This window comes from Ascaphus truei, chromosome 2, assembly GCF_040206685.1.
Source record: "Ascaphus truei isolate aAscTru1 chromosome 2, aAscTru1.hap1, whole genome shotgun sequence".
NCBI lineage: Eukaryota > Metazoa > Chordata > Amphibia > Anura > Ascaphidae > Ascaphus > Ascaphus truei.
Window position 1 is genome coordinate 13,735,561 of NC_134484.1, and position 72,089 is coordinate 13,807,649.

At 46.4% G+C, this 72,089-nt stretch overlaps 1 long non-coding RNA gene across 2 annotated transcripts; it reads right to left on the bottom strand.

The window, feature by feature from the left end:
* Positions 1 to 15,806: 15,806 nt before the first annotated feature.
* Positions 15,807 to 38,830, bottom strand: LOC142488474 (uncharacterized). Of its 2 annotated transcripts, none has more exons than XR_012799422.1 (3): positions 38,707 to 38,830; positions 26,751 to 26,948; positions 15,807 to 15,864 (listed from the first exon to the last, which is right to left on the bottom strand). It is a non-coding gene; the product is annotated as an uncharacterized LOC142488474 (long non-coding RNA). The 2 variants fall into 2 exon arrangements; XR_012799421.1 differs by lacking the exon at positions 15,807 to 15,864 and adding an exon at positions 26,044 to 26,129.
* Between the last annotated feature and the right edge of the window lie 33,259 nt (positions 38,831 to 72,089).

Sequence of the window (72,089 nt, forward strand, 5' to 3'; positions counted from 1 at the left end):
ACCCACAGGACACTCACATTCATGCAGATGGCCGTGCAGGCATTCTTCCCCGTCTACCACGGTCATCGTGAGGGCGACGGCTAACTCAGGGGACCCGTCCGCCCAGCCACCAGTCGCCTTCCAGTCTCTTAATGCACACGGGCACACCGCCATTGACAAGTCTAAATGGGGGGCCCGTACGATTCTATACAGCCAAGGGTGCTTTTCTCGGCATCCCTTGCTTTCCTTAGGGGGAACAGAGTTGGCTGATTTCTGCTCACGACACTCCCTCCCCCTGGTGGACTCTAGAGGAGAAACAGCACAGTCTTTTGGGGAATGTTGCAAACTCTGTTCTGAGTCACTCACAGTGTGGGGGCGGGGCTCTGGCTTTCCCGCCAGTCCTGGGAGAAGGGTTGCAACATTTTCCCGTGCATGCTGGCAGTCAGCCGCACACGTGCCATTTTGATTTGGCGGGAGCCGCCATTTTAGGTGGGGCTCACGGTCAATGTCTATAGGGCTCTCGATGCAGGTAGAAACTGCCAAGTCAGGGTAGATAAAGGGGCACCCATCAGTCGGACCCCCGGGCAAATTTAAGAACTTAGGGCCATCTTCCTCGCTTAGGGTCTGGCCTACATATATCAGGACAGTACTCCATTGCACGGTGTCATCATACCTTCGCCCTCTGACCCACATACCCGACAGTCCAGGGAGCTTCCGAACCTGCGCCTGGACTTCTAACAAGGGCACGCCAGCCGGGACTGCCCCCACGGCAACCACGCGGTTAGGAGTCACGTTCACTTTCAAGGCCCAAGCGTAGACCTCCTGCTTTGAGAGCACCCACATGGTGGAACAAAAATAGGACAATTTAGAACAAAAAACATACAGGGCACCCCAGGTCTGATCTCTCAGCAGCGCCTCCAAATGTAGCCCTTTTTGTGAACCGGCCGACCCACCCAATATCACATTGGCCCCTCGTGGTCTAACCGGTCCCTTTCCCTGCAACACACCTGCTCTAAAGAACTACTGGTACTGCATAACCTGTGTGGCTCCAGGAGATCTGAGCCTCCGCTAGCTGGGAGCCTGGGGAAAACCCTTACCCTTACTTGGTGCAGCGCCTCCACTTACCCAGGATCCCCCGTTAGGAAAGATAGCCCTGAGTAAGAAATACAATGACACTCGTATACGATAAAACAATAACTAACACTTTACTTAACACACACATATAACTCATTACATAACATCACATAACATAACCTGATGCTCTACCCGCATCACCTCAACCCAATGTCTGGTGTTCCCCAACCAAGTGTCCTGTGATCACCCCACACCCAATGTCTCGTAACTCCTACGGAGGTCGTGGGTGACTGCGCAGTCACTATATTAAGCTAGGGCCCAGTTGGTGCACTTTATAATAATGAAGATACCTTCCGAGCACTCCGATGCTCGGGACCGCAACTTTCTTCTCAAAGGGTCAGACGTCCGTCTGATCCTTCCCAGGTACTCTGCCGGTGGACCCCAACGAGGGTCCCACCGCTCAACGGGAACTGCAACCGGACCACGGCAACACCAACCGCGTGGGAACAGCAACCGCCGATATCCCTATCACTAACCACTGCTAGAGCGACAGCAACCCTAACCTAGGGCCTGTCCCTGAAGAACCGCAACCTGGGATGGCTTGAGGGAAACTCCTAGGGCCTGTGGACATAACCTGCCCCCCCCTTCCCCTAGCTACCCAGTCCTAACTGTAACTGCTACTAGCTATTCCCAACTCACCTGCAGCTGACACACTGCACACACTGTCAGCCTGCAGGGATCCACACTTCACACACACTGCACGCACTGTGCCCAGCACATACAGCTACACTACTCACAGGCAGCTGCAATCACACACAGCCCCTGGATCCCGCAGCAAACACACTGCTAGCACGCCGTGCCACTTTGACAGTGCCCACAGCACTCTCCGTTGCGACACTGCCAAACCAGCACCTTCCACACTCAAGGGTCACCTCCCTAGCTAAGGCGTCCCTCTTCAGTTACCCCCTGCCCTTTACCCGGGAATTGGGGCCTGCCTGGGAATCTAGGGAGGACCCTTACCTGATGCAGGAGCCTCGCGCTCCCTGCACCCTTCCTACTCCTTCCTCTGCTCTGCCCTTACTGACTGTTGCAAAGCCCGGGAAATGAATCTCTTTTCCCGGGCTGAGCTTCCTTCAGCCCTATTGGCCACTAGGGAGCACCTGACCTCTGCCTCCCTAAGCCTCCTGGGAATTGTAGTTCCCAGGGGCTGCCTAATGCATTGGGGCCGCGTGCGCGCTTCCCTCGCGCATGCGCAAACCCCTAATGGCCGCCTCAACCTTCCTGTCCTCTTCCCTACTCCCGCGCGATCTCTCCCTAGCCCTGGAGTCCTATCGCGTGCTGGCCGCCTCCTGCGCATGCGCGAACCTACGCGCAATGGCGGCGCACTCTCCTCAAGCCGCCGCGCCGGTGGCAACGCGATCGCGGCCCTAGCGACGGCCCGATCGCGTCCCCGGCAACCGCAGCTCCGATCTGCTCCCTGCTCTGGCCCCCACCCTCGCGAAGTGCCAGCGGGTCCGTCGCAGCCTCCGGCGGCACCCGCTACCTCACGGCACTCTCGGAGAGGGGCCAGGGATTCAAATTTTACCTCGGGGCTACATATATATATATATATAATGTGTGGTGTGTATATATGTATGTGTGGTGTATATATATATATATATATATATATATATATATATATATATATATATATATATAATGTGTGATGTGTGCGTGTGAATATATTTATCAAAGTTGCACAATGTTAATAAATAATTTATTCTCACATGTCTTTTTTTTTTTTCATTTTTAAATATTATATAATGTACACACACACACACACACACACACACACACACACACACACACACACACACACACACACACACACACACACACACACACACACACACACACACACACACACACTGACAGCTACCAAGTGACAAACACACACACACACACACACACTGACAGCTACCAAGTGACAAACACACACAGTGATACCCGCCTACCAAGCGCGCTTGCTGTCTCCTCTGCCAGGCAGCGCTGATTACAGATGCAGGGGCTTTGTGCATCTGTTCAGCCCGGCTCAGCGACGCTGAGAGAGGGAGGCCCGGCGCGCACGCTGGAGGAGCAGCACCGGGAGACTGAGAGAGAGAGTGAGGTCAGAGAGAGAGTGATGTCAGAGAGAGAGAGAGAGTGAGGTCAGAGAGAGAGAGAGTGAGGTCAGAGAGAGAGAGTGAGGTCAGAGAGAGAGAGAGAGAGAGGTCAGAGAGAGAGAGTGAGGTCAGAGAGAGAGAGAGAGTGAGGTCAGAGAGAGAGTGAGGTCAGAGAGAGAGAGAGTGAGGTCAGAGAGAGAGAGAGTGAGGTCAGAGAGAGAGAGAGGGAGGTCAGAGAGAGTGTGAGGTCAGAGAGAGAGAGAGGTCTGAGAGAGAGAGAGTGAGAGAGAGTGAGAGAGAAAGTGAGGTCAGAGAGAGAGAGAGTGAGGTCAGAGAGAGAGTGAGGTCAGAGAGAGTGAGGTCAGAGAGAGAGAGTGAGGTCAGAGAGAGTGAGAGTGTGTGAGGGAGACACCAACTGCGCACTGCAACTGTTAGGTATGTATATACACCTTTGTTTTTACTTTGGGCGCCGCGTAAAAATCCTGATCGCCTTGGGGAGCCTTGAAAAAATTCTGATTGCCTTGGGGAGCCTTGAACCGAAAAAGTTTGGGAACCACTGAGGTACAGAATCTACACACAACGCACAAACACAGCACACACACACATTCACACAACACCAAACACTGCAGACTGCCTCTTCAAACCCCCCCTCCCCTCCACGCCACACATCTCCCTCCCGCAACCGGACCGCGAGGCCGCGGCCTCCACTCACACACCATGGCAACGATGTCCCTCCCCCTATCCCGCTACCTCACACAGTGTAGCTCCCGCGGACCGCACAGCACGCCTCACATCTCCTGCACCTCACACAGCTCCCTACCGCAACCGGACCGCGAAGCCCCCTACCCCGCTACACCATGCCACCAATGTCCCTCCCCCTATCCCACTACCTCACACAGTGTAGCTCCCGCGGACCGCACAGCACGCCTCACATCTCCTGCACCTCACACATCTCCCTCCGCAACCGGACCGCGAGGCCCCCTACCCCGCTACACCATGCCACCAATGGCCCTCCCCCTATCCCGCTACCTCACACAGTGTAGCTCCCGCGAACCGCACAGCACGCCTCACATCTCCTGCACCTCACATATCTCCCTACCGCAACCGGACCGCGAGGCCCCCTACCCCGCTACACCATGCCACCAATGTCCCTCCCCCTATCCCGCTACCTCACACAGTGTAGCTCCCACGGACCGCACAGCACGCCTCACATCTCCTGCACCTCACACATCTCCCTACCGCAACCGGACCGCGAGGCCCCCTACCCCGCTACACCATGCCACCAATGTCCCTCCCCCTTTCCCGCTAGCTCACACAGTGTAGCTCCCGCGAACCGCACAGCACGCCTCACATCTCCTGCACCTCACACATCTCCCTCCGCAACCGGACCGCGAGGCCCCCTACCCCGCTACACCATGCCACCAATGTCCCTCCCCCTATCCCGCTACCTCACACAGTGTAGCTCCCGCGAACCGCACAGCACGCCTCACATCTCCTGCACCTCACACATCTCCCTACCGCAACCGGACCGCGAGGCCCCCTACCCCGCTACACCATGCCACCAATGTCCCTCCCCCTATCCCGCTACCTCACACAGTGTAGCTCCCGCGGACCGCACAGCACGCCTCACATCTCCTGCACCTCACACATCTCCCTCTGCAACCGGACCGCGAGGCCCCCTACCCCGCTACACCATGCCACCAATGTCCCTCCCCCTATCCCGCTACCTCACACAGTGTAGCTCCCGCGAACCGCACAGCACGCCTCATCTCCTGCACCTCACACAGCTCCCTACCGCAACCGGACCGCGAGGCCCCCTACCCCGCTACACCATGCCACCAATGTCCCTCCCCCTATCCCGCTACCTCACACAGTGTAGCTCCCGCGGACCGCACAGCACGCCTCACATCTCCTGCACCTCACACATCTCCCTACCGCAACCGGACCGCGAGGCCGCGGCCTACACTCACACACCATGGCAACGATGTCCCTCCCCCTATCCCGCTACCTCACACAGTGTAGCTCCCGCGAACCGCACAGCACGCCACATCTCCTGCACCTCACACAGCTCCCTACCGCAACCGGACCGCGAGGCCGCGGCCTACACTCACACACCATGGCAACGATGTCCCTCCCCCTATCCCGCTACCTCACACAGTGTAGCTCCCGCGGACCGCACAGCACGCCTCATCTCCTGCACCTCACACAGCTCCCTACCGCAACCGGACCGCGAGGCCGCGGCCTACACTCACACACCATGCCACCAATGTTCCTCCCCCTATCCCGCTACCTCACACAGTGTATGACAACACCTACCACTGGAAATCAGATGTTCGTTGAAATAAAATATGTTTTCCTAACTATTTTACTGTCTGTATAATGTACACAACACTCACCCACACAAAACCCCCTCATACACACACACACACACACGCAAACATCCTGTCATTCTATGCCACACACTACACTCAAAAACATGCCATTTTTAACATGTGTATGACCAACAACACGCACTCACACACGTCACACACACAACATGCCTCATACACACACACACGCCATCACACACCAGCAACACACACACATGCTCTCACACACACCACACACCATGCCACCGATGTCACTCCCGCTATCCCGCTACCTCACACACTCTACCTCCCGCGGAACAACCAGCACGCCTGACATCTCCTGCACCTCACACATCTCCCTCCGCAACCGGACCGCGACGCCGCGGACTACAGTCAAACAGCATGCCACCAATGTCACTCCCGCTACCTCACACACTGTATGACAACACCTACCACTGAAACTCAGCTGTTCCTTACAATAAAATATGTTTTCCTAACAATTTCACTGTCTGTATAATTTATTCTAAAACACTTCTCACACCACCACTCACACACAACACTCACCCACACAAAACCCCCTCATACACACACACACACACACGCAAACATCCTGTCATTCTATGCCACACATAACAACAAATCACACCTCACCTTCACCCTCATAATACACACACTACACTCAAAAACATGCAATTTACAACATGTCTATGACCAACAACACGCACTCACACACGTCACACACACAACATGCGTCATACACACACACATGCCATCACACATGCCACATACACACATGCTCTCACACACACCACACACCATCACACACAACACACACACAAATACACAAACACATGCACACACACACGCACTCAGCAACGCCACACGCCCTCAACCACGCAACACACGTACTCACACACACACACCAACCTCCTCTGCTGATACAACACACAAAACAACACTTCAACATAACCTTAACTACCACACACAACACAACCACCACTAAACAAACACACACACCCAACCCACTGTTCCAATTACCTACCCTTCACCATACACACTACACTGAATACAATGCACATTTACACGTCTCACCACCCACTCCCATTGCACATCAACATCCCACCACACACAAACATTAACAACAACACAACACCTCCGCTACTAACACACCTAGCACAATAAATCACCTCTTCCTTTCAATAACATATTTTACACAAAACATTACTATTTACACATCTGTCTAATTTATTGCACACAAACACTCAACTAACCAACACTGACACACACACTCACACACCACACACTCACTATCACATCACACACTCACTCATCCACACACACACCCCACACAATCAACAATCACACACAATAATTACATACACACACTATTCTGCCACACACACAGCCAACATTAACACAAAACAAAAACACACACAACATTTCAACACCTACACAAACGCACACCAAACACAAATAAATACCCCTCACCTCACACAGTGTAGCTCCCGCGAACCGCACAGCACGCCTCACATCTCCTGCACCTCACACATCTCCCTACCGCAACCGGACCGCGAGGACCCCTACCCCGCTACACCATGCCACCAATGTCCCTCCCCCTATCCCGCTACCTCACATGAGTGAAGATATACTTCACAAAGCACAGAGACACAACCCATCACTCAATGTTACCTTTTCACCTGACATTTTCAACGAGGTACTCATATTGTTAGAAGATACATGTCTCTCTATCATTAACAAAACACTACTTCAATTAGGTCTAGAAGCTCCCCAACGTCATCATCACGATGTACTCAATACAGACCTTATGCGAGAGAAACAATACAATATTTCCATACTACAAGAATATGTTGCCACAAGAAAACCAATGTTAATTCCACAACAACTTAACACCTATGACAACATCATGCAGCACATAAACAACGAACAAGGTGCAATCCTGTTTCTTGATGCTCCAGGTGGAACAGGCAAAACATTTCTCATAAATTTACTCCTTGCAGAAATAAGAATGCACAATCATGTTGCACTTGCACTTGCATCATCTGGCATTGCAGCCACTCTTATGGATGGAGGAAGAACTGTGCACTCAGCTCTTAAATTACCACTAAACATTGCTCATGAAGAAAACCCAACATGTAATATTACCAAGACATCTGGCCAAGCCCGTGTTCTTCAAATTTGCAAACTTATTGTTTGGGATGAGTGTACCATGGCGCATAAAAAAGCACTTCAAGCCCTTAATAGAACCTTGCAAGACTTGCGTAACAATAAACAAATAATGGGTGGTGCTGTCATTCTTTTAGCTGGTGATTTCAGACAAACACTTCCAGTCATACCACGATCCACACCAGCAGACGAACTTCATGCATGCCTTAAATCCTCTATTTTATGGCGACATGTCAAACATTTTCCATTAACAACCAATATGCGAGTCCAACTTCTCGGCCACTCAAATGAACAACTTTTTGCACACACACTTCTTCAAATAGGTGAAGGCACTTTACCTACTGACTTAACATCAGGTGAAATTGCTTTTCCCACACATTTTTGTCACATGATGACATCACTTGAAGATCTCATACATCACGTCTATCCAAATCTCTTACACAATTACACAAACCACCAGTGGCTCTGTGAAAGAGCCATCCTTGCTGCCAAAAATACTTCTGTCAATGACATCAATCATCAAATTCAAGACATTATTCCAAACACAATTACTCAATACAACTCAATCGATACAGTTGTGGATTGCGATGAAGCCGTTAACTATCCACCTGAATTCCTACACTCCCTCGAACCATCAGGGATGCCACCACATCATCTTCGCCTCAAAGTTGGAGCACCCATCATGCTACTTCGCAACCTACACACACCTAACCTTTGTAATGGAACCAGACTGTGCATAAAAACATTGATGCCCAACCTAATTGAAGCTACTATCTTAACTGGCAACGCCAAAGGCCAAGATGTCTTCATCCCCCACATTCCACTCATTCCTACAGACATGCCTTTTACTTTCAAACGGCTACAGTTCCCCATCAAACTAGCTTTTGCTATCACCATTAACAAAGCACAAGGACAATCTATAAAGTGCACTGGTATCAACTTAGAATCACCATGTTTCTCCCACGGCCAGTTATATGTTGCGTGCTCTAGAGTTGGATCCCCCCAACAATTGTACATCTTTGCTCCAACTGGAACTACCAAAAATGTCGTTTACAAACAAGCATTACAATGAACATTGACTTTCCTCAATTTCCATGAACTCTACATATTGCCATAAGAAATTACAAAAAAATGAAAGACACTCAATACACTACTGTCATCTTTTATTACTACATTATTTTACAACACACACTTTAACATTACATCAAATACACTCCTCTCAACAATGAACATTCACATCTTTCAAGAAGCATTTCCAACAATAACATTTTCAAAAATAACTACCGTAACAACTAACATACACTTCAAACATTTGCCCTCATATACATGTGCTTTCTACTACTGTTGATTTACAAACACAATTCTAACTAATATTACATAACATTGGCATCACATTACAACTTTCACATACAACATTTACACATACTTATTCACACTTCACATCCCGGGCAACGCCGGGTTTCTCAGCTAGTATATATATATATATATATATATATATATATATATATATATATATATATGTGTGTGGTGTGTGTGTGTATATATATATATATATATATATATATATATATATATATATATATATATATATATATATGTGTGTGTGTGTGTGGTGTGTGTGTATATATATATATATATATGTGTGATGTGTGTGTGTGTGTGAATATATTTATCAAAGTTGCACAATGTTAATAATTTATTCTCACATGTCTTTTTTTTTTAAATGTTTAAAATATTATATAATATACACACACACACACACACAGCTACCAAGTGACAAACACACACAGTGATACCCGCCTCCCAAGCGCGCTTGCTGTCTCCTCTGCCAGGACAGCAAAAAGCTCCTGGTAGAGCGAGCGGCAGCAAGCAAGAGCGAGCAGCAGCACCTCAGCGCTTACTATGTCCCAGGCCGGAGGAACTATAGCCGCGTTGATTACAGATGCAGGGGCTTTGTGCATCTGTTCAGCCCGGCTCAGCGACGCTGAGCTGCCTACGCTGAGAGAGGGAGGCCCGGCGCTCACGCTGGAGGAGCAGCACCGGGAGACAGATGTCTCCCAGCAGCACTGCAGCGTCACCCCCCCCCTCCCTCCCCGCAGCACACCGGCCCTCCCCCCACGTGGCACAGGCCCCCGCAGCACTGACCTCCCCCGTGCAGGGACCGGGCCGTTCAGCCATACCCTCCCCCCACCCCCCCCGTATCTGTGTGTATTTATTTGTGTGTGTGTGTGTGTATCTGCATCAGTGTGTGTGTATCTGTGGGTATTTATTTGTGTGTGTGTGTGTGTATCTGCATCAGTGTGTGTGTATCTGTGTGTATTTATTTGTGTGTGTGTGAGAATTTATTTGTGTGTGTGTGTATTTGTGTGTGTGTGTGTATTTATGTGTGTATTTATTTGTGTGTGTCTGAGAGAGAGAGTGAGGTCAGAGAGAGAGAGAGAGAGGGAGAGTGAGGTCAGAGAGAGAGAGAGAGTGAGGTCAGAGAGAGAGAGAGTGAGGTCATAGAGAGAGAGAGAGAGAGTGAGGTCATAGAGAGTGAGGTCAGAGAGAGAGAGAGGGGGGTCAGAGAGAGAGTGAGGTCAGAGAGAGAGAGAGAGTGAGGTCAGAGAGAGAGAGAGAGTGAGGTCAGAGAGAGAGAGAGAGTGAGGTCAGAGAGAGAGAGAGAGAGTGAGGTCAGAGAGAGAGAGAGTGAGGTCAGAGAGAGAGAGAGTGAGGTCAGGGAGAGAGTGAGGTCAGAGAGAGAGTGAGGTCAGAGAGAGAGAGAGAGAGAGAGAGTGAGGTCAGAGAGAGAGAGAGAGAGAGAGAGTGAGGTCAGAGAGAGAGAGAGTGAGGTCAGAGAGAGAGAGAGTGAGGTCAGAGAGAGAGAGAGTGAGGTCAGAGAGAGAGAGAGAGAGTGAGGTCAGAGAGAGAGAGTGAAGTCATAGAGAGAGAGAGAGAGAGAGAGAGAGAGAGAGAGTGAGGTCAGAGAGAGAGAGTGAGGTCAGAGAGAGAGTGAGGTCAGAGAGAGAGAGAGTGAGGTCAGAGAGAGAGAGTGTGAGGTCAGAGAGAGAGGGAGGTCAGAGAGAATGTGAGGTCAGAGAGAGTGTGAGGTCAGAGAGAGTGTGAGGTCAGAGAGAGAGAGAGTGTGAGGTCAAAGAGAGTGTGAGGTCAGAGAGAGAGAGAGAGAGGGAGGTCAGAGAGAATGTGAGGTCAGAGGTCAGAGAGAGAGAGAGTGTGAGGTCAGAGAGAGAGAGTGTGAGGTCAGAGAGAGAGAGTGTGAGGTCAGAGAGAGAGAGAGTTCTGAGAGAGAGAGTGAGGAGAGAGAGTGAGGTCAGAGAGAGAGAGTGCGGTCAGAGAGAGGTCAGAGAGAGAGAGAGTGAGGTCAGAGAGAGTTAGAGTGTGTGAGAGAGAGTGAGAGTGTCTGAGAGAGACACCAACTGCGCACTGCAACTGTTAGGTATGTTTGTACACCTATGTATGTATGTACACCTTTGTTTTTACTTTGGGCGCCGCGTAAAAATCCTGATCGCCTTGGGGAGCCTTGAAAAAATTCTGATTGCCTTGGGGAGCCTTGAACCGAAAAAGTTTGGGAACCACTGCCCTAATACTTCCACACTGTCCCACCCCTCACTGAGTTTTGGGAACGCTTTGCTTTTGCAACACCTAATCCTCTAATCCTCAACCTGCTCTGGGGCCACGCTTCACAGCTATCAAAACCTTCACGTCTGCTACCACAGACTGCCGAATCAGGTACAGAATCTACACACAACGCACAAACACAGCACACACACACATTCACACAACACCAAACACTGCAGACTGCCTCTTCAAACCCCCCCTCCCCTCCACGCCACACATCTCCCTCCCGCAACCGGACCGCGAGGCCGCGGCCTCCACTCACACACCATGGCAACGATGTCCCTCCCCCTATCCCGCCACCTCACACAATGTAGCTCCCGCGAACCGCACAGCACGCCTCATCTCCTGCACCTCACACAGCTCCCTACCGCAACCAGACCGCGAGGCCCCCTACCCCGCTACACCATGCCACCAATGTCCCTCCCCCTATCCCGCTACCTCACACAGTGTAGCTCCCGCTACACACCACTCCCTCCCGCTACACACCACTCCCTCCCGCTCCATTCCCTCCCCGGCGGGGGAACAGGCAGGCTGCCACGCGGCGCCTAAGATGGCGGACCCCCTTCCTCCCTCGCGCTCCATTCCCTCCCGCTCCACTCCCTCCCGCTCCACTCACCACTCTCCCGCTCCATTCCCTCGCGCTCCACTCACCACTCCCTCCCGCTACACACCACTCCCTCCCGCTACACTCACCTCCCTCCCCGGCGTGGGAACAGGCTGCCACGTGGCGCGTAAGATGGCGGACCCCCTTCCTCCCAACGGCGCCGAGTGAGAAGATGGCAGCGGCCGGAAGTACAGATAGGTGTCGCGTGTGTGTGTGTGTGTGTGTGTGTGTGTGACACTGCCCCCCCTCCTGTCCACTGCCCCCCCTCCTGTCCACTGCCCCCCCTCCTGTCCACTGCCCCCCCTCCTCCTGTCCACAGCCCCCCCCCTCCTGTCCACTGCCCCCCCTCCTCCTGTCCACTGCCCCCCCTCTCCTGTCCACTGCCCCCCCTCTCCTGTCCACTGCCCCCCTCTCCTGTCCACAGCCCCCCCCCTCCTGTCCACTGCCCCCTCTCCTGTCCACTGCCCCCCCTCTCCTGTCCACTGCCCCCCCTCTCCGGTCCACTGCCCCCCTTCTCCTGTCCACTGCCCCCCCTCTCCTGTCCACTGCCCCCCCTCTCCTGTACACTGCCCCCCCTCTCCTGTCCACTGCCCCCCCCCTCCTGTCCACTGCCCCCCCCTCCTGTCCACTGCCCCCCCCTCCTGTCCACTGTCCACCCTCTCCTGTCCACTGTCCACCCCCTCCTGTCCACTGTCCACTGCCCCCCCTCCTGTCCACTGTCCACCCCCTCCTGTCCACTGTCCACTGCCCCCCCCTCCTGTCCACTGCCCCCCTCCTGTCCACTGCACCCCCTACTGTCCACTGCCCCCCCCTCCTGTCCAATGCCCCCCCCCTCCTGTCCACTGACCCCCCCCTCCTGTCCACTGCCCCCCCCTCCTGTCCACTGCCCCCCCCTCCTGTCCACTGCCCCCCCCTCCTGTCCACTGCCCCCCCCATCCTGTCCACTGCCCCCCCCTCCTGTCCACTGCCCCCCCCTCCTATCCACTGCATCCCCCTCCTGTCCACTGCCCCCCCCCCCTTTCCACTGCCCCCCCCTCCTGTCCACTGCCCCCCCTCCTGTCCACTGCCCCCCCTCCTGTCCACTGCATCCCCCTCCTGTCCACTGCCCCCCCCTCCTGTCCACTGCCCCCCCTTCCTGTCCACTGCCCCCCCTTCCTGTCCACTGCCCCCTCCCCCCTTCCCACCGCCTCCCCTCCCCCTTCCCACCGCCTCCCCTCCCCCCTTCCCACCGCCTCCCCCCCTTCCCACCGCCTCCCCCCCCCTTCCCACCACCTCCCCTCCCCCTTCCCACCGCCTCCCCTCCCCCTTCCCACCGCCTCCCCTCCCCCCTTCCCACCGCCTCCCCCCCCCTTCCCACCGCCTCCCCTCCCCCCTTCCCACCGCCTCCCCCCCTTCCCACCGCCTCCCCCCCCCTTCCCACCGCCTCCCCTCCCCCTTCCCACCGCCTCCCCTCCCCCTTCCCACCGCCTCCCCTCCCCCCTTCCCACCGCCTCCCCCCCCTTCCCACCGCCTCCCCCCCCTTCCCACCGCCTCCCCTCCCCCCTTCCCACCGCCCCCCCCCCTTCCCCCTCCGCTCCCCTTTCCCCCCCTCCGCTCCCCTTTCCCCCCCTCCGCTCCCCTTTCCCCCCCCTCCGCTCCCTTTTCCCCCCCCTCCGCTCCCCTTTCCCCCCCTCCGCTCCCTTTTCCCCCCCCTCCCCTCCCCCTTCCCACCGCCTCCCCTCCCCCTTCCCACCGCCTCCCCACCCCTTCCCACCGCCTCCCCCCCCCCTTCCCACCGCCTCCCCTCCCCTTCCCACCGCCTCCCCTCCCCCTTCCCACCGCCTCCCCTCCCCCCTTCCCACCGCCTCCCCCCCCTTCCCACCGCCTCCCCCCCCCTTCCCACCGCCTCCCCCCCCTTCCCACCGCCTCCCCTCCCCCTTCCCACCACCCCCCCCTTCCCCCTCCGCTCCCCTTTCCTCCCCCTCCGCTCCCCTTTCCCCCCCCTCCGCTCCCTTTTCCCCCCCCCTCCGCTCCCCTTTTCCCCCCCCTCCGCTCCCCTTTCCCCCCCCCTCCGCTCCCCTCCACCCCCCCCTCCGCTCCCCTCCACCCCCCCCTCCGCTCCCCTCCACCCCCCCTCCCCTCCACCCCTGCACCCCCCTCCCCTCCACCCCCCTCCCCTCCCACCCCTTCCCCCCCCTCCTCTAACCCTTCCCCCCCCCTCTCCTCTAACCCTTCCCCCCCCGCTCCTCTAACCCTTCCCCCCCCGCTCCTCTAACCCTTCCCCCCTCCTCTAACCCTTCCCCCCTCCTCTAACCCTTCCCCACTCCTCTAACCCTTCCCCCCTCCTCCACCCCTTGCCCCCCTCCTCCACCCCTTGCCCCCCTCCTCCACCCCTTGCCCCCCTCCACCACCTCCTCCTCCCCTTCCCGCCGCCCTTCGCCTTCCTGCCCGCCTTACCGCCTCCCCACCTCCGCCTCTGCCTTTCACCCTCCCTTACTCCGGCCGCCTCTGCCTTTCACCCACCGCCTCAAAGCCGCTGCACGCACTCAACAGACACCCGCCACACTCGACACATACCTGCCGCCACACACACCTGCTGCCTCCCGCCCCTACGCACCGACATCACTGTCCCACCGCCTCACACCCTAGCAGGACCCCCACGCACAGACAGCACTCACAACCCACGCGCCACCCGCCGCCTCACACCCTAGCAGGACCCCCACTCACAGACAGCACTCACAACCCACGCGCCACCCGCCGCCTCACACCCTAGCAGGACCCCCACTCACAGACAGCACTCACAACCCACGCGCCACCCGCCGCCTCACACCCTAGCAGGACCCACACTCACAGACAGCACTCACAACCCACGCACCACCCGCCGCCTCACACCCTTGCAGGATCCCCACTCGCAGACAGCACTCACAACCCACGCGCCACCCGCCGCCTCACACCCTAGCAGGACACACGCCTCACATTTTTACATCACTTATGGCACCAAAATATACATTGTACTGTGGTGTGGTTACAATAAACCATTTTTATACAACATCGTATTACATTTTCTTCCATCTTTCTTTTCAATATTATTATCCAACCTTTACAACAAATACTCACCTATTGTTCCACAATTTATAAATAATACTACAGTACCTATTACGCATTTACATCCCGGGCAACGCCGGGTCTCTCAGCTAGTATCTATAAATAGCTTAATTATTTGTCAAATAGTCTCAGCCAAATTCATAGCTTGGACTAGAAAAATAAAGGGTTGTATCCTAAACATATATATTATTATATACACAAAACTTTGAGGAGAAAAAATATAAGTCACACAGTGTATATAGATAATGTAATGATTGTGTTGATTAAATTGTAAAAATCTGCAACACGGAGTAACATATTGATCTCATTATAAATCCTTTGCAACATAGTCTGGAGCAAGCCAACATATATCAATCTTTTGCAACATAGTCTGGAGAAAGCCCACATATCAGAGGAAGCAACCCAGATCCCACTCTGAGTTGAGCCCATGAGGTTGGACTGTACCCAGAGTGAAGATCCAAAATGCCTCCCTCTGATATAATATCCTTGCTCTATTGCCACCTCTATCGGAATATGTTCCAACGCTGTACATCTTCAAGAAGCCTCTGGTAAATATGTATCTTTCAATGCTTTTAGCATTTTTCATATAGGTTGAATGTGTTTTGTGTGTGGCACTATTCAATGTGCTTTTTATCTTATTGATATTATACATGTTTATATCTACAAATCTCCATATTACGTGTTTTTTGCACTGGTAGTTTTTCTATAAACAACAGTAGGTACAGTAGATGTTGAAATATGGGTGTGACAGGATGGGTGATATTAAGATACTCACATTCAGTTTTTGAAATGATCTGTAATATGATGCCCTCTTCGATGAGTTCTGAAAGCTCTAAAAGATATGTTAGAGTAGGATCATGTTTATGTTTTGAATATGAGGTTACGTCATTAAGTTGTCTAAGTGCTTCTGTTTTATAGCACTCACTGTCAAGGACTGTGAGACTGCACCCTATTTGTCTGCATTTTTCACTATAATAGAATCATTCTCCGAAAGTAGAAGGATTGCAGCACTTTGTTCAATTGTCAGATTATCTGATCTATTGTAATATCTTGGAATACGGAGACATGAATATCATTAGATAATAGGAAAAGATCCTTTTCTACCAATTGCTGAAACGTGTTGATTGCCTGGCCTCTCATAAAGGTGGAATTAAGTGTGGACCTATTTTTGAGCCCAGAATCCCTTCTTCCCAGAAATGACTCAAAGCTTATATTGTCATCAGCATTTTCATTATAAAGATCAGTGGGATCTTGTAAATTACAATGATCTTTGTAGTTATATCTTGATTGTAAAGATTTATCTAGATCAAAGATCAAAATGGTAGTATTATCAATAGAAGTGGTATTGTCTGGATATTTAGATTTATTGTAAAAAAAAACTTCTTAAGTGTGAGCTTACGTATAAACATACAGGACACCTGCAAGCTCATATTGAACCCCAAAAATAACCAGAACATATATTCAAGCATATAGGTGTCACGATATATATTTAAAACCAGAGACAGAACATGAAACACAGACAGAGCTCAGTGCACATCCAGTGAAACCTATACACGGTACAGTGCCTAAATATATATGTATAGATATCTATTAAATAAAATGGTCTTTTAGTTTAACATTTTGGCCAAAGTGTTGTAAGCCCCTGAGTCACTACGCAGCAGACCACATCTCAAGGGTCCCTAACACTAATATAAATTCTTAATAACCTGTGCATTACCAGGAAGAATGATTTATAATAAATCTGTCAAAATTAGTTGCATAGTTCTAAGTCTGATTGTGACAAATCTAATACAGAGTGCTTTTCCTGGTAATGTACAGGTTAATAAAAGCTTCAATCAGACTTAGAATTATGCAACTAATTTTTACAGATTTATTATAAATAATTCTTCCTGGTAATGCACAGGTTATTAAAAATTTAAATTAGTGTTAGGGACCCTTGAGATGTGGGTCAGTCAGTGTGTGTGTGTGTGGGGGTGCGGGGTGTGGGTGGGTCAGTCAGTGTGTGGGGGTGTGTGGGTGGGTCAGTCAGTGTGTGGGGGTCAGTCAGTGTGTGTGGGGGTGTGGGTGGGTCAGTCAGTGTGTGGGGGTGTGTGGGTGGGTCAGTCAGTGTGTGGCGGTGTGTTGGTGGGTCAGTCAGTGTGTGGGGGTGGTGGGTGGGTCAGTGAGTTTCAGTCAGTGTGTGTGGGGTCAGTCAGTGTGTGTGGGAGGGTGTGGGGGGGTCAGTCAGTGTGTGGGGGGGGGTGTGTGGTTGGCTCAGTCAGTGTGTGTGGGGGGGGTGTGGGTGGGTCAGTCAGTGTGTGGGGGGGTGTGGGTGGGTCAGTCAGTGTGTGGGGGTGTGTGGGTGGGTCAGTCAGTGTGTGGGGGGGTGTGGGTGGGTTAGTCAGTGTGTGGGGTGTGTGGGTAGGTCAGTCAGTGTGTGGGGGGTGTGGGTGGGTCAGTCAGTTTGTGGGGGGTGTGTGGGTTGGTCAGTCAGTGTGTGGAGGGGGTGTGGGTGGGTCAGTCAGTGTGTGGGGGGGTGCGGGTGGGTCAGTCAGTGTGTGCGGGGGTGTGGGTGGGTCAGTCAGTGTGTGGGGGTGTGTGGGTGGGTCAGTCAGTGTGTGTGTGGGGGGGGGGGTGTGGTGGGTCAGTCCGTGTGTGGTGGTGTGTGGGTGGGTCAGTCAGTGTGTGGGGGGGCTGTGAGTGGGTCAGTCAGTGTGTGTGGGGGGGGGTGTGGGTGGGTCAGTCAGTGTGTGGGGGGGGGTGTGGGTCATTCAGTCAGTGTGTGGGGGGGGGGTGTGGGTGGGTCAGTCAGTGTGTGGGGGTGTGTGGGTGGGTCAGTCAGTGTGTGGGGGGTGTGGGTGGGTCAGTGTGTTTGGGGGGGTGTGGGTGGGTCAGTCAGTGTGTTGTCAGTCAGTGTGTGTGGGGGTGTGGGTGGGTGAGTCAGTGTGTGGGGGGGTGTGGGTGGGTCAGTCAGTGTGTGGGGGGTGTGGGTGGGTCAGTAAGTGTGTGGGGGGTGTGGGTGGGTCAGTCAGTGTGTGGGGGGTGTGGGTGGGTGAGTTAGTGTGTGCAGAGGTGTGGGGGGGCGAGTCAGTGTGTGGGGGGTGTGGGTGGGTGAGTCAGTGTGTGGGGGTGTGTGGGTGAGTCAGTGTGTGGGGGGTGTGGGTGGGTCAGTCAGTGTGTGGGGAGGTGTGGGGGGTCAGTCAGTGTGTGGGGGGGTTTGGGTGGTCAGTCATTGTGTGGGTGGGTCAGTCAGTGTGTGGGGGGTTTAGTCAGTGTGTGCGTTGGTCAGTCAGTGTGTGGGTGGGTCAGTCAGTGTGTATGTGTCAAGCTGCAGCCAGGGGCGGGGGTGTAACATTGCGCACCACCTCTCCCCCCCTTACGCAAATTCTGAGCGCGCGCGCGCGCACACTCACAGACACACACACAAACACACACACACAGACACACAGACACACACACACCCCGCACGCAATCTGCGCACACACACCCCGCACGCAATCTGTGCACACACACCCCCCACGGGGTACATGCGCCCGGCATGGGCATGAGTGACCGAGGCTCTGTGCCGCGCCCGGGTTTGCGCCGTGTGCCACCGCTTCCTGCGGGCGCAAGGGGCCCGCGAACGCCCGCGGCAGTGGAAGGCTGAATGGCGCCGTGAGGAGCGTGTGGGTTTGACGCCGCCGCTGCCAGCCGCTTCTGCGCATATGTGGCGTCCGTCAGCGGCGCCATCACAACTGCGCATGCGCGGCATGGCAGCGGTCATGGAACAGTTAGGCCGTTAGGAGCGGCGGCGCGCCGCAAATGTCAGCAGCCAGGTGTGTGGGGGGGTGCGGCGGAGATTAGGAGCGGCACCGGCGGCTGTCGCCGCCGCCCATGTGACAGGGGACAGGGGACGTGTGAGCGGAGCGTCGTCCATTAGGAGCTGTCACTTCCGTTTCACATTTCGCCCCTCATCTATCCAGTTTTGCTCTATCAGGACTAGGTGCCACGATAGAAGTTTCACTTCAAAAAAGATTTGTGTACCTGATCCGGATCTTCATGGCGGATGGCATTGGATGCTGTTGGAGGCCTTCAAGGCTTCCTGTTACCCCGGGAGTCGGAGGGCCACCGCTTCTAATGATAAGTAATATATTGAATGTTTGTAAATGTCTCTTTTTACAAGTGTCTTCATTGGATGTGTTTTTTTATTTTTGGGGGGAGGCACATTGACTGATAATATATTAATCTGTACCACTTTAAAGCTGCAGTTCAGTCAATATCCTGCATGTGTGTTTTTTTTAATAGATCAGTTCTGTAGTAAGAAAAAATACTTTTAGTATTTTCTGTTTTTAAAAAAACAACTTTGAAAGACCAATTTTCTTGTATTCTATTTTAACAGCCATTTGCTAAGGCACTGCCCCTTCATGTCCTGTCACAAGCCCTGGCACACCCCTTTGTCAGTCCAGCCCTCCCTTTAGCACATGTCAGTGCAGGAGTGCTCATGAATATTCATGAGCTTCCACTGACTGACAGAAGCAAATAAAAATATATGCCAGCTCTAATTATGTCACCAAATTTCGCCTATCAATACATGGAGAACTAATTGACTGGCAGCTATACAGTTCTTTAGGTAATTAGAGATTGCACACATGAAACTATTCAAGTAAAAAAAAAAGACTGAACTGCAGCTTTAAGGTACAAATTAATACATTATTATGACAATATTTGGGGGGCATTTGTGGCTTGGTATTGCTGTTGGTGTTTTTTTGTGTCAGTTTTTTATGTGGATGTCATTGTTTGTTTTTTTCAGGCTTAATGTAATAAAATGTTTGCGATTGGTGTTCGCTTGTAGTTAATGTTGTATTATGTTAGCTAATGCGTTTTATGGTTACTTCAGAGATTGTTTGAATTTATTTCTTTGTCTTTTAATGGTTACATTCATTAATGTTGTAGTAATTCATTGGTTTGATTGGTTAGTGTTACTATTCATTTTGAGTTGGTTTAGGAATTAATTGGTTTCATTGGTTAATGGTTTAATTAATTCATTGTTGATGTTGTTATTGCTTGTATTCATTGGATTAGCTGGATACTGTTTTTATTTAGTGAAGTGTGTTTTTTTGGAGTTAGGTTTTATTATTGTGTATCTGGTGCATTAATGTATTGTAATTAGGGTGCCCATGAATGTGCTATAGAGGCTTATCATGCCCATATTATTATTATATGGGTATGATGTACCACTATACTACTCAATGGGTACAGGGTGGGTATAGTCAGTTCATGGTGGGTATAGTCAGTTCAGGGTGGGTGCTTATTGTACTGTATGTGTTAGGGGGTGTATTTAGTTAGAAATAATGTTTATTATTTTTGTAGGCACAACATTGGTACCGCAGGCCCACGGGTACCCCGGGACGGCCGCGGGGTCAGCCGGGGACACCCGCGCGACCCCCGGCCTCCCTCGGGGACCCCCACAGGGTCAGGCGGGGACACCCGTCGGCCTGTTGTATGGGTGTTGCGCATGCAAAAATGTAAAGCAGGAATTCTTTCAAAGTCCAGCTTTTTTTGCGTCTACCTTGAGCTGACGTGTTCTGTTCAACGCAACTTTCGCGTACGCTAAGGTTGCATTGCTTAGAGCATCCCACTTAAGGGCAGAATTTAACGCAAACAGGGTAACGAACAAGCAAAGTTGGACTTAGAAAAATTTCATGAAAAAAGTCAGTTTTAGAGCGCAAAGTGCCTGTTTGCGTTGCTTAGTGCATCGTGTTCAGCGCAACATCACGTTCTAAGAGCACTTTACGCTCTAAAAGTGACTTAACGGAGCTTAGTGCTTGACCTCCTAAGTCTAGTATATTGTTTGGGGAATATGGCTAGTAAGAAATAAAGTTCAAACTTCTTATTCTATTCCCCATAACCATAAGACTTATGAAAGTGTAAAATGTATGTTTTTTTAAACAGTGTGTTTAATGTACATATAAGCTTGTGCGCTGTATAATGAGCTGGGTCTTTCCGGACCGGTGTTCTGGGTAGTCACTGGGCTGCCAGCTTGGTGCCACTGTGTCTACCAGACAGTAATATGAGTTGGGACTTTCAGGTCCAATGTTCTGAGGGACCACCTGACTACAAGCTTGGTGCCAGCGAGTCTCCTAAGACATCGGACATGAAAGCCACAGAGGATGTCAGAGGTGTGACGAGCATTTGGGCAGAAGGTTTAGGTTGAGCACCCACATCCTGGGATGAATGGAAGTCCTCGGAATACCATTTGCCTTAACCAGACTGTCAGGAGCCTAAACCAGTGGATGGCTTCTGCATACCAAGTGGCTGAGATGGCAAGCTTTTGCATGCCATTAGGACTTTGTAATTTAGCTAAGGACTGTGGCTGTTCAGGATCCTGGCTTTGTTCGAAAGCTTCCTGAGACCCCGGGAATCGGAGGGTGAAGACATCTAAAGGTAAGAAAAACCATTGAATATATGTTATTTAAATTTTGCAGATTTTTTCATTGCATTTTTTTTATTTGTATTTTTTTATTGCCCATTGATTGCCTAGGTTTTTATGTATGCCCCTTTAGGGTTATTCACACATACATTGAAAGCAATGCATTTTTTGGGCAAATGCTTGCTTTTATTTCTATTAAATGTATATTGGTTGTTTGATTTTAAATATTGCTGCCATTTATTTTGGTTTTTTTATTTTGAATTATGGAATTTTATGTTGTGTTTTCAATTGTTTATTTTTTTTAATTCTGTTGGTGTTTTCTTTTTAATTGAGGTTAATTTTTGGTCTTTAGCTTTTTAATAATGTTGTTTATTTTGAGTTTTCTTTTATTTATATTTTTTTGGTGTTTTGATTTTTAATTCTGGTGGTTATTTAGTTATTTCTTTATTGATTTCTGTTATATGATTGTGCTTACTTTTGTATTGTTGTTTATTTGGTGATTGTTTTGATTGCATTTGATATTGGTGGTGGTATTTTTTTTTTAGGTTGACCATTGACTGTGATAGTGTTAAACCTGCCCATAAATCATGTCCACATTGGGCATTTAGCACCTTATTGGGCATGGTTATGAGGGGTTAGGGGCCATTAGATTGTATTTTTATTGTATTGTTGATTCCCACAGAGCACAAGGACGATGATGAGGATGAGAACGGCCTTCATCGTGGCTGGGTTAAGTGAAAGTTTTATTTACTTTATGCTGCTGATTTATGTTTTATTTTAAATGGGCAAATATACGATTATCCATATCTGCGGGGACCACCCGAGGACCCCCGGACGCCTGTGGGTCCACCAGACACCCACGGGACCACCTGGAGACCCCCTCTGACCTCAGGATTGATACCAGTGCTGAAAAAAAACATGATTTTATGCATGTGTCATTCTCTTTTGCACCAGCCTTTAGCTGGTGAAAAAGATGGCAAGCTTTTATACTCCGATAAACTTAGCACTGCTTTGTGAATAGCAGTTACTGGCAAAAAACGGTGGGTTTGCCTTTTTTTTGGCCTTTCAGATGACTTTTTTGTCTCTTACTGTTTAGTGGTGATAAAAAGCCATCGAAGCATGATATTGCACTGTTATCACTGCTTTGTGAATAGCAGATCAGGCAGTATCACGCTATAAAGGCAATTATCACCCACTAAACCAATTATCACTGCTTTGTGAATAAGCCCCTAGGTGTCTGGAATCAAATCTAAAATCACTATCTGAAGTGCTGGGAATCCGTCCCAGGAATATCCAGGTAATAACTCTGGAAAATGTGACACTTTGCAGAAAGGGCAGCTCTGCATTCCTCATGAACAAACCCTGCGTCCAGCAGGCTTGTCCAGCTTCTTGGAGCTTCCGGGTCTGGGTGTTGGGTCCCAGCAGGCCCTGCATTCTTGCCTCCTTACCGGCCTGGGGAACCGTTCCAACCAGTGTCCTTGCAGGATGAGGGAAGACTCAGTTCTGACAGCTTGCTGACTGCCTTTAAAACCCTTTGCAGTCTGAATTAACTACTGTGGGTGCAGCTGCAGATTGTCTAGCTAGCGGCATTTAACCTCCCACATGCTGCAACGTCTCTCTAACATACACCGTCTGTGACTGTCATGATATATATATAATGATAAAGCATTGTTATACTCTCTGTGAAAGATCTACCTTACAATATTTATGCACTATGCAGTATATAGCAGACAGGCATTACAAAGAGTTTTTATTTTGTGACTCTCCTTATAAGGCTAAATTCAATTAGGAATTCATTGACATTTCCTCTGGCATGTTAAACATGCAGACATTTGGAGAAAAAAAATCTAATTACTGTATTTAGCATTAATTTATCCGCAGAATTTTTATTTTAGCAACAGCTTTTGTTGTCTTTGTCTGTAGTTGACAAAAACGACTGCCTCTCATCAGGAAGTAATCAGCAGATATGGCCCTATAATTTAATATGAGTCATAAAGTGCACTTTACTATATTTGGTAAACAACAAACAGAGGTCTCCTAAATTAGTCAATGCTACAGTAAAACAAGAAAAATATAATTTCGCATTCCAAAAAATAAAGTAATTTGCATCATCTATGTCGAACGAAAATACAATATTTGTGCAATCTTCCTTGCAAAGCACGAAAGGAGTTTACATGTGTAGCCCTGGCTGGTTTTGGGTTACCAGTCTGCCCTCCTCCTGGCAGTAAGCCCTAGTAGAGCAGGCTTGCCGGGAGTAATCATGGGGTTTCCCCACCTCCTGCAGCTTCAGTGAGTCACAGGGGAGGTAGTGCAAACAGGCCTTGTGTCCAATCAGGGACTAAGGGCTGGTTCGTGTTTTTACTGTACTTAATGAACGGCACTTCTTGATTAAGTTCAGTTGGTCTCTACCTTTGAGAGAGACATGCTCTCACACAGAAGTGCTGATTGGCCGTGCACTTGCTGCCTTTTCCCCTTGGGGAGTTAGGAGTGGGAATATTTCTCTTGCTCTAATAGGGAGTCAGGGAAGAGCAAGGACAGCTGCGGGGGCCCTGTACCTGCAGTGAGTGTCCAGGGAAAAATCCTGAGGGCGAAGGTCCGAATATCTGTCTGTTGCTGTGTATCCTGTGAAGTCTACAGTGTGCAATAAAGTGTTTTAGGGTTTTATCATAACTTCTTGCCTGAGACTGAAATCTATCAGGAAGAAGAGCAAAGAAACTCTCCTGCAGGGATTTCTCCCCTCATCCCAGGGGCCTGCAAGAGATAGAGGCGCTGTCACCGTGAGTATGAATCAGTGTATACCCCAGAAGCAAGTTCTGACTTCATCTACCAACATGCGGGAGACTCAGATCTACTGTGAGCCAGCAGGTATGCACCACCACATTCCATGTAGCAGCAGTGTAATCTCCCAGAGGGGGGGAAATATGGGTTACACATGCATTATCTACAGTTTTAGCAGGCGTTATCCAACCATTTCCCGATTTTTTTTTCAAGATCTCCCCGAGATCATCGCTAGATTTTCCGCAACAGACTAATGGCCTATCGGATTAACACAGCAGGGGTCCCTGCTGTGTTAATCCTACCAGGTTGTACAGTTCCTGTCTGTAAGAGATGTGCAGTAAGATATAGGCTGAATCAGTCACTCTACTTGCGCGCCAGGTGATCACGGGGGTTTAATTTCATTTTAATACTACAGTATTATAGCCATCTTCTTTGTAGCATCGATATCTCTCTGTATTCTTAGGGCCCCATCTCAGGTTACCCTTACGCTCAAGAAATGAGGAATCATCTTCTCAGTGTAATGTTGTAAGGATCCGTCATTCGCGCCCTTGTGTCACTCATCTAAACTTTCTGGACATCCAGGTACTAGAAAGACTGTGGATCTCGTGGAACAGACCTTTTGGTGGCCCGGTATGCAAAAGGACATCAAGGAGTTTGTTGCTGCGTGCCCAAAATGTGCTCGGAATGACTCCCAGGAATAAACCACCAAGACTCCTTCGACCCCTTCCCATCCCGGACCGTCCATGAACACACGTGTCCATGGACTTCATAGTCGAACTGCCAGCATCTAAAGGGATGAACACCATCTTAGTTTTGGTAGATCGCTTTTCTAAGCAGTCTCATTTTATTCCATTAAAAGGCCTTTCCAACGCTCCCAAATTGGCAGACATTTTTATCAAAGAATTCTTTCGCCTCCACAATGTACCATTGGTTGTAGTCTCCGATAGATGGTCACAGTTCATTTTAAGTTCTTGTGCTCCTTCTCATTTCTTCAGGGTATCATCCCCAAACCAACGACCAGACTGAGTGAACCAACCAGTCCCTGGTGCAATATATCCGGCATTTTGTTTCTGATAATCAGGACGACTGGTCTGAGCTCCTTCCCTAGGCCGAGTTTGCGCATAACAATTTGCGCAATGAATCCACCACAGAGTCGCCCTTCTACATTAATTATGGATTTCACCCATTACTTCTATCCATCTCTACTTCCACTTCCGGGGTACCATCAGCAGATTACAGAATCAATAGTCTTCAAAAACTGTGGAGAAGGATCCAAGAGAATCTCAAGACGGCAACTACCAGACAAAAGGCGCAGGCGGATCGTCACTGAAGAAAGATCCAAGAGTTTAAACCAGGAGACTAGGTGTGGTTGTCATCTAAAAACATCAAACTCAAGGTTCCTATGCTGAAACTGGCACCTAGATTCATAGGACCATTTGAGATAACTGAGAAGGTCAACCCACTCACTTACCGGCTATGTCTCCCACCATCCACGAGGATACCCTCTGCCTTTCACGTCTCCCTCCTGTAGCCTATTATCCTGAATCCCCAATCTTCTGACTCGTCATCACCTCCTCCTCTCCTCGTACAAGGCCAACAGGAGTAAGAGGTACAGTACAGGCTATCCTGGATTCCAGGTCCTCCAGAGGATCAACCCAGTACCTGGTGCACTGGAAGGGATTCGGACCCGAAGAAAGGTCTTGGATTCCCCAACACCACCTTCATGCTTCCAGACTCCTATGACTCTTCCACCAGAGATATCCTCACAAAGCTTCCTGGAATCACCCAGAGGTTGCTCCTTGTCAGGATCGCGCCATCGTCGTCTGTGCTCCCCCACTTACCGGCAGCTACTGACCTCCAGGGGGGCCCGCGCGGCCGCATCCTCCATTCCTCTCCTGGTTCCTGTCCTCACGGCACGCCGCCCCCACCTCCTGGAGACACACGGCGGGTCCCATTAGCGCGCACATCTCAGCGCGTCGCTCCCCCCGGAACGCATGCGCATGTCTTAAAGAGACAAACGCTTACAATAATGCCTGGATTGAGCTCAGGTGGGCTACACCTGTGCTAAACCCTGCCTCAGCCTATCACCGGTCTACCTACCTAAGTAAATATAGATATAAGATAAAGTATCTGTTGTCTAAAATTAGCATAGGTTGAACTTGATGGATGTATTTCATTTTTCAACCTCATCTACTATGTAACTATGTAACTATGTAACTATCCAATCCTGATATTTTGAATGTGCTCTAGAATTCTAATTGTTAGTGGTCTTATTGTGCAGCCTAGATACTGTAGACCGCACAGACATTCCAAAAGGTTCTAGATACGTACTCTAGTGTACCAATTCCAATTCCAGTTCAAATTGATATCCATGTTGCTACAAGATATTAGAAAAAATTAAAAATTAAAATTTAATCTAAGATTTATGATAAATCCAGTAAATTCACCGTTTAAATCCATAAAATTAGTCTGGTTGGTGGAAACAAAGGGCAACCCTCTATGGAGAATCTCTACCTGTGTGGGAGTTAGAATTTTACTGGAGATATATTTACCAGCAAGTTTGTTGGGACCGGGTCTGCATTCTCCTTGAGGTCCTGTAATGCTTCTTCCCTGCTCTCATGGTGAGCCTGCGCCGTCTCCACGAGGACGCTGGTCCAGAAATGTAGCAACGCCCTGAGAAGAGTCGCTGCCTGATGACTCTTGGTCTTTGAATGTTCTGCGAGGGTCTCCTCTTCCGTGGCTCGGCTTCCCTGCCAAATTCAGAGAGTTTTATTTATCCAGTGAACTATTAACAGTTTCTTCTTGCAATCTGCAGCTGGAAATCCAGCTCTCCTCCCCTGTCTTTGCAATCCCTGCCTTACTGTCTGCTATTCTCTGTGCAGACTACATTCACTCCCTCCTCTCGTAATCATCTCATCTGTCTCTTCCTCTCTTTGCTGTCACCACTGCCATTAAAATCCCCCCAGTGTTTCATCGGGTGAGTTAGGGGCCCCTCAAACAATCGCTGAGGGGGAGGTATGTATATCTTTATTTCTATAGCGCTGACAGTGTACTCCGCACTTTACAAAGACAACCAAAGGGACCCCTAAATCCGTAAATATACATACAGTATAGAATAAAAGTAGGAATCCCGCGCTCATAAAAGATTTTTTATGCTTTATCCAAATTACTTATCTTATCAACTGTTACTCAAGAGCCCACAACTGGGATCTCTTTTTCTTGTTGAGTGTATCACATAGATTTAATTTAGTGAGATAATCAAAGTTTATGATCGATAATTAACAGTCTGCTTACTCTCAAAACTAATCTGAGGACATCTTCATTATGCCAAGGTATAGACCTTTGACACTCAGCTACACAGGTAAGTGTATCGAATGCATTTTGATTGATTAACCTAGAATCCTTAGACATGCAGCATTGTATTTGTACTCGGTAAGGTGAGACCTCTCCAAATTCAGGATTTTTGAAAATAAACTATTTTCCCATGCACACAGATTATTTCGAGACACCCATGGAATCCTGCATTAACTATGGTCATGCTCAGTTATTCTGCATGAACGGAAAACTAAATGAGAGGAATATCTTTAGTATACTGAAACCGAGAAATAAAATGCTTTCAGAGTGTAGTTATGGTGCTGAACAATTCCAACCCCATTATAGACTCGGAATAAGAATATATTTAACCTCTACGATCTTCCTATAATTTCCACAGTATGTATCGAGGCACAGCAAACTATTATCCCCCTTTCACTGGCTCTTCCTATTCTAGGTGGATATTCTATATATGTATTTGTAGGGTAACAAGAGGGGGAATATATTTGACACTGATCCTTTGGTATTATGTCAGCCCCATATTTATGCGTGATATGGCGTGATCACATAAGGCGTGATCACATACTGTAGCATCTCCCTACATACTGCACTAGTGTGAAGTATCTACCCTATCACCTTCTTGAAAGAGCATAAAGGTAGAATTAGTAAGGCAACCCCCAATATAATAAATACTGTATGTGTTACTAGTTTGGATTTTGAGTACTGTCACAATTAAAGAAGGGCCTCAGGTTTTTACGTATTATGTAATTACAAATAACCTCGTTTGATATAGAAAAAAAAGAAAATGTGTCTTAACATTTTACAAATAAGCAGTGTAATGATAGTGTGAGGGATGAATCATTTGTGGGGGTATTTTCTTGTTTTGTTGCTTCAAGTACAGAAGTTTGGTTACTAATTGACTGTTATTTTGTGTGGAGTATAGAGATGTGCGAGTTAGCCAAAATTTGAGCTGTTACTTCTCTGCGGATTTTTTTTAACCAAATTTTCGATTTGGTGCGGGGAAGTCCAAGGGCAGACTTGGCCCAAACAAATTCAGGCAAATGCTCCTGGAACCACCATCTCTTCTCATCCACCATGATTTTGTAAAATCCGCAATAGGATTTTATATTACATTTGTTTGCGTGTTTTACAAAATTCTAACCTGCGTGCGCATGAACTAAGCCTCTCTTACTTCCGGTGGTTGGTCACATTGGGATTGTGACAGAGGAAAGGGAGCACAGTGTGGGACTAAACTTGTGGCTAGGTTAGTGAGTGTGTAGGACACTATTGACCTTTTAGCGAAAGAGTAGGGACTCTAGAGACAGGCAGACACAGGAGTTGACAGCCTAGCACCTGTCCCGGAACCTGCAGCCACCCCTATTTAAGACCTCTGTTTCCTGTGACTTTTAATTGAGGTTTTCCACAGTACTCAAGCTCATTACCACTTTGCTGTTGCTATTCTATGGCTGCTGTTACCAGACCCTTTTTGGACCTCTCCACACTTGCTTCTCTCGAACCCGCACCTCTGCCTGATACTGACTGTCATTATCTTCCTGTTGCTAGACCTGACCTGACCTGTTTACGGACCATTTCTAACTGCCTGCTAGCCTGTCCCAGTCACTGGACTCCAGTCCCAATGTCGCTCCCCATGCCAGTAAACACAGGCCCTTTATGGATCCCACTTGAACATGATCTGCTCTGGCTCAGCAAGTGACAACCATGGCACATGTTATTACAGGCCTACAGGACCAAATGGGGCATGTACTTGCTTGACTTGGAAATGCAGAAACTGCTTGCCAACAATGCTACTACTTCGATTCGGCAAGAGCAAGTTGTACGTATATATATATTTGTACGTATACTGTATATATATTAGGTTTGCTGGCGCAGAAACTCAGCTGCAGGACCTATGTGCTTCCCAGCCAGTCTCACCCGCTCAGTCAGCATGCCGTCTGCCTCTCCCAGAGAAATTCGGTTGTGATGGGCACAGTTCAGAGGATTCCTAAACCAGTAGAGACTCCAGTTCCAGATGCAACCCGCTGTCTATACTACCAATGCTACTAAAATAGGACATGATATTCATGCTAGTCAGGGGCTTTCACAAAAAGTATCCCACAAAGCCTAGAGGGGGATCATCCAGAGGATTTTCTTTGAGAGGGTAGCGTAATGTCTGGTGTGTTCCTGATGGGTCTTGAACTCTGGTCTCCTTCCCTCCATGCTAATTGTTCTTCTGATCTGCCACCAGGACTGCTGTTGCCTGCTGCTTGTTTCCTGCAAAGAGAGTTCTCTGAATGTTGCTGGTGATCTAATATCCAACAGCTGTCCCTATGTAAGACCACTGCTTCCTTGAGGTTTTCCCCAGTACTTGTTTTTGCTATTCTGCTGTTACCAGACCTCTCCATGCTTGCCTGTCTCCAGCCCAGACCTCTGGCTGGTTACTTACCATTGTTACCCAACTGCCACCAGTCCTTACCTCTGGCAGTTTACTGACCATTTCTACCCGCGTGCTAGGCTGTCCCAGTCACTGGACTCCCGCAGTTGTTCACTGTGACAGTTATGTAGAGTGGTGGCCGGGGCAGGAGGGATTTATACAGCCAAACCTACTCAGGAATTAGGATGCTTAAAAATACGAATTCGTTTGTGAATTTCCAGCAATAGGAAAAAAAAGCAAATGTGCCTTTCTTTGTACTGATCCGTGAAAATCTGTTTGAAAGGAACTCGCCAATTCGTGGTGAATCTTAATTAAAAATTAGCCTCTCTCTAGTAGTGTGTAACTTTTTAGTTACATTATTTATTTGCTGATAATAGAGGAAACGATTGAAGGTAAATAGAGTGAGATGATCATTTATAATACTAAATGTATGTTATTTGTATTGTATTGTATGTCTTTATTTATATAGCGCCATTAATGTACATAGCGCTTCACAGCAGTAATACATGTGGTAATCCACTAAATAACAGATAATATAAATAACAGATCATGGGAATAAGTGCTTTAGACATTAAGGAAGAGGAGTCCCTGCTCCGAGGAGCTTACAGTCTAATTGGTAGGTAGGGAGAACGTACAGAGACAGTAGGAGGGAGTTCTGGTAAGTGCATCTGCAGGGGGCCAAGCTTTATGTGCCATGTGTTCAGAATAGCCACAGTCCTATTCATATGCTTCTTTAAGCAAGTGTGTCTTAAGGTGGGTCTTAAAGGTGGATAGAGAGGGTGCTAGTCGGGTACTGAGGGGAAGGGCATTCCAGAGGTGAGGGGCAGTCAATGAAAAAGGTTTAAGGCGGGAGAGGGCTTTAGATACAAAGGGGGTAGAAAGAAGACATCCTTGAGAAGAACGCAAGAGTCTGGATGGTGCATAACGAGAAATTAGGGCTGAGATGTAAGGAGGGGCAGAAGAGTGTAAAGCTTTAAAAGTGAGGAGAAGAATGGAGTGTGAGATGCGGGATTTGATCGGAAGCCAGGAGAGGGATTTCATGAGGGGAGATGCTGAGACAGATCTAGGAAAGAGTAGAGTGATTCTGGCAGCAGCGTTTAGGATAGATTGTAGGGGAGACAGGTGAGAGGCAGGAAGGCCGGACAGCAGGAGGTTACAGTAATCAAGACGGGAGAGAATGAGGGCCTGAGTCAGAGTTTTAGCAGTCGAGCAACAGAGGAAAGGGCGTATCTTTGTTATATTGCGGAGGAAAAAGCAACAGGTTTTAGAAATGTTTTGAATGTGAGGGGCAAATGTGAGAGAGGAGTCGAGTGTGACCCCAAGGCAGCGTGCTTGGGCTACTGGGTGAATGATCGTAGTTCCAACAGTAATGTGGAAGGAGGTAGTAGGGCCAGGTTTGGGAGGAAGTATGAGGAGCTCTGTTTTAGCCATGTTGAGTTTAAGGCGGCGGAGGGCCATCCAGGATGATATAGCAGAGAGACATTCAGAAACTTTGGTTTGTACAGTAGGTGTAAGGTCGGGTGTTGAGAAATATATTTGTGTGTCGTCAGCATAGAGGTGATAATTAAACCCAAAAGATGTTATTAGGTCACCTAGAGAGAGTGTATACAGAGAAAAGAGAAGAGGTCCCAGGACAGAGCCCTGGGGTACCCCCACAGAGAGATCAATAGAGGAGGAGGAGGTATTAGCAGAAGAGACACTGAAAGTACGATGGGAGAGGTAGGATGAGATCCAGGATAGAGCTTTGTTCCGAATGCCAAGAGTATGGAGAATGTGAAGGAGAAGAGGGTGGTCCACGGTGTCAAATGCTGCAGAGAGGTCGAGTAATATGAGCAGAGTGTAATGACCTCTGTCTTTGGCAGCATGGAGGTCGTCAGTTATTTTAGTGAGGGCTGTTTCCGTGGAGTGAGCAGTACGGAAGCCAGATTGTAGAGGGTCAAGGAGAGAATAGGTGTTGAGAAAATGGAGCAAGCGAGCGAATACAAGACGTTCAAGGAGTTTAGAGGCAAAAGGCAGGAGGGAGACAGGCCGATAGTTAGAAAGACAGGTAGGGTCAAGCTTGCTGTTTTTGAGTAATGGTATGACTGTTGCATGTTTGAAGGAGGATGGAAAGGTTCCAGAGCAGAGGGAGGAGTTAAAAATGTGCGTGAGCGTAGGGACTATAGTAGGAGCAAGAGGTTTTAGGAGATGGGAGGGAATGGGGTCAAGAGGGCAAGTGGTAGAGGGAGAAGAGGCGATCAACAGCGACACATCCTCCTCTGAGACAGTGGAAAAAGAGTCAAGGAAGGCAGGAGGAGAGTTAGGAAGAGGTGTAGGATGGGAGGAAGAAACAGAGGGGATGTTCTGACGTATGGATTCCACCTTTTCCTTAAAATAGTCAGCAAAGTCCTGAGCGGAGATGGAGGAAGGAGAGGCAGCGGAGGGTGGTTTGAGTAGAGTATCAAAGACAGAGAACAGTCGGCGTGGGTTAGACTTGTGCATGTTGATTAGTGAAGAAAAGTAGGCTTGTTTAGCTTGCGAGAGGGCAGAGTTGAAACAGGATAGCATAAATTTGTAGTGAAGGAAGTCTGCGAGAGTATGAGATTTCCTCCAGAGGCGTTCAGAGGAACGAGTGGAGGAACGCAGCATGCGCGTGTGGGAATTTAGCCAGGGTCTAGGGTTAAAAGGGCGAGTGCGGCAGAGAGAAAGCGGGGCATGTAGATCGAGAGAGGAGGACAAGGCAGAGTTGTAGTTCCTGACCAGTTTGTCAGGGTCTGTAGCAGATCTGAGAGAGGAGAGGGAGGAGTGTAACGTGGACTCAAAGTCAGGTAAGTGAATAGAGCGCAGGTTTCTGCAGAACCGGGGTGTAGATGGAGGTGGAGAAGGGGAGAAGCGAGATAGAGAGAATGAGATGAGGTGATGGTCAGAGAGAGGAAAAGGGGAAATGGAGAAATCAGAGAGAGAGAAATTTTTAGTGAAAACCAGGTCTAAGTAGTGGCCATCCTTGTGGGTGCTGGCTGCAGTCCACTGTTGAAGGCCAAAAGAAGAGGTTAGAGAAAGAAAGCGGGAAGCCCAAGGGAGAGAGGGGTCATCAATGTGGCAATTGAAGTCCCCAAGGAGAAGAACAGGGGAGTCTGAAGAGAGGAAGAAAGAGAGCCAGGATTCAAAGTGAGAGAGAAAGGCAGAAGGGGGATGAGTAGAGGTAGGTGGGCGATAGATGACCGCCACATGAACAGGGAGAGGAGAGAAGATCTGGACAGTGTGAACCTCAAAGGAGGGAAAGGCAAGAGAGGGGGGAATAGGAATAGTTCGGTAACGGCAGAGAGATGAGAGCAGGAGCCCCACACCTCCACCCCTGCCATCAAGGCGCGGAGTGTGGGAGAAGGAAAGGCCACCATAAGAGAGGGCAGCTTCCAGAGCAGAGTCAGACTGAGTGAGCCAGGTCTCAGTTATAGCAAAGAGAAGCAGGGAGTGAGAGAGAAAGAAGTCATGCACAGAGAGGAACTTGTTAGAGAGGGAGCGAGCATTCCAAAGGGCACAGGAGAAAGGGAGAGAGGAGGGAGGGTGGCAGGGGATGGGTATGAGGTTGGAGGGGTTAACACCAGAAGGAGTAGAAGTTGTATGTGGGAGGCGAGGACGAGAGCAAGTAGAAATAAGGCAGGGACCAGGATTGGGAGAGATATCCCCAGAAGCAAGGAGGAGAAGCATGGATAGAAAGAGAATGTGTGAGGAGGATTTGTAGGGGTGTGTTTTAGTGCAGGAGGTATAGCTGTGTGGTGACAGAGGACGCAGGTAAGAAAGGAGTTCATGTGAACTGAGAAGTGGGGAAGAAAGGAGAGATGGAGATATATGAATAGAGTTAGAGACATAAGGAGACTGGTGGAAGGAAGTGCATAATTTGAAAATAAGTGAGGTCACAGCAAATATAAAAAGAAAAGGCGGCATCACAGCAATAGTTAAGTGTTGAGATGTGCAGTCTTAGATAGATGATATCCTCTTTTCCAACGTAGATCAAAAGCAGGAATCAGAAGCAGTAGGTGATGTCCACTTTTCCACTTCTTTTTGAACTTCCTTTTTAAACTTCATAAATACTTGAAACATATATACTTAAAAGCATATCTGCTTAAAAGCATGGCTGCTAGCAGCAATGGCTGTTAGGAGTTTACTTATATACTTTTAGAAAGTCACCTGGTTGGCACAACAAACTTAATTAGCACATGTGAGGGTAGTTAAAGCAAATGGTTTTTCTAAGGTGGGTGTTGCCTTGCCTTGCCTTGCACAAGTGTGAAAGCTGAATTAAATTAGGACAGTAGGGGGATGATGTACAGACAGACAATTGGAATATGTTTTTACCTAAATAGAACTAAATACACAGCATGGGAGGATATCAGGATAGACAGACAATTGGAATTTAAATTAATATTTAAACTCAGAGGTATTATTTTTTGTAAATACACTTTAGACAGTTTTGTATTTTTTTTAAACAGTTTATATTCAAATAGTTTATTGCTTAATACTTAAAAAAAAAAATTACACACTTTATGTGAAATATACCTCGAGAGATTTTTTCAATTTTTTTTGCACGATTTATATGTATGTTTGTGTGTGTATTTTCACGTATAGTGATATACCTAGATACTATTAGAAAATAAATTGAGATACAGATGTTTTAAATTATCACAAGATAACATTGAGGTTATAATACTGTACTGTACTGTAGGTCATTGAAACAGAGAGAAATTAAACAGCACTCCATAAGTAAAAGATTTACATTTTGAACAATATGGTGCAACGGAATCACCAATTTGCCATTCATACAACTCCAGCACTCATACAACTCCAGCACTCATACAACTCCAGCACTCATACAACTCCAGCACTCATACAACTCCAGCACTCATACAACTCCAGCACTCATACAACTCCAGCAATCATACAACTCCAGCAATCATACAACTCCAGCACTCATACAACTCCAGCACTCATACAACTCCAACACTCATACAACTCCAGCACTCATACAACTCCAGCACTCATACAATTCCAGCACTCATACAACTCCAACACTCATACAACTCCAGCACTCATACAACTCCAGCACTCATACAACTCCAGCACTCATACAACTCCAGCACTCATACAACTCCAGCACTCATACAACTCCAGCACTCATACAACTCCAACACTCATACAACTCCAGCACTCATACAACTCCAGCACTCATACAACTCCAGCACTCATACAACTCCAGCACTCATACAACTCCAGCACTCATACAACTTAGATTTGACAGATTTTAAAATTTATTAATATTGGTATGTGTGAGCTGGATTCTACTATCAATTTGCAAGACCCTAAAATGCAATTAACAATTTGGTGTGTCTGAGTTGATTAGGCAGACGCCTCCCTTAATTATTAGTCAATGTGGCTGTGTTTTAGAATACTTAAGGAAGGATACCTTGGTTGTGAGCCATATGGCTGTGTAACATCAAAGTGTAACATTTAAGTGTGTGGCAGAGTTAATCTTGGAGGTGAAATTGGAGGAAGATTTGGACTCTGAACAACAACTTTATAACTTTGAGAACTTTACTTTCTAAAAGCTGTGATTATTCGTACTCTTCCTATCCTCCAATAACTGGGATGTCTCTCCTCCTGTATCTCACTATGCCCTCCTTATTGCTTTTTCTGTTTACTGTTTCCTCACTCCTTGGTGAATGTCCCTGTTCTCTCCAACTTCCCCACTCCCCACTGCACCATTATTTATACATCTCTCTCCCAACAAACCTCAATAAAAAACACCCACACAAATCCTCAATTCACACCCTCTATCTACTCCTTCCTGCTGCTGGGGATCTCCCCTAAGCCTGAAGCCAGACATACCCCCCTTGATCTCACCCACGGCTCCCTGCCATCTTTTCCCCTGTAAATGGTGTTAGCCTTTTCATTTTATACTGACTAACCTTAAAACTTGTCCCACAAATCAAGCATCCCATTACCTGCACTCATGGCTACTGTCCCAAAGTCACTTATACAACCCATTGTGGCCAAGCACACCCATCTACAGCACTTATTCCCTCACCTGCTGTCTCTGTAAGTTTCCCCTCAATCCTCTAAGATTGTAAGCTCTTCGGTGCAGGGATTTCCTTTCCCATTGTCTGATTTTTGCTACACTTATTGTATTTTTAAAATTCCCTGTACTGTATTCTTTGTGAAGCGCTGAGTACACTTTGGGCGCTATATAAATAAAGACATACAATACAATACAACTCCAACACTCATACAACTCCAACACTCATACAACTTCAACACATACAACTCCAGCAGTCATAAGACTCCAGCACAGTCATACAACTCCAACACTCATACAACTCCAGCACTCATACAACTCCAGCAGTCATAAGACTCCAGCACAGTCATACAACTCCAGCACTCATACAACTCCAGCAGTCATAAGACTCCAGCACAGTCATACAACTCCAGCACTCATACAACTCCAGCAGTCATAAGACTCCAGCACAGTCATAAAACTCCAGCACTCATACAACTCCAGCAGTCATAAGACTCCAGCACAGTCATACAACTCCAGCACTCATACAACTCCAGCAGTCATAAGACTCCAGTACAGTCATACAACTCCAACACTCATACAACTCCAACACTCATACAACTCCAGCACTCATACAACTCCAGCACTCATACAACTCCAGCAGTCATAAGACTCCAGTACAGTCATACAACTCCAACACTCATACAACTCCAACACAAAATCCAAGTAGGCTCTTTCTCAGTTTAGGACTTCATTACTGCACTTAAAGTGCAGGATGAAAAGACTATTACAAAGAAATATATGAAAGCAATCAAACATTTGCACTATTCACTACTTCACTACTACGTCATTCACATCATATTAGTCATGCTTATAGGCCACACCCTCTAATCAATATTAATATTTTAAGTGGTTTATTAAAGTTCAGTCCTGTGACATTCTCTCACAACTAATTGGTCTGTTATGGCACTACAGTATATCGCCCTGATTATAGGGAGCTTGTGTGTCTAGCTGCCCATCTCTGTACACAGCCCTGTCTTTGCTGGTCTCACATTCCAGTGTTCCACTGAAATACTGTAAATTGATACAGAGGAGCCCTCTAAATTAAACAAAAAAATGATAGAACAATAGTTAGTGTCGGCTCTTTACCACGCATTCATTTTATTATATTTTGTATCTCTAATCCCTCTACTAAGCGAGGTTTGGTGCGTTTTCTTTCTTCTCGCTGCAGCTCAGTATGTGTCCGGCAGATGTCACAGTGAATGTCTTTGTCCCTGGCCGCAGGGTGGCTATTGAATAACAAAAGTATTTAACCGTACAAATAATGTTTTTACACACAATTGTTGGCATGTTATTTGATTGTTATAGGGTTAACTGTTAGATCCTGCAATTTTTCTTTGCAATAATAGTTTTTTCTTGCCTAGAGCTGACAGTGTATGCAGCGCTGTACAAAGAATTTTTGAAGGCACAAGCTCCTGCCCTGTAGAGCTTGCAATCTTATTTTTGGTGTCCGAGGGGATATCAAGTGACTTATCCCAGGTCACACTTTGCTGACACTGAGATTTGAGCCAGACTTCCCAGATTCAAACTCAGTGTCATGGTTTTCAGAGTCAGTGTCTTTACTCACTGAGCAGCTCATCCAATCCTAAGGGAAATGAACATTCTGTTACCCTGCAGCCACTTTTATGCATATGAACATTCACTATAATGTGTGCATGTCACGGCAGGCTGATGTCGTCTATGAATATGTGTCAGCACACATTTGAAATAATAAAACCCAAATCCTCCACCTCCGTGATGAATATTCTCAATTAAAAAGCATTATGTTGTTTATTTTTTTTTGGTGGTGGTGGTGGTGGTGGGGGGGGGGGGGGGTTGGTGGTAAATCCCCAGCACTGTAATGTATGTGTAACCCAAAAACCCCAGTGGTAGTTGAATGAGAAATATTTATTACGTGAGATATTGTAGTAGTTTCATTAACGGCAAAGTAAATATTAGGTAAACTGCAAGGTAAAGACTAGAGAGATTATAGCTGTGCATGGGAACTTTACAGGATTTAACACTGTTGGGTTATTACCATTGAGCCCTTGTAATGTAAACACCTGTGATGGGTTGACCTTCTGGATAGGGTCAGTGCAGAGTCCACACAGTAGTTTCTCACCAAAATAAAGGACTTTATTTAACAGATTGGGAATAAGAGGCTAACAAACTTTCTACAGCAGTACAAAGGTCAGACAGAAAACAACATAAATCTGAAACATAAAATGTCATTATCTGTGGAGTATTGACACCAGAAGAGCATTTTATCTGTTATTTTACTCCACAGATGGTGCCTTACATGCTGAGGCCTTCTGAACTGTTCCTACCATGGTATTGACTCAGAGGAGAGTACCTATTACTCATGCTCACTCCTAAATATGGTGCTTGGTTGTGCTTCGGTCTCCTGAACCGTTCCTACCATGATACGGACATCAGGGAGAAACATATGTTCCTCTACTATTTTTTCATATGATGTCTCATTTGCTTTGGTCGGTCGTAACCATTCCTACCACGGTATAGAGCTATCTGTAAACTATTATACAATTGTAGCGAGGACGTGGAAGGAATGTTTTTGCTAGAAATTCCCTTCCTTCTAGTAGGTTAAAATTGGTCGGTTCCCGGTCTCCTAACCTCCGCTCCGTTGCTCTAGGGTCAACACCCTTACTACGGTAACCATTATTGTGTCATATTATATACTCACCTTGGGACACTGGTTCTCTAAACCGCTAATCCCCTACTTTTGTTATGCCCTCTGTTCGGCTGCTTGGAAGCTACGATACTCTGCTGCGCAGTCGATCCCTGATTTTGGCACATGTGACAGCCGCATCATATTTACACTGCCTAGGCAGACCCATTTGGGGCGTGGGCAAAGTGGTGACACATAGAAAAATTACACATACAGAGGTTCTCCCCCACTGGGGCCTGTGTAGGATTGGATGGTTAACCGACGTATCCGAGAGGCACACTGCCAAAAATATCCCTACTTTTGGGTACTACATACTGTATATAACATTATTTCCATTCACATAGTTTCCTCAGGACAATCGGCTACTGTTGGCCAGTAATTGTCACCGTACATGGGACATTGAATTACAAGCTTGTATTTTAATTATTATATACTATTAAAAGTTTTTTAAATTTGAAACATATTTCCTCGCGTTTTTGTATGCGGTTTGTTTTTTTTAGCATGTAAGAATATATTTACTCGTTCCTATAGTTGATGATATTATTACCTAATACACATTTTGTTATAATTATGGTTTTGAGTGCATGTAACCTGGGGACCTTCTGATCCACCATTTCCATCTGGATTTCGTGTCATTCAGTAATTCTTTTTCATGTAGTGTACACTACCTGGCTGTAAACAGTGAACCAAAGCATTAACTCTGAATCTGTTATTTCTATATAATGTAATATAGAGAGAACTCTGTAAGAAGCTCCATTCAAAGCCCAAATAAAACTCTTATGAAAACTGCAGTAAAGTACAACTCTGTTGCCCAGATGCGGTTCGAGCAATAGCACCCCCCTCCCTCACTCCCCCCACTCCCCGGCACCCTTTTGTTAGTCCAAACAAAGGACATAAAGAAGTGTTATATTTACTCAGCATTTTTATTTTATAAATAAGCTCACACCTTCCGCATAGACACCTCTAATCCCTGTTCTGCCCCTTTCTTTTTCCCAATACTTCAAACACTCAGACACTGCTACAGTACACTGTAGATGAATAAGAAATATCTATTGAGATAGGTGAGTCGTCCAGTGCAGTAACTTTAGGTAGAATTTCATTTAGTAGATGTGGTACCAGTCCACAGAAACACTATAGGGTTAAACATAATATGGTTAATACTGATTAACACGTGCAATTTATCCCCTCCACCACATCACCAGATATATGGATCCATACCGACTGCAAAATTGTTACAGTCACTTTTCAAGGCCCATTTCACGTTGTGGAACCTTCCAGAAGTTGGTGTACTGTATTAGGTGTGCACATTGAATACACAAATTAGAAAAAAAAATATATATTGTTTTATCTTTTATAATTTTATTATATAAATAAAATAACGTGAAACATTTTTATGACCAGAGAGGTGTAAGGAATCGGGGAACACATTCCCCGCGGCCTGCTCCCTCCTTATCTGCAGCTTCAAACACCTCTGCTGACATCACTTCGCGCACGCTCACGAGAGGCACCTATAACATCACGGGGACTGGCCCCGCCTTCCATTCATGTCACGTGACGGCGCCGCACAGCGTTTACACGTGTACACGTCTTCCCAGCTGTGTGTTAACATCACTGATCTAGTTCATCACTCCCATCTGTCTCTGCACCGCTCCACCTATCCCTGCCTCTGCTGAGGCTGCACCCACCCTGTCTCATTGGGTCTGTTATCCTATTTATGCTCAGCTTTGCCACTGGCACTTTGGCTGAGCATAATTCCTTGAAGCCTGTGTGTTCCCACTTCCCCGTTCCTAGCTTTGCTTGCCTTGCCTTGTTCTAACCTTGTTGCTGTTTGATTCCCTGTGTACCGGCCCAGCTTGAACCTTGGATTCTGCTCTTCTGGATTACTGCCCCCGGCTTACATCTGACCCTGCGCATCTCTCCAACCTCTGACCACGGCACCCGGACATCGACAATTCTCCTGTCTCCAACCCCGGACATCGACTATTCTCCTGTCTCCAACCCCTGACCACGGCACCCCGGATATCGAATATTCTACCGGCTCCGATCTCTGACCTCGGCAAGTATCAGGACTGTTCTCCCATCTCCAATACCGACACGACTAACCTGACTATCCACTCTCCAGACGTGCCCTTGCTGCTTTGGGTGGCGTTCACACTTTCCCACCTCAGTATCGGGGTCCCACCTTGTTTGTGGTGAGCATCAGCGTTACAAGAGGTACATTCGAATTGTGCCAGGTAGTGTTAGGACCTGCAGATTGGGCATGCCGTGAAGTGGCTGCAGGCTTATAACCTTTTGGCCAAAGGGTTTACTGCTGCGGCGCATCTTATTCTAACACATCGCCGATTGTTCCCTGGCTTTTTCCTGGAATGCGACGCACTTCACCGGGAGCATGCCGCATTCATTTTGCGTTCTGAGCCACGGGTCATGCGCGGGTCATGCACGGTTGACGCGCGGTTGATGCGTTTATTGAGAATGGTTCTGATTTAATAGGTTGCAATTCTTCGCGTGTCCGCCAGATGGCAGATATGCATGAATTGTAATGCGCATGCGCTTCAGTAATGTGTCGACTTGCAGGTGTTTCGTTTAAAAAAGATACCACAGTGTGCTATTGTAAATTGGCCTTGAGACTGAAGGAAGAGGTTGCAAAAATCTATCAATTTAGGCTTTTCATATTAAATAAAGACAATGACCAGTTTCTGTTACAGTATTCTCCAGAGAGCCGTCGCCATGAGTGTTCAAGTGCAGCCTGTTTTCCAAAAACCCGACAGAAGTTACGCGTATTTGATATGGGCCGCGATTAATGCAACAGATGATAAGATGGCAACAGTTGTTCAAATTTATCAGTATTTTATCGAAAACTATGACTTTTACAAAGTTTCGCCAGCTCCTCATACGAGGAAGCGTGCAATAAGGAAAAGGTTATGTAGCGATCCCTGTTTTTATCGTATCTAGCCACAATGTGTTGGAGGGTATTGGTGTGTATCACCGGCTTTTTCCTGTATCTATGATCATGCAGACGGCAAAAGGCGAAAGGTCATGTTGAAACCAACTAAGAAACGACAGTCGCTGCCAAGCACCGGCTTCCAATAACGGTCCCACCGTCAGTGACAACCCTTGCTGTCTATCCAGCAAGCCTGAGCCGGATTTCGCGTGCAGTTTCGATCAAGCTTGCATGTACCTAAGCAATTTCAGCCTCATCAGCTCACTACAAGTGTACCAGTCCCGCTGCAAACTATCGACGTGGATGATCAAGAATACTGGACTGGCAGTGGCCCGGAGCCAGCGCCAGCTGTATGGGAAATTCTATGGTGAGTATTGTTGCCGTATTATTTTCTGTGGTTTTTTTATTTTGACAATACAGTATCAATATTGGCGCGATTCAAAAGTCAAGCGATTCTCCTGTAAGCAATATTATTGGCTGAGCGGCTTCTCCAGTACTGTGCTGCAGATACTGAACAATTCAAGTACCCGTGATTAAACCAGAAAGTCCACCAGATTGTCCGTCCATGGCTGATTCCTTGTGTAGCCAGGTCTCCCCATCTCATCTGCACCCCCCTCACCCAGCTGCCGACCGCGGGTGCCGCCGCGTCCAATGGCGGCTCCGTCCGGCGATGGCAGGGGAGAGGGCGGTCAGGTCTCGGCTCGGGGGTTGCCGGGGACGTGTGTGGCCGGTTGCCAAGGCCGCACGCGCGTCACGGGGATCCCAGCGCTCTCGGAGCCGGGCGGAGAGGGCGCCGCCATTGCCCCTTAGCTCGCGCATGCGCAGTGGTCACGCATGCGCAGGTAGAGCCCCAGAGCCAGGACAGAGTCGCGCGAGAGTAGGGACAGTGATAGAAAGGTCGCGGTGGCCATTAGGGATTAGTGCAGGTGCAGGGAAGGTGCACACGTGGCCCCAATGTAAGTACAGCCTCCACGGGACTACAACTCCCATGAGGCTTAGGGCCAAGCACACCAGGTGCATCAGTGTGGCCAATGAGGGCCAAGAGTCTGCAGAAACAAGTGGATACATTTCGCGGGCTTGCAGCTGTGTGGGCAGTCAGAGACCGGAGCAGCCCAGGGAAGGAGGTAGGGTACAGGAGTCAGGGACTCCCTGTACTAGGCCAGCACCCCCAGGGCCCGAGGTAGCTTAGAAGTACCCCATAAGAGAGAGTGTTGCCAGGGAATGCCCTAGGTTAAGGGACCTTGTCACTCAGGTTTGCAAGTTGGAGTCAGGGAGCTGTGAGGGAAGGAAGGGTGCGGGGAGCGAGTGCAGCTCCTGCATCCACATAGGTACCCACACCCCAGGTAGGCCCCAACTCCCCACTAGGATAGTGGTAAGTGCTGAGGGAGGCCCAAGATAGGGACGCTGCCCTTATTGTTAGAGTGCAGCCTTGTCAGAGTCACGGCTGTCAGTGCTGTGAGGTCTGACAGGCAGGCACCTTGTTGCGCAGCACGTTGGCTGCCAGCATCCAGTGAGCTACAGCTTGCTGCTGTAGGCGCTGGGACTCGTTAGGTATTAGTGAGGCTGAGGGGACTTGGGTAGTTAGGGGAGTGGGGCAGGTCATTAACCCCTGTAGGCCCCTAGGAGTTTCCCCCAAAGCCATTACAGGTTGCTGTGCTATAGGGACGGCCTATAGTATAGCGCGTGTCACTTAGTGCTATAGGAACCGGTCCTATGTTAGGGATCCTGTCACGGTAGGGTAGATTAGATAGGGACAAAGCAGACGTTGCGGTTCCTGCTAAGAGGTCCGGATCCAAGTTGGGGTCTTCAGAGACTGTTTCGAGGTTGGTATTCTGGTAGCCACAGGATGCGGTAGTGCAGAGCACAGCGAACAACAGGACTCCACAGGACAGCAGTGATGAAGATAAAAAGTTTTCTTTATTGGCACATCATGGTGCAGACAGGTGCAGACAGGTATGGGTGCAAGATCTCCTCCTCTTACGCGTTTCACGCCTGTGTTAGGCGCTTTGTCAGAGAGTGAGTGTAGATGTGCTGTGTTCCCCCTCTTATACCACACTGATTGCCTGTAACAGCCTTCAGCCGCCATAACCGGAAACCGGAAGTGACGCGGGTTCAGTCAAGAAACCGGAAGTGACGTGTCGCAATGTATGCGAGGTGGTGAGATGTTTACAAGCCACCCATGTAGTCATGGTGATGACCACGTCGTCTCCTCTAGTAATGAAATGAAAAGTTTAAAACAAAGGGGAGAAACACAGCCATGTACCTTGCAGACATGTGTTTTAAAATAATCTAGGCAAGGTTTAACGATAAAAACAAAATGTATCAAAGTGTACAGAGGACCTCTAAAGGTATATACATGTTATTACTGAAGTATATAGGTTATAAAACTTCATATGATAAGTGTACTTTGGGCCAAACAAATGGACATAATTAGAGAAATATCAATACATAATATGGTATCCGGAAATATTATGCATACAGTACATGAAGAGATATATCACACCCAAATACAATTTCAAGTCGAATTAGGATATATAAGGGTGTTGGAGGAACAAAATATATGCAGATATATAATATTAAATCATTGCTGTATATCATAGACTATCATCATTAATAAAGCATAATCATTAAATCAAAAAATGTTTAAGTTCCCAATCGGTATTTATACCCCCGGGTGATAGTGACCCGAGGGTATAAATCCAAAACATTTCCCTTTGATTGAGTCTACTCTCCCTGTTACCTCCCCTAGTATGTTTAGGGATATGTTCCAGGGCATTGAATGTAAAGGAATCAATTGAACCATAGGGGCACTCAGTAAAGTGTTTGGAAACAGGTATGTTTAAGTCATTCTTTTTTATGGATCGAAGATATTCTGAAATTCTAATTTTAAGTGGACGAATCGTCCTACCAATGTATGTCTTGCCACAGGCACAATTTAGTTTGTACACTACATAATTAGTTTTACATGTCATAAAGTGATTTCTTTTGTATTTTTTACCTGTGACTTTACTAGTAATCTCTTTCAAAGGAGTAACAAATTTACAGTAGGTACAATCCCCACATTTATGGAACCCTTTAGGAAATTTTTTAGATATTGATTTCGATACATACAAACTTGGTGATACATGATAGCCAATAGTCCTGGCTTTTTTATATACAAATTTTGGGGGGCTTGATACAACAGCAGTCAAATCTTTATCTAGATGTAAAATTCTCCATTGTTTTTCTATGATTTTTTTTAATATGGTTAGCCTGATTATTGTAAGTTGTAATAAAAAGAGGGGTTTCTGAATTCTGTTCAGAGACCTGTTTACGTTTCATTTTTTCCTGTTTTGGAGTTTTTAACAGATCCGTGCGTTCTTTGCTAATGGCATTTTTAAAGGCTGATTGGATGATATTCTCTGAATACCCTCTCTTCCTGAATCTATCATTTAGTATCTCTGATTCCTTTAAGAATGATTCATCAGTAGAACAGATTCTCCGCAATCTGAGATACTGTCCTGTGGGAATGCCACGCAGTAACGATTTTGGATGGCTGCTATTGGCCCTAAGGAGGGAGTTGCGTGCGTTAGGTTTACGGTATATTTTAGTTTGAATTTTACAATCAGTATCTATATACAAATTAATATCTAAAAAATGTATGTGATTAATATGGATCAATGACGTGAATTTTAAGTTAAAGGTATTATCATTGAGATAATCAATGAAGTTCCCTAGTGTAGAGTAATCCCCCCTCCATATCAGAATGAGATCGTCAATGTATCGACGGTAAAATATAATATTGTGACGGAAAGGGTTAGTGTCACCAAAAATGTGAATATTTTCCCAAAATCCCATAAATAAATTCGCGTAAGAAGGTGCAAATGAAGTCCCCATAGCAGTGCCTTGTTTTTGAAGATAAAAGTGCTCATTGAATAAAAAATAATTGTGTTGTAATAAGAAAATAATACAGTCTAACAAAAAAGTGATTTGTGGGGTGTGCAAATTTGAAGTGTTAAGGAAGTGAGTGATAGCTTGAATACCTAATTCGTGACTAATAATAGTGTATAAGGATGCCACATCTAGTGTTACCCAGAAGTAATTGTGACACCAAGTGATATTATTCAACATAGTTAATAAATGTGTTGAGTCTCTGAGATAGGAGGGGAGACCTCTCACCAAGGGTTGCAAATAAACATCCACATACATAGATACACCATCTCCCAAAGATCCAAAACTAGAAATGATTGGTCTACCTGGTGGATTTTCCAGGGACTTATGGATCTTTGGGAGATGGTGAAAAATAGGCACTGTGGGAAAACGGTTACACAAATATTGGGTTTCTTGATTGGATAACACACGCAACTCTCTACCAAGATCAATGAGTGTATTCAATTCTGTTTGATAAACATTTGTAGGATCCTTCTCCAATCTAAGATAGCAAGTCCTATCATTAAGCTGTCTCATTGCTTCAGCTAGGTAATGCTCTTTTAGCATAACCACAGTGGCTCCGCCTTTGTCGGCGTTTTTTATCATAATTTTATCATTAGTTTTTAACTGATAAAGTACACTACGTTCTTCTGTGGTAACATTGTCAGATCCTATATTGGAGAATGAGTATCCTTTTGCCAAAATTTGTAGGTCACGTTCTACTAGTTTTTCGAACGTTTCTATAAAAGGTCCTTTATTATATGTGGAACAAAAAAGTGATCTGTTCTTGAGACCTGAATCCTTACTGTGTGTAAGGAATGTTGTTATGTCTTCTGATTCCTCTGAGTCACGCTCTGCTAGAAGGTCTGTTAAATCTTGTAAGATAGTACATTCTTGAAAACTAAGAGAGTCATGATACATTGTGTCCATCGGGGTCTCTATAGGAGATACAGGAGACTCAGATGGAGACAAGGTAACAGTAGACTCTTTCCTACTATTAAACCATTTTTTTAAAGTTAATTTCCGTATAAATTTTTGTACATCTATAACAGTAGAAAAAAGATCAAAATTTTCATTCAATGCATAGTTTAAACCCTTATTTAAGAGGCTAACTTCATCCTTATTCAAAGGTATCCCAGAAATATTGATCACATTGCTATTTTCAATATTTAAGTGTCCATCTTTCTCTTCTTCTCTTTTTGGGTTTTTTCTTTTGGCCGAGCGCCTTGTTCTTTTGAATAGTTTTTTGGGGCCTTAGATTGGTATGATGATGAAGATTCATATCTCCGTGTATATGAGGTGATGGTCTATTATCCTGATCTTCTAAATCACGTGTATACCTCTCTGTATCTGCACCATTAGAAAAAGAGACTGAAGATGGACGTCCTTCAATATCTGAAGTGTCAGACATACTGGACATATCGGATCTATTTTTCAAAATGGATTTGTTAGGGGTGGATTTGGTTGGGTTTTCTTTCTCTCTGTATGAGTATCTCTTCTGATTTTTATTGGCATTTCTGTGTTGTACAGGTTTTTGCCACATGTATATTTGATTATGTACATAGTCCATTTTGTCCCTCTCATATTTCTTCTGTTTCTGTACCATTAAATCCTGTTCCATGTTTTTAATATGTTTGCCCAATTTCTCATCACAACTGTCAAACTCGTCCATGTCTTGTAAATCATTTAAATTACGTTGTAGATCAGTCACTGCTTTAGATGTTATTTTCTTCTCTTCTATTTTATGTTCTATAATTAAATCAATGAGTTTGAAGGAACAGTCATCAAGGAGTCTGACCCATTAATTTTCAAACTCTTTTGATGGGAACCCAAATGATGGCGTTTTTGTGATCCTCAAACCCCTTGGTAAACGTTTAACCAACCGGTAGTTTTCTAATGTTGTTATATCCCACCATAAACGTATATCAGTTGAAAGTGCCTTCTCAAAATTATTGAAGAACATTGGTAAATCAATATCTTCATTATCAATAGGGAGTGTTAGACCTTCAAATACTTGTGCTGCTTTTTTGCTGCGTTTTGAATTGTCTGTGCAGTTGTGTGCATAAGACATGGATTTGTGTTGACTTGTGTCAGAGTCCTCTGATTGGCACTCCATAGCCTGTCTGTCACCATATATTAAAATTCAAATCCAAATAGGAAAAGCACTAAGAGTCCTTGGGTCCCAAAATAATCTCATATAAATCATACACAGGTCATGAGCTACTATATATTTTAGTAACTGTAGGGTAAAAGAACAATGTTCTAGTATAGTGCTACAAATGACCAGGTTTGATGACAATATATAAATAATCTTGATTGATTTATATATTGTCATCAAACCTGGTCATTTGTAGCACTATACTAGAACATTGTTCTTTTACCCTACTGTTTCGAGGTTGGGACCGCCCCTGGTGGTCCGCGTGCAAGGAGTCCGGTGTAGGATCAGACGGAATCATCCCATGACTGATCCTTTGCGAAGCCAGTTGGAGATCCGAGCACGGGAGTGCTCGGCAGGTACTATCTGATACACAAGTGCACCAACGGGCCCTTAGTATAAATAGTGACTGCGCAGTCACCCATTGACTCTCTCTGCAAGAGTGCGGGACATTGGGTGGGGTTCTTTGGACACTGGGTGGGATCACCTGGTGTTGGGGAAGCGTCCTGTGAGACGTCGCGGTTATTGTCTCCGCGTGAGAGGGACACAGGTTATTATGAATGTGATGTGTTGTCTTGCATGTTAGTAAAGTCACTAGTTAATATACATGCTGTCTAGGTGAGGCTTTGTAGCTCGGCTATGGACAGATTAACAACACAATGGCAATATTCAGAAAATTAACAACGACTCTGTGGAATTTCAAATCCTTGAGCTAGCCTTGTGTGTGTTTGTGGGGGAGAGGGCTACAGGGTACAGCTGCATGAAGTTCAAAGATAAAGACATTCTTTAATTTCAAAAGACAGTTCATCATAAAAATACACCCCCAAATACAGTACGTAAAAAGCACACAAATCAACCATGTGCAATCAAACACACAGGGTTGCGGTCAAAAACTACAGCACAGATTGAATATCGTAATACAGTAAGATGTTTTTTTCAGGCTTGTGGAGAAAATAAAAATAAAAAAATTACAATAATAAATGTAAAAAAAAATTTTTTGGGTCACTCACTCAAGCAAGCAAGCCAGCCAGCAGTGGTGGGCGAAGTAACAGGCGCATGCGTAGTAATCACCTGCTGTCAAGCAGGAATGTGATTGAAACCAGACACACGTTCAAAGGAATGGTGTGGGAGAGATGTACTGCATTGTACAGAAGATAAGAAGTTGAAATACCCTTCAGTGCAGTTAATTATCCTGAGCGAGGGGAGAGCGCTGTATACGCCGAAATGTGACACTGTTACAGTACTGTTTACGCCTATGCGTTTCAACAATTTTCAAATGAGACATGCTGTGCAGCAGCACAGCACTGCAAATGCATGTATACTTTAAATATGCAAATTTACAATTACTGCGCGCGCACACACAGACTGTGCACTGACGTAGGTTGAAACGAGAAGGTATTAGACTTCCAAGACAACAGCTCACAAACGCCCCCCTGAGTTTTTACACGGCATTGCATTATTGCAGACGGCGAAAATAAAATGCTAAAATCACGAGCGCGAAAATAACGCAGTTCACTCCGGGCGAAACAAACAGAAAACCGCACCTAACCGGGATAATCTGAGAGCCGCGGATCTAGCCGACTTAGACTCAGGTCGGCCACCACTGTAACTGAATTACCCTTTTTCATGAGCAGTTAAGCACTGAGGTATTGTACTACATGTTGTGTCATTTTGTATGATGCGCTGGCCTTTCTGTTTTTATTTTTATGACCATGTTCTCTCATGTTTTTATAAATATTAAATTCACTTGATTTGCATTTTATGAACATTACTTATAAATGTTTGTTTACACATAAAAAAATGCATCAACAACCTTGCCACAAACAGATGCACACATACTATCCCTCCACCCCCACTGCGATTCAACACTGACCAATCCCCTTCCGCCCGCACGCAATCTCTGACCCCTTCCCGCAACCTTGCCCACCCACAACACCCTAAACAATCAACCCCCCTACCCCCTCTCTGGCTGCTTTGTTCTGCGGCCTGCATCCTTCATGAATTGAAAACCTGTAGGGGAAAGTAGAAAATCCCTATGTTACAGTACTTACTGTACAAGAAGCATTGAACATATACATGTGCTGGATGTTTTGTTACACAGTATGATGGATATTGTATTTTATCATGTACAGTTGTGTGAAAAAGAAAGTACACCCTCTTTGAATTCTATGGTTTTACATTTCAGGACATAATAACAATCATCTGTTCCTTAGTAGATCTTAAAATTAGCTAAATACAACCTCAGATGAACAACAACACATGACATTTTACACCTTGTCATGATTTATTTAACAAAAATAAAGCCAAAAGGGAGACGCTATGTGTGAAAAACTAAGTACACCCTTACTGCTTTCATTGGAATTAAGATGCTAAGTAACAGACAGGTGATGCTAATAAAATGCCCTTGATTAATTGATCATCAGCAAGAGTGACCACCTCTTTAAAAGCTGAAGTTTTAGCAGTTTGCTGGTCTGGAGCATTCAGGTGTGTGTTAACACAATGCCAAGGAGAAAAGACATCAATAATGATCTTAGAGAAGCAATTGTTGCTGCCCATCAATCTGGGAAGGGTTATAAGGCCATTTCCAAACAATTTAAAGTCCATCATTCTACAGGGAGAAAGATTATTCAAAAGTGGAAAACATTCAAACAGTTGCCAATCTTCCCAGGAGTGGCCGTCCCAGCAAATTCACCCCAAGGTCAGACCGTGCCATGCTCAGAGAAATTGCAAAAAAAAACAAGAGTTACATCTCAGACGCTATAGGGCTCAGTTAGCATGTTAAATGTTAAAGGTCATAACAGCACAATTAGAAAAAGTCTGAACAAGTATGGTTTGTTTGGAAGGGTTGCCAGGAGAAAGCCTCTTCTCTCTAAAAAGAACATGGCAGCATGGCTTAGGATTTCAAAGTTGCATCTGAACAAACACAAGACTTCTGGAACAATGTCCTTTGGACAGGCGAGACCAAAGTGGAGATGTTTGGATATAATGCACATCGCCACGTTTGGCGAAAAACAAACACAGCATATCAGCACAAACACCTCAACCAACTGTCAAGCACAGTGGTGGAGGGGTTATGATTTGGGCTTGTTTTGCTGCCACAGGACCTGGGAACCTTGCAGTCATTGAGTCGTCCATGAACTCCTCTGTATACCAAAGTATTCTAGAGTCAAATGTGAGACCATCTGTCCGACAGCTAAAGCTTGGCCAAAATTGGGTCATGCAACAGGACAATGATCCCAAGCACACCAGCAAATCTACAACAGAATGGCTGAAAAAGAAAAGAATCAAGGTGTTGCAATAGCCCAGTCAAAGTCCAGACCTCAACCTGATTGAAATGCTCTGGCAGGACCTTAAGAGATCTGTGCATAAACAAATGCCCGCAAACCTCAATGAACTGAAGCAACGTTGTAAAGAAGAGTGGGCCAACATTCCTCCACAATGATGTGAGAGACTGATAAAGTCATACAGAAAACGATTACTTCAAGTTATTGCTGCAAAAGGTGGTTCTACAAGCAATTGAATCATAAGGTGTACTTAGTTTTTCACACAAGCTATTTTGGCTTTATTTTTGTTAAATAAATCATGACACAGTGTAATATGTCATGTGTTGTTGTTCATCTGAGGTTGTATTTACCTAATTTTACGACCTGCTAAGGAACAGATGATTGTTATTATGTCCTGATATGTAAAACCATAGAATTCAAAGAGGGTGTACTTTCTTTTTCACACAACTGTACATAAAAACGGCGTTATACTTTATTCGCATGATCCAGCAAAGTATTATCTCATGCTCTGTTACTCTCTATACATTTTAATAGAGAGTTAAACCTGTTAACAGCACAATTAAAGAAAAAGGAAAACCCTTTGTTAAAATCATCACACACCTCTATCGACCACAGGCTGTTGTTGGATCGGCATTGCTGCCCCCTTGTAAAAAAGGGGCTCAGCTGCACACACCGTTCATATTAAGATTCTTGTATGTAATGGAGATACGGGAACCCATACCGTGGGACAAACATTCCTCATTTGTATCATTGCTATTTCAGGTGCAAACACAAGCAAAAACTGGATGGTTCGGTTTTTAAAAATAATTAATTGCAAAGAACATTTTTCTATTCAGCACCGAGTCAAGTAAAAACCCAAACCCCTACTCAAACACCCTCCAGAATGGGACAGGGGGAGGAGTGGAGCACCTCCATCATCTGCGGCACTATTATCGAGCCAGGCTGAATGTCATACAGCTGCTTCTGCCATCTCTTTTGTTTTTCCTGCTGATGTGGGTACATCTTCTGCTATCTCTGCTGGTTTACCCGCTGCTGTGTTTGCAACAGCAGTATGTTCCATCTTTGCTGATATAATAATAATAATAATATGTTCTTATATAGCGCTGCTAGTTTTACGTAGCGCTTTACCGAGACATTTTGCAGGCACAGGTCCCTGCCCCTGTGGAGCTTACAATCTATGTTTGTGGTGCCTGAGGCACAGGGAGATTAGTGACTTGCCCAAGGTCACAAGGAGCTGAGAAGAGGAATTGAACCAGGTTCCCCTGCTTCAAGCTCAGTGCCAGTCAGTGTCTTTACTCACTGAGCCCCTCCTTCTCTCTGGTTGTTACAATGTATCAGTTTATATACTGTAGTGTACAGTATTATCACATAAGCTTCTAACACTGTGATATTGTGCAATTACATGTTTTACACTTGAATCACACATATACTGTTCAGTAATTAAGCAAAAGATAATTAAAGAGCAATAGTACCGTTGCATGGAAAAACTATAGGGTTATACTGTATATTATTGGATTAATCATAGTATGACGTGTGCTGAATCCCCACACATACCCGTTCATAGGCCCCATACAAATTGCAAGATTGTAGAAGTTATGTTTCCTAGCCCCAGTCACATTTTACTCAGGAAACTTCCTTTTACAGGGTCTTTTTATAACTGGGCAAATTGCATGCATACAGTTGTAGGGGAGATGTCGAAGTAGGTGACAATGAATCCGTGTGAAGATACCGTGGTGTAGTTTGCAGCTCAAAAATATAGTTGATAGAAGGTTGAGTCAAGGAAAATTCTGAGGGGAGCTAGGTGAAGCTGCTGGGTCTTCTGGCAAGACTCCCAAGGATGAAGAGGTGCAGAGTGTTGAAGACAAATTAACCTCTCTCCTAGCTGCCCGTGATCCTGGCAGCCCTATTGGCCTGTTGGCCTGTTGCGCCCATGTGACTTCATGCCTCTATGCATGCTGGGGGCTGTAGTCCCGCAGAGCCTCTTCACTAGTGCCGCCGTGTGCGCTTAACTTACTGCACATGCGCACGCTTTCCTTGCATGGCTGCCAGCTACAGAGATTGTTCTGCGCATGCGCCAGCTCCGCGCGTGTGCTATGCAACTAACAAAATTGCGACACCCTGCATAGGGAGCCACCGGAGCTTCCGGCGATCTGATCGCCATTCCCACCCGCCAACAACACCACCCATCGCAGCGGAGGTAATGGGGGGAGGGTGGGGAAGACACAGGAGGACCGGGGAGCCAGAGGGGTACCTGGCTACATAGGTTAATTAACAAACACAAATAAAGTGCAGTACTTATTGTAGACAATATACTGATATTATTAGCTTTACTGTTCCCTCAAACAATAACACCCCCATTATCCCCACCAAAGGCACTTACTATTAACATTTTTAAGAAAACTTGTCAAAAGAAAAAAAAAACATTTTGGATACATTTTATTTTTACTGATTAATAATGTCATCACATTATTCATGTAAACTTATTTTCAAGGGCTATCAACAGGTGAGGATTGGATGATATAATTGATTCAGCACAGGTGTCTCTATGTTCCTCAGCCACCTGTGCTCAAGCAGGGATATCCTTCAATCCAGAACTGTTGGTAGCCCTTGGGAACCGAGTTTGAGAAAAATAATGTTTTCGGTCTATTAAACACAAAAAATAAAGAACATACTGATAGACAATACAATTGTTAATGTTAGCCTTACTGTCAACTCAGCCACTCCTTAACTACCCCTCCACTAACCACTCAAATCACACACACACACACACACACACACACACACACACACACACACACACACACACACACACACACACACACACACACACACACACACACACACACACACACACACACACACACACACACACACACACACACACACACACACCTAATCCCCTCCTTCCACATCCCAAATGGCAAATCAATGGCAGCCGGTAGCTTGATTTCTATTTTCCATGATTTCTGTGTTCTGCGTACATTTGCTCAAATATTTTTACATCATCTTTGCATTTGAATATTTGTCTGCGAATCGGATTTTGCCTAAAACTCCACAAATAGTTTGCAGATCAAAATTTTTACACATTCGCCAATCTCTATTACTGAAAGAGTGAGAAAAAATGAGTCCTATAAAGTTCCAAGTGACTTCAATTCTATAAATATGACTCTGTCACCCATCCTCCCTTGTAAGACCAACTGTAATTAACCTAACCTTAATTCCCTGCATTATTCTGAATGGCTTTTAGTGGATATGCAATATTAGGGGGAATGGCTCTTTTGCATATCATTAGCACTAACGGTCAGAAAATGTAAACAATATGCAATTTAAAAGAGTAAAACTGGGTTGACATTAGGTTATTCCCTTTAGTGGAAAAGCATTACTATTAACCTAATGTTTCAAGTAGCCCATTTTAAGTAGCAAGCCGTGGGGTGTTTAAAAGGGTGTTCAAAAGGAGTGAAAAAGTGGACAACACCTACTGGCCTTAAATTCTTGATTTGGAACGACGTTGGAAAGGAGGATATTATCTATTCCAGACTTCACATCTCAACACTAAAATATTGCTGTGATGCCACCTTTACTATTTATATTTGCGATAACCTCACTTCTTCTCAAAGTGCGCACTTCTTTCTACCAGCCACATTATCTCTCTAACTCTATTCATATATCTCCATATCTCCTTCCTTTACCGCTTTTCAGTTCACATTAACTCCTTTCTTACCTGCACCTTCTGTCACTACACAGCTATATTCCCTGCACCAAAACACACCTCTAAAAATCATCCTTGCACATCTCTTTCTTTAAATGCTTCTCCTCCTTGCTACTGGGGATATATCTCCCAATCCTGGTCCCTGTCTTATTTCTATATGCTCTCATCCTCGTAACCCACATGCAATTTCCATTCCCACTTGTGTCAATCCCCGTAAATGTATACCCATTTCCTATCACCCTCCCTCCTCTATCCCTTTCCCCTGTGCCCTTTGGACTGCATGCTCACTTTCTAACAAGTTCCTCTATGTGAATGACTTCTTTTTTTCTCACTGTCTGCTCCTCTTTGCTATAACTGAGACTTGGCTCCCTCAGTCTGACTCTGATCTGGAAGCTGCCCTCTCTTATGGTGGCCTTTCCTTCTCCCAGACTCCGCGCCCTGATGGCAGGGGTGGTGGCGTTGGGCTCCCGCTCTCCTCTCTCTGCCGCTACCTAACCCTTCCTATTCTTCCCTCTCTTGCCTTTCCCTCTTTTGAGGCTCACACTGTCAAGGTTTTCTCTTCTCTCAATGTCCACGACCTCTACTCATCTCGCTTCTGTCGTTCTCTCTCATGCTGAATCTTGGCTCTCTTTCTTTCTCTCCGCAGACTCCCCTGTTCTAATTCTTGGGGACTTGAACTGCCATATTGATGACCCCTCTCTCCCTTTGGGCTTCCCTCTTTCTCTCTCTAACCTCTTCTGTTGGCCTTCAATAATGGACTGCAGCCAGCACCCACAAGGATGGTCACTACCTAGACATGGTGTTCACTAAAAACTTTCCCCCCTTCCTTTTGCAGAGACCTGCACTCTATTAACCTACCAGCTTTTGATTCCACTTTACACTCCTCCTTCTCCTCCCTCAGCCCTGCTCCAGACCCTGACAACCTGGTCAGGAACTACAACTTTGCCCTATACTCCTCTCTTGATCTACATGCCCCGCTTTCTCTCTGCGGTTCTTGCCCTTCTAACTCCAGACCCTGGATAAATTCCCAAATGTGCATTCTGTATTCCTGCACTCGTTCCTCTGAACCCCTCTGGAGGAAATCTCACACTCTTGAAGACTTCCTTCACTACAAATGTATACTTTCCTGTTTCAACTCTGCCCTATCTCAGACTAAAAACCCTACTTTTCTTTACTAATCAGCACACACAAGTCTAACCCACACGGACTCTTCCCTGTCTTTGACTCCCTACTCAGACCACCCTCAGCTGCCACTTCTTCCTCCTCCATCTCACCTCAGGACTATGCTGACTATTTCAAGGAAAAGGTAGAATCCAAACATCAGGGAATACCCTCTATTTCCCCCTCCCATCCTACACCTCTTCCTAACTTTCCTCCGTATTTCCTTGACTCTTTTTCTGCTGTCACAGAGGAGGATGTGTCACTGCTAATCTCCTCTTCTCCCTCTACCACTTGCCCTCTTGACCCCATTCCTCCCAGCTACTAAAACTTCTTGCTCCCACTATAATCCCTATGCTCACACATATTTTTTACTCTTCCCTCAAGTCTGATACTTTTCCCTCCTCTTTCAAACATACAACAGTCATACCATTATTAAAAAACAGCAGGCTTGACCCTACCTGTTTTAATAACAATTGGCATGTCTCCCTCCTGCCTTTTGCCTCTAAACTCCTTGAACATCTTGTATTCTCTCACTTAATCAATTTTCTCAACACCTATTATCTCCTAGACTCTATACAATCGGGCTTCCACACTGCTCACTCCACTGAAACAGCCCTCAATAAAATAACAAATTACCTCAATGCTGCCACCGACAGAGGTCATTACACTCCGCTAATATTATTCGATCTCTCTGCAGCATTTGATACCGTGGACCACCCTCTTCTCCTTCTTCACATTCTCCATACTCTTGGTATTCGGAACAAAGCTCAATCCTGGATCTCCTCTTACCTCTCCCATCGTACTTTCAGTGTGTCTTCTGCTAACACCTCCTCCTCTATCGATCTCTCTGTGGGCGTTTCCCAGGGCTCTGTCCTGGGACCTCTCCTCTTTTTTCTGTACACACTCTCTCTAGGTGACATAATACATCTCTTGGGTTCAAATATCACCTCTATGCTGACGACACACACATTTACTTTTCAACAACTGACCTTACGTACTGTATATGTGAAATGGGCAGTGCTCAAGTGCTTGGTCCTGTCTCTATAGCAATATTCAATTATGAAAAGGAGAACAAACACTGGGGACTATAAGTAATAAAACAGTGATTCAGTCACAGTCTTGACCCATGCCAGGGGCTCTATGTCTCCCTGAAAGTGGGGGTAAGAACTATGATGTCCCTCCCCCTCCTCCTTGGGATGGCCCGTGGGTAAGTATTTGGTACTCACTTTTGTCCCAGGAATATCACATCAGCGTGCAGCCATGTCCAAATCCAGGAATGACCAAAACAAGTATGTATGTGCAGCGCACAGCAAACAGAGGAGCAGGTCTCAGCAAAATGATTATTTATTGTTGGACAGGCATAAAAAACAAGGGTACAGCACTTCTACTCATTTCAGACAAGCGTCCTTTATCAAGAAGACTTGTCTGAAACGTGTAGAAGTGCTGTACCCTTTTTTTTATGCCTTTCCAACAATAAATAATCATTTTGCTGAGACCTGCTCCTCTGTTTTCTATGCGCTGCACATACATACTTGTTTTGAACCCCCTGACCTTACACCTGATGTACAGACCAATGTTTCTGAATGTCTCTCTGCGATATCATCCTGGATGGCTCTCCACCAACTTGAACTTAACATGTCAAAAACTGAGCTCCATTCACGCTGTACTCACTACAAACGAGGCGGGACCACGTTGCTGAGGTGGGAAAGGATATAACGCCATCCACAGCCACGGGGACTCGTCTTGAGTGTAGAATAGTCTGGATATCCAGGCCGAGGCAGGAGAGGTACGGATAGTAGTGGGTACTGTTAGCCAAGTCCGGGGTTAGAGAGAGAGATTTAGTCGTATTACCGTAAGCCAAGATCGGGAGCGGAGAGAGTGGAGTAGTCGTATTGCCGTATTCCAAGGTAGGGAGCGGAGAGAGTGGAGTAGTCATATTGCCGTATGCCAAGGTCGGGAGCGGAGAGAGCGGAATAGTCTTATTGCCGTATGCCAAGGTCGGATGCCAGAGGTGCAGAGAAGTCGAGGAGGAAGCCGGTTCGGTACACAAGGATGAGACTGCAAGACAAGACAGGAATAGGGAGGATGAGAGGGATGAGAACAACAACTGGTTCTATGCTCAGCCATAGTGCCAGTGGCACCGCTGAGCATAAGTAGATGAGACAGTCCAATGGTGGAACACCAGAGTAGAGGTGTGTGCATAGGTGAGGCTGTGATAGGAGGCAGGGAAGCAGGTTCAGGTGAGTTCCCTGGGGTGGAGCTTGAGGGGGAAAGGTGCGTGCATTCCTGTGCGCCTGCACGCGAGATTTGCGTGGGCTGCCGTCTTTGGTTTGATATGCCTTTAATAGGCTGGGACAGGTACGCGCGTGTCCTAACTGTGACGGGCGTCGGGGAAGCCGGCGGGACCTGAGGAGGCAGGGAAGGAGACGGAGGCACTGCTGAGCACCGGGACAGGTGAGCGGGGAGCGCGCCGAGGGCGGCGTGGCTCCTCAAGCCTTACAGCTCCTCATATTTCATACAAAACTGTACCCACTATCTCCTTCCACATTACTGTATGAAGTTCTGTCATACCCCCAGTAACGCAAGTACGCTGCCTAGGAGTCACACTCGAGTCCTCTCTCACATTCTCCTCTCACTTTCAAAACGTACAGTATCTAAAACCTGTCGCTTTTTCCTCAGCAATATTACAAAGATACGCTCTTTTCTCTGTTGCTCGACTGCTAAAACTCTGACTCAGGCCCTCATTCTCTCCCGTCTCGATTACTTTAACCTCCTGCTGTCCGGCCTTCCTGCCTCTCACCTGTCTCCCATACAATCTATCCTAAATGCTGCTGCCAGCATCACTCTACTCTTTCCTAAATCTGTCTCAGCGTCTACCTGCTCAAATCCCTCTCCTGGCTTCCTATCAAATCCCATATCACATACTCAATTCTCCTCCTCACTTTTAAAGCTTTACACTCTTCTGCCCCTCCTTACATCTCAGCCCTGATGTCACACAATACACCATCCCACTTCTTGCGTTCCACTCAAGGATGTTTTCTCTCTATCCCCTTTGTATCTAAAGCCCTCTCCCGCCTTAAACCCTTTTCACTGACTGCCCCACTCCTCTTGAATGCCCTTCCCCTCAATACCCGACTAGCACCCTCTCTATCCACCTTTAAGATCCAACTTAAAACACACCTGCTTAACGAAGCATATGAGTAGCTTCGTGGCTAATACTATACACCTGATACATAAAGATTGACCTTTGCAGATGCACTTACCAGAATGCCCTCCTACTGTCTCTGTACATTCTTCCTACCTACCAATTAGATTGTAAGCTCTTCGGAGAAGGAACTCCTTTTCCTAAATGTTACTTATGTCTGAAGCACTTCTTCTCAGTATGTGTTATTTATATTATTTGTTATTTATTTGATTATCGTGTGTATTACTACTGTGAAATGCTATGTTCATTAATGGTGCTATATAAATAAAGACATGCATACTTACATACATACTGTACAGTACCTAATGTTCATTTAGGTTAGAGTTACGCCAGCCTGTGACCAGGTTTTTAACTAACCAAACCTGTTCGTGATACATGACACGTTCTCTGTTCTCTTTACTGGCTGCCTGTAAAATTTCAAATTTATTTCAAGATTGGCTTGTTGACATTGAAAGCCCTACATGACCGGAGTCCCAGCTATATGAAGAGCTTTTAGTTCCCTTCACTCCCATTCTCTCCCTTCGATCTGCAGACGAAGGACTCCTAACAGTTCCCGGAATCTCCTTGACCTCCTTTGGGGCCCCAGCTTTTAGCCACACTGCTTCGACTCTCTGGAACAGTCTGCCTCGTACAGTTTGAGAGGCCCCCACTCTGGGAATCTATAAAAACAGGCTAAAGACCGTTTTACCCAGGAATTTAATTTATGACCCACAACCTGTCTGGCATTTAATTGCTGCAGTACCTTTCCATCCTGTATTATATCTTTCCTTGTGTTTGGTCTCTCTTATAACCTTAAATGTTTTCTTCTTTTTTTTGTAACTGTATTTTGCATTGAGTCTTATTGAGAGAAAAGTGCTGTATAAATATAAATAAATAAAATAAATAGCCTAACCGACTTTGGTATATCTGGGCCCAAGACTGTAAATAGTTAAAAGACAAATGAGAAATCAAACAGTACTGTAGATCTGTTGCAGCCTATGGGACTTCTGATCAATCACTAGAGGAAAGAAACAATAGAATAATAAGTAACATCTACATTTATCATTAATAAATATAACACTCTGCCACTTACATTATTAAACTAATAAACCAAATTATAGTTCTTGTTAAAATAGCATAAATGCTTATAAGACAGAAATTATTGCCCTCATGACAATATGATGTCAAAATTTTGATAGTGTCGTTAAAATGTTTCAATACATTAAAGGAGTGAATAACATAATAAAATCTTTAAAATATAACCCTCTTTGCTGATTTTTAATTTTTTTTTTACACTTTTTTTTATGGGAGACAAATTTGCTTTATAAGAAGTGAAACGTGTTCTACAAAAAGTACTAGAAGCTGATACATTTATTAATTTCATACTGTATGTGAAGGATTTTAGCTTGTGGTACCATTTCATGGACCAACATATCATTCCAACCAGGTTTTCTTGTGAATAAGCGTTCGAGACAAAGATAACACAACCTACAAAGTATCTTACTCTTTCTGTGACTCATATCAGTAGTTACAGTACTAGCACCATTTAATGAAGTTGGGACCATTTATAAATTTGTCCCAGCTGCAAAACTAGTGACAAAATACTGCGCCAGATTTAGGAACAAAATGACACTGAGTTCAGTAGCAATGCTTTACAAAAATATAATTAGTGCAGATTGTTTTGCCTAAGCTTTGCAGCTGTGAGACTGATAAATATAACCTTTGGACTTCTCTTACTGGGTGTCTGGAGAGGGGGCACTTTTCTCAATCTACTGTATACTCTACAAATACCACAAACTGTATGTCCCTGATGCTTTTGGAAATGTAAACATTTTCTTTACTTCATAACTGTAGATAAATAGACTAGGAACACTTGTCTGTTATTCATGTTGAGATCTATTGGTTGGAACTATTGTTTTTCACAAAAGTAGCAGACTTGTAAGGATAGTCTCCGTTGAGTGAGCTGTTTGAAAGTCAAATTGAAATTTTCCAGGAATTAGGCCCTGGAAATTCGACAGGTGATCATAAGGGAGAACATGAAGCACTGTAGGGTCTAGGGTGTTTTTGAGAATAGGTATGACCATCACATGCTTAAAGGATGAAGGGAAAGTGCCAGAGGACAGGTAGGAGTCGAAAATATGAGTTAGTGTGGGGATCTAATCAGGAGCAAGAGTTCTGATAAGTTTGAGGGAATGGGATCAAGAGGGCCAGTGGTAGAGGGAGAAGATACTGTTCAATCAGCTTAGATACTTCCAATTCTGTTGAGAAAAAGAGTCAAGAGTGGAAGAGGAAGGTATAGATACAGTAAAAGCAGAGAGGAGGGGGAAGGGACAGAAGTATTCTCATTATGAATAACTTTGCTTTTAAAGTTGTCTGCAAAGACTTGAGTAAAAGTGAATGAAGGAAGGGAAGTGAGAAGAGAAGGCCCAAGGAGGAAGTTAAATGCAGAGAAAAGACGGCTTTTATTAGATTTGTGTGTGTTGATAAATGAGAAGTAGTGTTGTGTAGAAAATTAGCATGTGTGTACTGTATGAGTTCCACCATAGACATTCAGAGTAACGGGTGGACTGAAAGTGTGAAGCATGTTTGGGAATTTAGTTAAGACTGAGGGATGGAGGGATGGGTGTGCCAGAGCCGAGAAAGGCCAATAGATCAAATTCAAGTGAGGAGTAGAGGAAATAGTTGTAAGAGTTGACAAGACTGTCAGACTTAAAGGAATGAGAGATGATAGAGCAGGCCTGCACAACTCGTAAAGCTAGAAGGGCCTTACTGCTCCAAGGAAAATAAATTTGGGCCGCACGGGTAAAATCATCATCATCATCATCATCATCTCTCCTCCAGCACCTCTCATCATCATCATCCTCATATATCTCCACCAGCACCCCTCATCATCATCCTCATATCTCCCCCAGAACCCCTCACTATCAACCTTTGCGATACTCCCCATCTATCTCTCATACCCCCATCTCTCCCCCTCATCCACACACATAATACTCCCCCTCCACATCAAACACACTATACCCCCCTGCACACCACACACATCCCACCCCCCTGCACCTCACATCCTTCTCTCCCCGTGCACCTCACATCATTCTCCCCCGTGCACCTCACATCATTCTCCCCCCATGCACCTCACATCATTCTCCCCCCGTGCACCTCACATCATTCTCCCCCCTTGCACCTCCAATCAGCCCCCCTGCACCTCCAATCACCCCCTGCACCTCCAATGACCTCCCCTGCACCTCCAATGACCCCCCCTGCACCTCCAATGACCCCGTCTGCACTCCAATGAACCCCCTCTGCATCTCCAATGACCCCCCTCTGCACCTCCAATCAACCCCCCTGCACCTCCAATTAACCCCCCTGCACCTCACATCACCCCGCCTGCACCTCACATCACCCCCTGCACCTCCAATCAACCCCCCTGCACCTCCAATCAACCCCCCTGCACCTCACATCACCCCTCCTGCACCTCACATCACACCCTGCACCTCCAATCACCCCCATGCACCTCACCCCCTGCACCTCACATCACCCCTCCTGCACCTCACATCACCCCTCCTGCACATCACCCCCCCTTTACATCACCCCCCTGCACATCACCCCCCTTCACATCACCCCTCCTGCACATCACCTCCCCTTCTCAATCTACTTCTCAAAGTACTTTTACAAAGGAGCAGTTTCCCTCGCAGTGCCTGCGCAGCAAAGGTGGCGGGTGAGCCCTAAGATCTGCAGTCCACCTCCTTCCACTCACAATTATTGTGATACATGCTTGAAATTAATGTTTTTATTGTAAGTGTTCATTTTTAAAGTCCTATAAAGTCATACCTTTTTAACCATACTGGTCTGCACTATGTATACTTTCTTTCCCTCCACACATATGCTGTCTGGCTGAGAGTGAAGATCGCATCATACCCAGAATCCACAGATCCAGTCCACTGAGACCATTGTGTCTAAACTGCCCGTGTCCTATTTAAATCTGGTGAGAATGCAACACTCATGAGCCAAGATAAAAATCACTTTAATCCACCCAGTATCAAACTGTCTGCACTTATATTGTGTTTTTCTATATTCTTTTCTCCCATGCTCCCCCTGGATCACGCACGGACGATATTTAACAGTACTGTCATTGAAAACAATGGTTAAGGAGGTAACACAAGTGTTATTTAAATAGTTATTTTGTGCGTTAACTCACATTAATAGGGATAATACAGTCAGGTACATCTGTATAAGATTGGGAACTTTGCACATGTGCATAAATGTAAAGTTGTGAAGCTGTATTTGTCGTGTCCAAAACAGATATTGTAAAAATAATAAACTTCTTTTTTTTTGCAACTTAAGTTTTTATTGATTTATGGCAGAATGATTTACAATACATTAAAAGGTACATTTTGTCTTAGTAATCGACAGTATAACGTTAAATGTGATAATAGTAATAATAGTGTAACAGAACTTCGGGCGGTAGCCTATCTGATGGGTCAAGAGGGGCACTGAAACGAGGCCAACCCTCCCGAGTTGACATAACGGTTCGAAACCAACTTTCTAACAGAGGGGACAACACGTACATACGTATTCACTTACTGACTTAACAACAGACCAACAGACAGACAGACGGACGGGCGGACAGACCGATTGACAGACATACAGACATGTAGACAACTATACGAATAGACAGACAGAGAGACCGACAGAAGAACAACCAGGCGGACGAACAAACCGGTGGACAAACACATAGACAAGAGGTAAGGAGGGGGAAGGGAGAGGGAATAAAAGGGGGAGAGAGGAATGGGCAATCTGGGGGAGGGGAGGTGCTGGTGGATGTGGGTGTGTCTCAAGTCCGTCCAGCGGCCCATCCAAATTCACAGAAGCCTAATTTCTTCCCTTTATGTCCATATAACTTATGCCTATATTATGGGCTCCAGGTATAACGTGTGAGATCAGTTTGCACCTCCCAAGGAGAACGGATCTATCGTTATCATAGCCAGATTGATGTCCTTTCTATCCCCGGGATATCTGTCTGTGCCAGCCAAGGCGTCCAGACATTTAGAAAAATGTCGCCAGTGTCGTTAACTAAACTCGTTAACTTTTGCATCTGGCAAATAAACCAAATGCGATTCCGAATTTTTGGGATGGTTGGTATATCTGAACTTTTCCATAATGCTGCGATCTCACACCACGTTGCAATTGCAAAGTGAGCAATTAGTTTATTGTGAGCTTTAGAGAGGCCCGCCAATGGTCTGCTCAATAGAAACAGCCACGGATCTGGGGGAATGGAGAGATCAAACAGTCTCTGGATCCAATGTCTAATTGTCTCCCAGAGTGGAGAGATCCGTGGGCAAGACCACAGCATATGTAACAGGTCTGCCGATCCTCCACACTGGTGGGGGCACAGCGGGGAGGATCCCGGGACAAACCTTGATAATTTCAGTGGGGTAAGGTACCATCGCATCAGGACCTTATATGCGTTCTCCTTGAGGTTGGCGCATAGGGAACTTTTCGCCGTGGCTAGGAAAATAGCGCTCCAGTCCTCGTCTTCTAGACATTCTCCTATATCTGCTTCCCATTGTGATCTAAATGAGGGTGCCCTTTGGTCTTGTTCAATAGAACTGATCACTTCGCTGTATAGCTGCGATGTAAGTCCCTAAGTGTCGGTCTCTGCCAGACAGAGCTTTTCGAAGGATGTCAGTAGGGAGTATGGGGCAAATTTGTTATAGAACGCCCTGATCTGAATGTATCTAAAGAATTCTGAATGGGGGATCTCTTTTTCTAATCTGACATGATCAAACGTCTTAATTTTCCTGTCATGACCTTCCAGATCTTTAATCCGATTGTAACCCTTCTGTCTCCAAATTGATATATTACTGACAGATAGACCCGGAACGAACTCGGAATTATTCCACAGGGGTGTCATCATAGAGTGTATTGTTGTTAAGGGGGAATGCTTTATTTTTGCAGCTTCCCAAATTGACAACGAGTTGGCCATTGAGGAATGCGGCATGTTAGCGCCTTTTCGCGCTGTTTTGGGGAGCCAGATTAAGCTGCGTAATTCTAGAGGTGCACAAGCAGCACTCTCTAATTCAACCCATCTCTTAGATCTCGGGTCAGATTGCCATTGCACAATTTGACTTAATTGTGCCGCTTTGTAATATGAAAACAGGCAGGGTACCGCCAGGCCCCCAGCTAAAACTTTTCATATTGATTTTGCCTACTCTTTATTTTTTATCTCCCCATATAAACTTGGAAATTTCAGATTGAAGTGAGTGCAAATCCCTCAATCTGAGTGGTACTGAAAGAGCCTGGAAGAGGTATAGGATACGGGGGGAGTAAGTTCATTTTGACACTATGGATTCTTCCTATCCAGGAGATCCTTTTGGATGCCCACTTTTGTAGATCAGATTTTAGGGTACGAATAAGGATAGGGTAATTTGCGTTGTATATGTCTTTGACGTTCTTGGTGATGTGGACACCCTGATATTTTATAGATTTGTGTTGCCAGTGAAATTTGAAATTTAATTTTAATAGTTTTTCCGTGTGTCTAGGGAGATTGAATTATATAATGAACTTCTAATGGATCAACATGGAAGTTCATCATAGTACATGGAATTTCAAAGCTTCATACTGTACCTTTCCTTTATTGTGCAATAAATGTTTACAGAAATGTCAGATGTTAAGACTACAGTATATCTATGACTTTATTATGGTTGGCTGGGATATTTATATTGGTATGAGTCCAAAATTCATTCTTAAACTCCAGTAAAGGAAAATTATAGATATCAGCAACCTCAGATTATGGTTCTGGAATTGCTCAACTTGATCATTGAATGCTACTGAATGGCTCTCTGAATTAGTAGGATAGCATTTGTAGCCTATGCTACTGTATGAATAATTGCCTCAAATCTATGGTTACTATAACTCCTGTACAGTATGTATGTACTGTACATCTTTTTTTATGTAGCATCTGCAGTATGCTCTGCCCTTTACAAAAGAGACAATACAGGAAATTGTAATACAATAATGGCAACAAAACAAAATTCCCCTGCCCTGAAGAGCTTACCATCTAAGTGGTATGTTGGGAGATTTATAGAAAAGAGGTGAGGGAATAGGTGCAGTAGATGGCAGTGGTTGGCCATGATGGTTGTTAGGAGCTGTTGTTGGTGTGGGAAGAGCATCCAAAAATCAAGGCTATTGAAATGCTTCATTTCAGAGGTGAGCTTCAAAGTGTGACTTAAAGGTGGGGAAAGAAGGCGCTCTGTGTATACCGAGTGTGAGGTAGCTCCACAGGTAAGGGGCAGTGAGGGGTACAGGTTTAACACGAGAGAAATCAGTAAAGGTAAAAGGCTAGAGAGAAGACCTGCATGGGCAGAATGCAGGAGATGAGCAGGGACATAATGAGAGATCAAAGCTGATATGGAGGGAGAAGCAGATGAGTGGAGAACCTTGAAGTTACAGATGAGAACTTTGTAGGTTTTACAAAACTTGATTGGAAGACATGACATGAATTTAAGGCGGAGATGAGCATAGAGTGTCCTGGGAGAAAGTTAAATAATTATATCAGCAACATTCTGACTAGATTTCAAAGGAAAAATTGTGAGGCAGGGAGGACTATTAGCAGAATATTACAATAATCCAGATGGGAGAGGAAAAGGGCATGCATGAGAGGTTTAGTAGAATATGGAGGAACAGTACAAGAACAGTAGTAGAAGAGAAGAAATTACTTTTTTTCCTCCTGAACCTGCCCTGACCCACTCTTGCTCTGATTCTGCTCCAGCCTGCAACCTACCCTGACTCTGGGCCTAGGTGGCACAGCTCATCTCTCCAGCTATGCCCTGCACTTGGACCAGAACTGCCATCAACATCCGCCCTCTGATGCAGAGCCAGTGTGCCCTATTTATAGTCCCTGCGGTAATAAAAAATGTATGAGAAATTAAAGTAAATTGCAATGCTCAATTTAAAAAAATTGCCTGATTTGTTGCAAAATGTTTCACGTGAAACTATGGGTGAATTGTGCATAGTTTTCAAACTACAGAAACCATTTTGCACATCTCTAATCATAACCTATAACAACTCTACATTTCTCTAGGACTTACTGCTGCGGCCAAGCTTATTCAAAAGCTTGCCCGCATTTGTCCCGGCCATTTCGATTTTGGCGCCGGAATTGGCTGCGCGCCAGCTGCATCTCACGGCCGCGCGCGGACGGTTCTCCAATCAGCGCCTAATGGCGCTGAACAAAGGAAGCGCCTGCGGGGCTGGAAAAAAAAAAAGCCTGCGTCTTAACGCATTTTAAAACTAACTGCGGAGGCGGATGCTTTAGACTAAAGGCGGCCGCCACTGTATAGCACAAACATTCTTTTGAACTCGGTTAGTTATAACACGTATGTAAAGATTGCAAACAATGAACAAATGCAAAATATATCGAAACAACTATGCTTTCCTTGTGTTAATACAGATGATTGGCTTTTCAAGCAATTAAAAGGAGAGTGAATTGCCGTTATGTTAATGTTTATAATAGTTATGTTAATAATAGTTATATAGTCCCGATCTTCCCCAATACCCAGCATAGACTACACTTTTAGAACATTTTTTTCTGTGCTTTCTAAGGAATACACAGAAACATTTAATATGTGCTTTTGCCCTTTGGGGGACGCTGCCTCTGTGTACGGGGGAAATTATGGATATTGTCCTGTGTGTGCTGATAATAGACAAGTATGAGTCATCTGCTGTGGGTGTTAAAAAGGAACATTCTGCAAGGAGGAATTATTCTAATATGTGAGTCACAAACTCAGGTTTTCAGAAAACCCAATTAAATGGGGGTTCCTTGCGGCAGTGGGAAGTGGTCGAGTACAAAATAAAAAGGCATCTGTTTCTTCAAAGAATTCAAGCGAATGCAGAGCGAGAGATAGAAACTATTTGACATTTTAAAATATGTTTATTTTCAGTGAAGTGCATTAGTCAGAAATAGAAATGACGATACGTTATGTTAGTATTGCTGTAATATAAAATAAAAAAATAGGAACGTGGTAAGATGTACAGTATCTTGCAATTAAATTGTTATACTAAAAATATATGGACTTAAATATGCCTTTAACCCTTGCTTTTTCATCCATTTTTACATGTAGGGAACATTATATATATACTGTACATAAATAGATGTAGCCAGGTCCCCTCTGCGTGCCTGCTGCCCCGCGACCCCTCCCTCATTTCTTCCGCTGCCGCGGGTCACTCGATGGACCCGCCGGCACTTCTGGAGTGTGGGGGCCAGTGCAGGGAGCGCTTTGGCGTTCCGGCGGTCCCCGGCGGCTCCCGAGCAGGGCGCCGCCATCTTGCTGTAGATCGCGCACTGCACACTGGGTGGGATCATCCGGTGGAGGTGTAGGTAGCGTCCTGCGCGACGCAGTAGTTAGTGTCTCCTCTAGGGAGGGTCACCTGTTGATATATGTGCATATGCTTATGGTTGCTGCAAGTAAAGTCATTGGTTGTTTTACATACGTTGTGTGGAGTGATATATATATTCCCTGCGAGGAACCACTCCCCCTCTGGTGGGAGCCGTCGCAGGTGGAGGCGCTGCACCAAGTACGAGGTTATTCATATTGTTATACGTGCCCCAGGCTCTCCGTGGCGGAGGCTTAGGCCTCCTGTGAGCTTAACAGGTATAGCACCACGCTGGGTAATGCATATAGATCCCCTTACATACACCCTATCTGCGATTGGGGGGGGGATATGGGTTACATTTGGAGGCGCTGCTGAGATCAGACCTGGGGTGCCCTATTCTATTTTTGTGCCAAATTGCGTATTTGAATTGTCCACCATGTTTGTGCCCACAAGCCAGGAGGTTCATGACTGGGCCGTCAGGAGGAAAGTGCTGCCTAGTCACGTGGTAGCAGTAGGGAAGGTTCCCATGTATAAAGAAGGATTTTTTTCTGTGAATGAAATTTGGGAGGCCCTGTGGGCACTCCTGGGCCTGGACAACGTGAGGGTGATAGCAGGAACGTTTGACCCCACTGATCAGTGGAGTATCTTATTGATGTTGGTGACATATGCAGAGAAGGTGCCCCTCTGACTTTACATGCTCCAGAGGCCCTGCCTGAGGGCTACCCCCTTGTATATGCAAAGAGCCATAGTGCAGTAGATAAGGCTGTGATCAAAATGGAGGCTTCCTCATCCAGTGAGTCCCACCTAAAATGGCGTCCCCCGCCAAGTCAGGAAAACACACGTTTGACTGACCGTCAGGATGCACCAAAAGTTCTGCAAAGACCTGTCCGGGTTTGGCATGAAAGCCAGAGCCCCGCCCCCGCAATGTGAGTGGCGCAGTGCAGGGCCTGAACCACTCCTTGCAAGAGCGTGCCCCTTCTCTAGATTCCACCAGGGGGAGTGAACGCAGTGAGCCTCAGTCAGTAACTTCTGTTCCCCCTATGAAAGGCAAAAGATGTAGCAAACCGAATCCTCAGTTGTGCCCCTGTTTGCAAAAGGACTTAAAATTGTCTGGTGGTATGGACTTTGACCCCTATAAGAATATCAGGTGGCAGAGGTGGATGAAGAGGGATGCATACGAGGTGTCTGTAACCAGTGTGACTTCCCAGGTGGCCAATTAACCTGGGGACCCAAGTGTGCCTGCTGCGGAGCACAGTTCCTGAAGCTGCTGCGGCCAACAGAACCCGCAGAGAAAGATGCCGTTAACCTCTCTACCTCAACCACGGAGGTGGCGGAGATGAAAGACAAGGCTGCCCTAGTTCCCCGTTGCAACCAAGCGGGAAGAACCAAGGCCCAGCCAGCTATGGAGCCGAGCAAACCGTCGGCGGAGAATAGCGCGACCGCAGTGGAGGTACCGGAGCGGGCCCATTTCGTACCAATACCCACTGGTTGTATCGCAGATGAACCCGGTGACTCCCTTGCGGAGGATCCGATCGTGATATCCGCGGAGGAAGAGGTTGGCGTACCATCGGTGGTGATGCGCCTACCGGCGAACCACCCCAGCGGTAACAAAGAGGAGCAGACGTGTCCAGACACCTTCCGACAGCAAGTGCAGGTGCGGCCGGTGCCGCGGAAGAGTCCCATGGCCGTGGCGACTCCCAGTGTGTTGGAGGGACATCCGGAGGAAGAGGAACACGTCGCAAGCCAGCGGAGTGGTGAGGAACCTCCTTACTCCCCGCAGGCCCCGATGGAGGCGGCCATAGAAAAGGCCCTAACTAAGTCTCATGATCTTAGTGTGAGCCCGTGCGCTCCAACCCAAATGGTCCCAGAACTGGGAGCCAATGCTCAAGAGGTTGCAGAAAGTGAATGGACTGCCCCGGAAGTGCCGGGGACAGGTCCCAAGACAGCCAGGGTGGAAACTGACAGCGTCCCCGAGGACCTGTTGGCCACCGAGAGTCAATACAGCGGTGAGGCCCCAACCTTTTACTCCCTGCAGGATGTGATGGAGATATCCGGTGAAGAGGCCCTGCCCGGTGCTTACTTCTCCGCAAAGGACCACCAAGGTCATCCGTCTCAAGACCCTGAGCTCGTGATGTATCCAGAAGGCATCACTTCAGAAGTGGCTAATGGAGCCAACAAAGCCAGCTAGGGCAATCGTTGCCTTCTTCATGCACAACATGGAGCGCTTTGTACATCATGTCGTGGACAGAGGAAAAGGTCAGGACCACCCCGAATACCGCATGTGCGAGGCGGATGGCTGGGTAAAGGTCTGGCCAAGAGACATTGCACTATTCCTTCCACCAGGGGGAGGAAGTGCAAAGAAGCTAGTGACTGTTACCCCTGAGCACGATCGTCAAGAGATTATCACGGCGGAGGCTCACAAAAGTCAAAGTGAGATATCCCCACATGACCGGTTAGGGGCACCCCACAAATGGTCTCAGCTGGCCTCGGTTATCATATGTGACCTGCCTTGTACCCTGTTGTGTAAAGTCAAACGTGATAAGTTGTACGTACCATGCTCTGCATTTTTTTTGTATAACCTTATGCCGAGTGACGTCGTTCCCCAAGCGGGGACGTTGGATTTTTCACCAGGGGGAGGATAAGCCAGGTCCCCTCTGCGTGCCTGCTGCCCCGCGACCCCTCCCTCATTTCTTCCGCTGCCGCGGGTAACTCGATGGACCCGCCGGCACTTCTGGAGGGTGGGGGCCAGTGCAGGGAGCGCTTTGGCGTTCCAGCGGTCCCCGGCGGCTCCCGAGCAGGGCGCCGCCATCTTTCTGTAGATCGTGCATGCGCAGTGAGTCCCGACGGCCCTGCAGAGTTGCGCATGCGCAAGGAAAGCGTGAGGGGAGCCCGCGAAACCCTAGCCTACCAGGGAAGGCTCTTGGAAGGTACTACAAGTCCCATGAGCCTCAGCAGCGCCCCATGTGATGCCAGGGAGCCAATAGGGCTGGAGGATGGCCTGCAAAAGAGATACATTTTGCGGGCTTGGACGTTAGTCAGTTGGTGCCAGGAGTAGCTAGGGGAAGGAGGTAGGGTGCAGGAGTCAGTGACTCCCTGCACTAGGCCAGCAGCCCCCAAGGCCCCAGCTAGCCTTGAGTCACCCAGTAGTGTGAGTTGTGTCAGGGACAGCCCCCAGGTTAGGGACCCTGGTACTTACTATCTAGAGCCAGTTAGGGACACAGCAGAAGCTGCGCGTCCGTCCAGAGGTTTGGGCTCAGACCTTCGCTGTTGCTGCATCAGCCATCCGGATGGGATCGCCCCGGACGGTAGTTCCGGTGTACAGTCGATGTCAGGATCCTTTGTGAAATTCCTTGGCAGACCCGGGCACCGGAGTGCCCGGCAGGTAATCTACAAGTGCACCAACGAGTCATATCACATTCACAATGGACATAGTGGCTGCGCAGTCACACATATCCATCTCACTTGAGGGTGGGGTTACTGGACACTGGGTGGGATCATCCGGTGGAGGTGGAGGTAGCGTCATGCACGACGCAGTAGTTAGTGTCTCCTCTAGGGATGGACACCTGTTGATATATGTGCATATGCTTATGGTTGCTGCAAGTAAAGTCATTGGTTGTTTTACATACGTTGTGTGGAGTGATACATATATTTCCTGCGAGGAACCACTCCCCCTCTGGTGGGAGCCA